This window comes from Pectinophora gossypiella, chromosome 19, assembly GCF_024362695.1.
Source record: "Pectinophora gossypiella chromosome 19, ilPecGoss1.1, whole genome shotgun sequence".
NCBI classification, from domain to species: Eukaryota; Metazoa; Arthropoda; class Insecta; order Lepidoptera; family Gelechiidae; genus Pectinophora; species Pectinophora gossypiella.
In genome coordinates this window covers 2,992,240-3,062,174 of record NC_065422.1, presented here as the reverse complement: position 1 = coordinate 3,062,174, position 69,935 = coordinate 2,992,240, and the positions used below count along the sequence as shown (strand labels likewise).

The window sequence follows — 69,935 nt, the reverse complement described above, 5'->3', positions numbered from 1 at the left end:
AGCATCATACTGTGAAACAAGTATGCGTGATTGCTACATACTTAGATACTGGCATAGAATAAAGAATAATACTATGTATAGAAGTGTAACTCCCTGCCCCGCACCAAATCGTACTTAGAGTTACCTCACCCCCTGTAATAATAATTATAAACTTTATTGCACAAACAATGGCCCCGATTCCTGCAGACACCTCCTAATTTTACTTTAAGTTATACCTGTCATTTTCTTACCCGCCGAAAAGGAAAGGGACGGATGATTGACAGTTCTTAATTTGAAAATAAATGGACGGACGAATCAAATAAGTATATTGTTGGTATGAAACCCATTAGTCGTGTGCTATCAAATTAATTCTGTCGATTACACGGCAGGAAAGGGACTGATCATTGACAGCTCTTAATTTTAGGAAGAATGAGTAAATGAATGAATAACCCGGGCGAATCAAAAGATATCTCGCTGGTATGCAAACCGTTTGAAGTGTACTGTCAACATAATTCTGTCGGGTTATTGGCCAATGTAAATTTTTTAGACGGTTGTTTTAGATTTCTGCTTAAAATTGACGTGTGTTCCATAAATTTTATGCTTGTCGATTACCCGTCCCTTTCCTTTTCGGTGGATAAGAAAATGACAAATATAACTTAAAATAAAATTAAGTAGATGGTGTTTACAGGAATTAGCACCAATATTTACATAAAATCACTTACAACAAGAATTATCTTCGGGGTCTTACCATAGTCGTAGAAGGAGTGACGGGAAGCACGCGCATTTTTTGTCTCGCTCTCACACGGTAATGCGTGACACTAGTGCTGATTCCAGCAAACACTTAATTTTATTTTAAACTAGTGGACCCGACAGACTTCGTCCTGTCAAAACGATTTGTAACATAGCAGGAACACTCCTATAATTGCTTAGACAACAGTGAGTGCTTGCAATATGAACTTTATACAATATTTATTGTTATTTTGACTGTACGTTTTAGTTACGAGTAGAATACGCTTGTATGGGAAAAAGAAAAGGGCTGTTTTTAGGGGTTTTCCGGCAAATATTAGATTTATACATTGTTTTAAGTTTACGCGGTTATTATCATAATTAAAGCACATAATATCGGGAGTCTCATATCCCCATTTAAACGCGGTGAGAACCCGTTATTACGACTTTAAATATTAGATTTTTCCTCGCCTCATCATTTGTCAAAAAAGTTAATGTGACATGGTACCAAAGTGTGTATTAATGCTAGTGATCGTACATAAACCCTATTAGATAAAGCGGTTTTAAAGAACAAAATAAATTACTATTTTTGTTCAAGTTTTGCAAATTTATGCTCTACTGGAGCTAAAATTACTTAAACATGTTTAAGGAGTTCGTTGTCCTTTGGGCCAATAAACAAATTAAAGTGTTAGTGACCCTATAATATTAAATGAATAACATTGATGATCTCATTAGGTATTTTACTATACCTAGTATATTATTTTATCGAGATAAAAAATCCTTAATGTATTTTTTATAACACAACACACGCTATTCCAACCTATAGAAAAGATTAGCACAATTATTAACAGCCTGTGGTCTAGTGGTTAAAGCGTTGGGGTCAGTATCTGGAGATCCGGGTTCGATTCCCTATGGGGACGTTGTCGAACTCACTTTGCTACACTGTCCTTTTGGTAAGGACATTACAGGCTTGAAGCATCTAATTGTCCGAACGAGGGCACGTTAAGGCGTTAGTCTCGGCTATTAGCTGATGTATCCACTGACCCGTATATGTATAGTTATGTTATATTTTATACAGCCAATCTCTTACTGCAGTTGTGTGGTACCTGTAAGGTAAGGTGAGTAGAATTTCCTGTCGGAAAATTTATGAAAATTTTAGTGTTTTTAATTATTTTTAATTCCATACTTTTGCGACGGAAAATTCCACTTGATGTTCACTCAGAATCATGAGCTGAATCATCCCCCTCAGTATTCGGTACAGTGTCAGCAAAACTCTGTTACACCTCGGCCACTTCATACAAACAACCTCGTTTTACACCGTTTTTTGCCCGTGGTACGGTCACGAGCATTAATATGTATACACTTTGGTACCATGTCACATTAACTTTTTTGACAAATTGAACTGTAAGTCTCACTAAATGTCAAATATGTTAGTGCGACAGACTCCTAAAGTGGGTACATTATATTGCTCATGTCCCACGGGCAAATTTTTCTTACCCTGGTAATACCGTAGTATTACCTTGCTTGATAGTACTACGGAAAGAAAATTCTACCCACGGTACTACTGACTGAAAAGCCAAACAACTCGGAAATGATAAGTGTAAAGCAGAAAGGCGTATTGTTGCATTGTGTACTGTATTTACCACTCCTGCCGAAAGAAAAAAAAATATATAGAGATAATAAAGATTTTTCTTTTGTAAATATGAGGATATGAGCTATAAAACTAAGAATATATTTTATTAAATGTCAGTAGTACCACGGGCAAAAAAACGTTTTACACAGACACCACACATTGACATTATCGTACACGCGCATCTGTGTGTGTGACGTCTGACGCCATACGATTCAAGTCTAAACTATGTTCGAGGGGGGGTGAGGTAAACCTAGCTCAGACGCTGGTGGGGAGTGGAGAGTTGCCGTTCTATACGTATTCCTTGTTCTAACACTCTGTATAAACACGGTCAGTTTTTGTTTGTAGGAAAAGGCAGACTGATCAAACCAAATTATGTAGAGATAAAAACTATTGAACAATGACTAAACACTCATTGGTCACGACCTAATTGTAACTTAATTTATTGTCAGTTTTTATTGTAACTTTTTTAATACTTCTAATGACTGCACATTCGACGAAAAACCCATCATGAGTGTGACAAAAAACTTGCAACCTATTCTTTTACTTATTTTATTAAATGCGGTCAGTGACATATAAAAAGTCTTCTAATTGTTGATTCACCGGCTCGCTTCTTAAACGTGGAGCGCCGCCGCCGGTTCGAACCCCGGTACCGGACTTGTACCAATGACTTATATTTTTTGTACGGACACAGTTGGCTCGACCATTATAGACGGCGATCCATACCAGCACCCCTTTTTGATGAAACTTCCACTGTCCCCTACGATGCGATGGGCGATAGAATAGAATAGAAACAGTTTATTATAAAAGGACGCCACACACAAAAAAAGACAACAACATCATATCAAATTTCCCCTAAAACAATTACAAAAAAGCAAGACGGATGATTGTCGAAATGACCACGATACTAATACCGACACTAATAATAACGAGCGTCTAATTTGTCGATACTAATTGTAGTTCCAATTTCAATACAATTTGTAGTTCCTTAGAAATGCTTGGTCAAACGTACCCGCTCAGGGACGGTACTGAAAAGTATCGGCGTCCGAAGGACGTAATATAGGATCCCGACGACCCGATTACTCTAGCCATAGAGGCAGCCAATCAGCTCGGGACACCAAACATTTCAGAACCCCGATACCGACCCCGCCAGGGTGGTCGACGATTTTCCTCATTCCGTGCTTATCGCTATCGACCCACTGGGGTCGATTAATTCTTTCAAATATTCTTCCTCTCAGATGACGCCCTGAGCCGAGGTTCGCGCCCAACTGAGAACCCTAGGCCTGTTGTCTTAAATGTTGTACCGGGTAAGAGCCCTGAGCGCTCCCCATTTGTGTAGATGCCATCTGCAGCAAATCTACATTTAGTCACGTCAAAAAAAAAAACTGTATAATAAATATATCTATGGATTCAAATTAAAAAACATCGTCTCCAAACTGGCTTTTATCAAGATATCAGTTCAGTTCAGTGACATACCTAACATAAACAATATATTATATTTATATATGTGTTTTACATATACATATATGTACATTAGTGTGTTTATTGCCTTATTTTATTATGTTGTGGGAAAAGCCAAAACAAGATTTCTCTCAGGTGTTTCACCTTCACCTTACATTTGCATATGAATCAAATAAAATGCGATGCCTGTTGACAAATGTTTTGCTTGTTTTTAAGTATAACCGTATAGAACGGCAAATCTCCGCTCCCCACCAGAGGCTAGGCTTACCTCACCCCTCTTCGGTCTTACTGTAGTCTTCAATGGTATAGCGTCAGACGTCACATACTCAAATGCGCGTGTACGATAACGTCAACGTGTAGGAGAGATGTTTTATATGAAATGTCCGGGGTGTGGTATAACCCAAACTATAGACGTAGATACCACTACAATATATAAAACGTTAAAAAATCCTATTAAGCAGCTGTTTTTTATATATTTTGTACTGAAATAAATTATCTTATCGTGTACCTATATTCAATCCTCCGTGGTTTAGTGGTTAGAGCGTAAGGCTCACGATCTGGAGGTCCGGGCTCGATTCCCGATGGGGACATTGTCAAAATTGCTTTGTGGGACTGTCCTTTGTTTGGTAAGGACTTTTCAGGCTTGAATCACCTGATTGTCCAAAAAAGTAAGATGATTCCGTGCTTCGGAGGGCACGTTAAGCCGTTGATCCCGGCTATTAGCCGTAAAAACACCTCCACCGACCCGCATTGGAGCAGCGTGGTGGAGTATGCTCCATACCCCCTCCGGTTGATCGAGGGGAGGCCTGTGCCCAGCAGTGGGACGTATATAGGCTGTTTATGTTTGTATGTTATGTATCTATATTAAAAAGTTGATTTCCACGATAATGTCCGAAATTTGGATACCTAAGTAATAGGCCGTACCTCATAACTGCGGCTTCGGGGCGGAAGGCAAGAGGGAAACCACTGCCTATTTTTCCCTAAAAAAGTAGCATGGAGGATGCTACACCGACAAGAGCGTGGCTCTTAAATTAGTGAGTGAGAAGTAGGCAAAAAAAATGGTTTAATTTTATTAGTAGTTTAAGAGATTTCATGCATAACACACGTATATCTACCTACCTATTATCAAATAAAACCAAGTCAAGCGTCCCCGCTGAATTTGTTCACAGTAGATACGAGTAACTTATAATTATCTTATCAATTTAATTATATCTCTTTGTTTTATTGCGTGCTCATCTGAGTCAGTGATCTTGATCAGAGAGATAAAAAATAACCAAAGTCAAGGTAAAACTATTAAAGATACTACATACTATGCCGGGTGTTAGTGATATCGTAACGATAACTTTTAGGGATGATTCAAACCGTGATTCTGAGTTGATATCAAGTGGAATTTTCCTTCGCAAAAGTATGGAACAAAAAGTAATTAAAAAAAAACACAAATTTCATGAATTTTCCGACAGGAAATTCCACTTGTAACAACTCAGAATCATGGTCTGAATCAACACCTGAGTATTTCTTACGATGTCACTAACATCCTGTATACATACCGAAGACTATTTCAATATACTTAAATAAAAAAATACAATAGCTTCAATGCGTGGTTCCGGTAAGATCTATCAAAGTACAGAAGCCAGTGTTGTGACGTTCATTAGCATAGAGAAGTATCAGTCGAGATTCTGTTCTATCTAACAATACATACATAAACTCCACCCGTGATCCCTAACAGGGATACAAGTAATCAGGATCATGACACAACCTCACTGTCACTTTTGCGTCCAAGTCGTCACGCCATCTCTTTCGAGGTCTACCACGACGCCTGTACCCGTCATGAGGCACCCAATGCGTGACGATCCGTGCCCACCGCTCAGGGTGCATGCGACAAACATGTCCGGCCCAATTCCATTTGAGTTGGGCGGCTTTTCGTCCTACATCAGCGATTCCCGTTTTTGAACGCAGTGTTGTGTTTCGAACTCGATCAATTCGTTTGACACCTAACACACTACGCTCAATCGCTCTTTGGCAGACCTTGAGCCTGGACTTTTGACGTTCTGTCAATGACCAGGTCAGGGCACCGTAGATTAGGATGGGCAGAATACACAATACATGTCGATGAGCTTTCGCTTTAATGACTATAAGGTACCTCCGCATCATAATATACCGCATCCATTATTCGATCGTTCGACTAGTGTAAATGGACTCTAAGTAATAAATAATTTATTATCTGCAAACAAGTTGAAGTGAGAAGGTATATTCAATCAATATGATGAACTGACTGTTAACCTCCTGCACGGTCTAGAGAAGTCATGGTCAAAAGGTCGTTGTCCTTAAAACTTCATTCTCTAAGAATAAAATAATGTTCCTAAGGTAAATAAACGGTAACTATAAAAATATTTTTGCTGATACTTGGTTGCGAAGGTCCGTGGTGCTCTATGGTTGGGGCCTAAAAACTAAAAAGTTCCAAAACATATTTTTTGAATAAAGCGTCATCTAGCGTAAAAAAGTAAAACTAAACGCGCGACCTCTAGTGTGCATTAGTATAACTATTTTAGTCATTACACGACGAACGAGCTTTCAGTTACCATCAACTGTAACAGATGGCGCCACTGAGGTACGTTAACGTGTCACTAGATGGCGCTTATATTATTCCTTATTATAAATTACATTGGCCCCGATTCCTGCAGACACCGCCTAATTTTATTTTAAGTTATATCCGTCATTTTCATATCCGTCGAAAAGGAAAGGGACGGATGATTCACAGCTCTTAATTTTAGGAAGAATGAGTAAATGAATAAATAACCCGGCCGAATCAAAAGGTACGTCGCTGGTATGCAATCCGTTTGACGCGTGACGTGCTGTCTACTTAACTGTGTCGGGTTATTGACGGATGTAAAATTTTTAGACGGTTGGTTTAAATTTGTGCTTAAAATTGACGTGTGTTCCATAAATTTTATACTTGTCGATTACCCGTCCCTTTCCTTTTCGGCGGATAAGAAAATGACAGATATAACTTAAAATAAAATTAGATGGTATTTACAGGAATTAGCACCAATATTCGTATTTTTATAATCATGCACGTAGGTGAGCCACGTAATTATGTACCCATACAGAGACGGTACCTATCTATACTAGCACCCGGGATCGTTCCTGGATTCTATATTTCTCAATAAATGTTTATCAAAATCTAATCAAAATCCTTTAACTACTATTTACCTAAGTAAGTAGTCATGTACTCGTTAAATGAGCCATGTCCGGGGCCTATGGCGGCTCAACAAGAAACCCTGACACCAGGGTTGATGAGGTCGGTCATTGATCTCACAACCCATACGAGAGAAGAAGAGTTCTAGAGGAAGTTGAAACCCAATGAAACCGCGCGTCTAGTCGCGTCTCGCCCGAATTTCTTTACAGACTCTAAAATTACCAAAATTCCTGTAACCGAAACGCATCTGGACCGGCTCTGTGTGTAGAGATGTTAGTTCCCGACTTGTGGGACCCACCAAGTGTACGTGACGTTTGCAAACAATAAACACTATTTAAAATAACCTAAAAATCAATTATTATAGCTATTTATATACTAAGAACTAAGAAGAAAAGGAGTTGCATTAGTAAAAACCCTCAGCACTCGTCATTGGTCCGGTCAAGTTATGAAAACCGAGGCAACTCTACAAAATTTTAAAATACTAATAAATCAGACATAACACTAAACATGGGTATTCCTACTAACCACCTGCTTAGTATACTTACGAACGAATACCTTACTTATAAAATAGATAGGTAACTGACATCATAGCTACCTACGTCTAAATTACTCAAATTAAGCTACTTAATTAAATAAGGCTAAAAATAGATAAGCCAAACTCACAAGAACAATACAATTATCTTAACATTCCAACTGGATCTAAGTTAAATTACAATACGAATGCTGACGACAAACTACGTACGTAAGTATTGGAAAAATTCTACGCGAATTTCCGCGATTTTTCACTAATTTCGTGGCGCCTTTTCTGCGCGCTGCGATTGGCGGGACTGGTATGACGTCATCGCGCCCACGCGTTCGCTGTGACGCAAGCCGATCGATGGGCTGCCTATCTCGTTCTATCTTACCAGTTTAAATACAAGTTTTAGTGTTTCTGTCCCTTTCTCGCGCGTATGAATGCTAGGAAACTCGGGACCGTAGGCGTCTCGTGGTGGCGACTCAATGTAGGCACGGGTTGATATTTACGATATCGGTTTATTACAGTTTTGTTTTGTAAATAAGTTTGTACCAAAACAGAAGAAGCGAAATCGCAGTACCTAATTATTTTTGGCATACCAATGCATACTAAGCATACTTACTTATTATTCAATAAAAAAATGTAAAAGAAAAATAGCATATTGTAACCAATAACACTCTTGCAATTTGCTTCTTAAATTATTTTCTTATTAAGTACTCCATACGTTAGTAATAAGTTACAGTGTCTTGTAGGTCCTTGATACATTTCGTATGAATTTAATTTCATTGAAAGGGCTACTGTTGTTTTTTTTTTGCCGTAACTTGTTGAGTTTTGCCGTAAATGGCATTTACTACTTGGCCGGGCAAATGGGGAGCGCTGGGGGCTCTCATCCGGTACAAAGTTTAACACAAGAGAAGGTGCCCAGTTTTTCTGTTGATTTCAGCAGTTTGTGTACATTGTTTAATGTAATGCCTCCCATGTGGTTATTTCCTTGCATTTCTATCTTCTCAATAGTCATTAACCTTATAATTACCTCTTCGCGGTATGAAGTTTAATGAAAGAGTGAGAAACGGTGTGATAAAATAGAAATGTGATATAAAAGACGATATAGTGACTAAGATTGAGAAGGGAATGTTAGGTTGGTTCGAACACGTTGAGCGGATGAAGGATAATAGAATTGCAAAAGCGGTATATAAAGCGAAAGTTGATGGTAGGACTGGCAGAGGAAGACCGAGAAGGACTTACATTGACCAAATTGGAGATGTCCATAGAAAAGGTGATCTAATCTGAACCGGCGTGCGTGTATGAAACGATTGATGAATGTGGAGGAAGCAAGAGAAGTGTGTCAGGATCGAAGCAAATGTAATTCTATAGTCTCTTCTTACCCTGGTGGGAAATAGGCGTGAGTTTATGTATGTATTACCTCTTCGCATCACATCAAATCCAATGGTACAAACGATTAGTAGCCGCTGATGAACCGCTAAACCCTTTCTTTTATCAATAATCAAACCAGGCGGAATAAGATAGCTAGCTAGTGTAATCTATACATAAGATAAACAGCCTATATAAGTCCCACTGCTGGGCACAGGCCTCCCCTCCATCAACCGGAGGGGGGAGGGGTGGAGTCTAGTCTAAATCCGAGGCCTATTAGCCGTATTTTGATGTTAACAATAACAATTTATCTGAGCAGGCAGTGCCTGAGCGTCGCCAGGCAGTAACGGATCAAGAGTCTTCAAATTCATATCAGAATCATAAATTAAGAGGCACTATTCTTCTATCGTGTGGGTTGTGTGGTGTACTACCATCCTCGTCAACCCTGGTGTCAAGGTTATTATTGAGCTGGCAAAGGTCCCTGACATGACTCACGTAACGACTACGTACTAACTTCAGTAGTTAATAACCGGGACCAACGGCTAAACATGTCTTCCGAAGCACGAACCATCATATTTTCGGACGATCGGAAGATCAGCCTGCTATGTCTACTGTTCCCCGGTCACTCAACCAGCGGCTCAATAATAACCCCGACACCAGGTTTGATAAGATTGATAATCCGCCTCACAACCCACACGATAGAGAAAGTACGTGGGTCCCTGACATGACTCACGTAACGGCTACGTACTAACTTCAGTAGTTAATAACCGGGACCAACGGCTAAACATGTCTTCCGAAGCACGAACCATCATACTTTCGGACGATCGGAAGATCAGCCTGCTATGTCTACTGTTCCCCGGTCACTCAACCAGCGGCTCAATAATAACCCCGACACCAGGTTTGATAAGATTGATAATCCGCCTCACAACCCACACGATAGAAAAAGTACGTGGAGGAAGCAAGAGAAGTATGTCAGGATCGAAGCTAATGGAATTCCATAGACTCTGCTTACCTCGGTGGGAAACAGGCGTGAGTTTATGTATGTATGTAACTCCACTGCTTGGCGGGCATATGGGGAGCGTTGCGGGCTTTTAGCCGAATCCGGCACTGCCTAGTCAGTGCGTCTAGACAGTCGGCGCCGGAGTGTCTGCCGCGGGAATCCAGGGGCCACATTCACCGGTTTGTCGCAAGATGACTCATGCGCTATTTTTGGACTGTCTAGACTCCATTCTTACATTCCATACACATTTTAGAATTGGTCTACTTCTCTGCTGACCCGGGAGTAGATAGGATCGTACAGGGTGTTAGTGGCACCGTAACGAATACTGAGGGGGATGATTCAGACCATGATTCTGAGTTCGACGGAAAATTTCACTTGATATCATCAGAATTATAGTCTGAATCATCCCTCAAAGTTTTCCTTACGATATCACTAACACCCTGTAAGTATATTTATCAGAATCAGAATCATTTATTCAACGTAATTATCATAGATAACTTGTTGAAGGTCAATTTAACATTTTTGAATCTACGTCATTTAGCAAGGTGTTATAGCTGAGGAGAAGAAATGACAAGAAACTGCAACAGCAACACATCTCTTTAATCAATGTAGGTATATTACAAGTCATTTAATAACTAGAGGAACACATTTAATAACAGGAATTTTTACCATTTAGGTAATCATTAATCTTATAATAAGCTTTTTTATATAAAGTAAGCTTCACATGAATAAATAAATTAAATAAATTTATTTGCCTTCCACCCCGCAGTACTCCGTCTGATGCAAGTGGGATGGCGCCCAGAGTAGTCCACCTGTGAATAGTACTGACAGTTATTGCTGCCCTCTGACAGGTACCAGTCGCTATGACTCGCATCTTTCACCTCTAAAATATTATAAATAGGCAATCTCAATCAACCTTAGCGGGTAGAGAAACAACAAGTACTATTCATTATATAGTCTAGCTATTTTCGACCTTATTTGCCTAGTTATTTGTAGAGTTCTACTACCTATCGTTTAAAAATAAATTAAGTTTAAAAGGATAGATGAAAATAAAAACATTTGTTCTTTTTTAGGTGACGGTTTGCGTCATTTGACGTTTTTAAATTCATTTATTTTATACAAGCCGATCGTCGTGGAGATCCTTGGGGGAGGCCAATGCCCAGCAGTGGGCGTCATACGGCTAATGATACAAGCCATTGCTCCCAACGGCTTACGGTCATATAATAATAAAGTAAGACCCAGAGGGGGTGAACTCGGCGCCCGATAAGAATTGGCGGGGGCGGGGAGTTGTCTATACGTGGTAGTATTATTTATTCTATGCTTGTATTAAATTAAGAATGGTTAGCAACCTAAGTAAATCATCATCATCATCGTCAGCCCATTAACGTCCCCACTGCTGGGGCACGGGCCTTCCTTATGGATGGATAGGGAGATCGGGCCTTAAACCATCACGCGGGCCCAGTGCGGATTGGTGGTTATTAACGACTGCTAATGCAGCCGAGACCAACGGCTTAACGTGCCTTCCGAAGCATAGAGGAGCTCGAGATGAAAACTTTTTTTGTGGTCACCCATCCTATGACCGGCCTTTGCGAAAGTTGCTTAACTTCAACAATCGCAGACCGAGCGCGTTAACCGCTGCGCCACCGAGCTCCTCAAGTAAATACGCACAATAAAATTGCGTCAAAGTTGATTAATATAATACTGATTGAGAGAGTGCTGTGGTGGGAAATAAAATGTAGCGACGAGAGTTGAGGAAGGGATGCTCCGATGGTTCGGACATGTAAAGAGAATGAATGAAAGTAGACTTACGAAAAGGATTTATAATACGGGTAAGTGGTAAGGTTGGAAGAGGATGGCCTAGGCGTACATACCGCGATCAGATCCAGGATATTTTAAAGAAGAGTCCAGTTAAGAGGACTCTAGACCGGCGAGCGTGCATGAAGTCTTTGATGAGAGTGAAAGAAGTGAAAATTGTGTGACAGGATGGTAGTAAGTAAAATTCCGTCATCTCTGCCTACCCCAACGGCAAATAGGCGTGATCGTATGTATCCCTAACCTATGTATGTACTGACGATTAACAATACAATACGATAGAGCTATCGTAAGTAAAGCGTTAAAATTACTCGAGTAAATTACTCGATTAATACCTAATTATATTGAATAAAATAAACCCCGACTAGAGACTACTTACTTTAATAATTTCATGGTTTCGGTTTTCAGCAACTATTATTACCTCTGACGCTATAAATAGAGATAGGATCCGCACAACTTGCGTAGCGTCTACGCCGTAACGACTTCGGAGCAGATCGTAGACGTTTGCTACGCACTTTGCCATGATTACAGTCGAAACAATAATTCAAAAACTTGACGCGACATTGTATGGCTCAGATGCTCAGCTATTATTAGTTTAGACTTTAGCAATATAAGTCCAGCGCCAGTGGAAGTTTTGCACAGCTTCCATTACCCATACATGCGCGTAGGTGTATTTTGGCGGGCGTACAGCGCGCATGCGTGGCTTGTGCCGTCCGCAGTCCTACCATTCTTCAGTTGCACAGACTACCTCGCGAGGCCAGTACGTAATGAGCGCGCGCGCGACCAAACGGCCGTATCACCAACAAATAACGACCTAAAACCGTTTTTCCACTTTAAAAAATACTGTAAAACAAATCTAAGGAGTCCAGGGAGGCGACAAGTGACGGCGTGTGACGTGGAAGTGTGCTCACAGGGGCGTGAAACGGTAAACAAATAGGCTGAGGCATAGCGATTTTTGTGAATGAATTTAAGATGGTGGACGTCGGTGCGCGGGTAGGGTGAAGTCGTCGGCTTATGGCGAGGTTGGTCGACGGGACGGTAAGTGGTGACCACGCGATCGAACGATGAATGACGATGACGCGAGTGGGCGACTAATGTCTGTTTGATAACGCACCGCACGGCAATCTATCGAACATCAACCTGTCAACTATTATTTTTAGATCAGACTGCCTGACTCCAGTCTAATACAATTACTAGTACATACAACACACGAGTTGCCTGCAAGTGTCGTATTGGCGCGTATCTAAGGATGCCACGATGTTGAGACGGTAACACTGAATATGTTTTAATAATCGCGGATGTTATTGATTGATGAGTAAATGAAATTGTTTTTGTGACTCGCCTTGCTTTGTACGAGTGAATTGGTCGTGCCATTACGGTAAATTAGTTGGGACGTATGGTTGTCAGGTTGTAAATTGCGGATCGGTTGAATTCAGACATACCGCGAACTCGAATTATTTCAATCGATATTGCACCCTCGTTTGGATTTACAAGGATTATATCGCGATAACTTTGAAATGTGCATTCTTCTATCCTGTGGGCTGTGATGTAGATGGCCAACTTCTATCTTGGTGTCAGGGTTATTATTGAGGTGGCAAAGGCGTATTTATAGTTGGTAAACTAAGTAATCGCAACCTGTGTCGATTTATGGCGATTGAAAGGCAAAGTGACTTCTTTCTCCTGTGGGCTGTTATGGAATACCAACATCAGGTTATTATTGAGTCGCCAAAGGCCAAAGTCTGATCAGCCCCCTAGCATTATCCCGATTTTTCTCAGGGTCCGCTTACCTAACCTGAAGATTTGACAGGTCCGATTTTTACAGAAGCGACTGCCTGTCTGACCTTCCAACCAGCGAAGGCAAAACCAGCCCAATGCAGGTCAGGTCACATACCTCCGAAAATGCGTTTCTCGGGAATGTGGGTTTCCTTACGAAGTTTTCCTTCACCGCTGACCTGAAGGCCATAGACTCGTGTCACGAGTAAATACTTAGGAACAATGAATAGTAACCGGGACCAACGGCTTACGTTGTCTTCCAAAGCACGGACCATCTTTCTCTCGGAAAATGGGATCAGCCCGTAATATCCTAACCAAATTGAGGGTCACCAAGTGATATTTGTGATATTGGTATACGCTCAACCACTGGACCACGGCCGTGATATATGAGCATATATAAGTTCACGACTGTATCCCAATTGGGGTAGTTAGAGGTGCATTCATGAGCAATATCATGTACCCACTTTACAACCCTGTCGCACTATCTATCATATTTGACATCTAATGAGATTTATTTTATTTTATGTTTTATTTTTTAAAAAGTTAATGAGACATGGTTTCAAAGTCTATACATATTAGTGTAAAAGAGAAGATAATTGTGTCAGGATTGAAGCAAATGGAATTCCATAGTTTCTGCTTACCCCGGTGGGAAATAGGCGTGAGTTTATGTATGTATGTACATATTAGCACTCGTGACCGTAAATACCCACAACTTACCGCTTTCTGTTAGACCAACATGATAGGTGGTGAGCCGTATCGCCGTCTATAATGGTCGAGCCGACTGTTACTGAAAACTGCACTTAATATAATAATAATAATTTAATGATCAAATCAAATCAAATATACTTTATTGTACAAAACTAAAATTTCAGCAATCAGACATAACACATGAATACAGTACAATTTGGGCGGCCTTATAATTTATTTATTATCAAAGAGATTTGTACAGGTGTGCGATTAAGTTAAGTACCTATATAGAAAGTGTACAAATTATTTGTTGAACTATGATCTCCAAATTAAGCTTAAAGGCCTGTGTCTTGGGGATCAGCGTTAGGCCAGGCAGAGATTGAACTGGTTGAGCTATTAGTTAGGGCAACACATCCTATGCAAAAGGTATTAATAATATAAAGATATATAAGAGGCTAGAAGATCAACTTTTAAGTAATAAAAATTCTAGAAAATCTAGTCGGTGATTTTACGACGGAAAAGCAGGTTGACTTGAGACAAATTCATGATTCTTTTGAGCAAGTCCGGGTCGCTCCCCATTTGAGGAGCAAGTCGATGAACCAAAGGAGCATTTATATTAAAACCCGCAGTGGAGCAGCGTGGTGGAGTATGCTCCATACCCCCTCCGGTTGATTGAGGGGAGGCCTGTGCCCAGCAGTGGGACGTATATAGGTTGTTTATGTTTATGAGGCAGAGGAATATTCATTTGGGAACTCTATTGTAAGCCAGCGAATCCGGTCAATTTATTTTCAACCCTCTAAATTCGATCGAGTTCAATAAGCTATAAATGTTCCGTAAATTGGAATATATTGCCAATCCTAATCAGATATTTATCGTTAGGTAAATAGGAGCTATTTTGTCTCATAATATAACATAGCATCAAGCTTGTTTCCCCGAAAGAGTAGACAGTGGTGTAGGGTATTGATGCAGAATGTCCCATTCGCAAAATGTCCCAAATCACATTCGCATAAATTACCATTGAATGGGCATTTTGCGTCAAGAGGTCTTTTCACTAATGGGACAATAGCCCCGATTCCTGCATACAGCTCCTAACTTTGTTTTAAGTTATACCTGTCATTTTCTTATCCACCGAAAAGGAAAGAGAAGGGACTTTAGTTTTACTTTTAGGTATTTATTTTTGTTGCACCATCCCGCATCCAAGTTGTTTGTAAATGTTTGTATCCTTTTGGTGGTTGCCTGGAAGAAATTGCTCTAGAGCAATAAGGCCGCCCAAGTTGTACTGTATTCATGTGCTATCTCTGATTGTCAAATTTAGTTCTGTGCTATAAAGTATATTTGATTTGATTTGACGGAAGATTGACAACTGTTAATTTTAAATCATAAAATGTGAGAATAGAATAGCCATCTCGCTCATATGCACAATTTAAAAAAGGGGGTTAGAAAGGAGGCAGCCATGTTAATTGTTATTTATATAACGAAACACATAACAGTTTCACGCCTGTATCCCCAAAGGGGTAGGAAGAGGTGAATAATTTACACGTACTCCTCGCCGCTATATCTAAGTCCTGTGAATTTTGAAGCCATACGGTACTGGCATTTTCTTGTTGTTATTGATCCCATTTCGATAAAGTGTAATTTATAAATTGGTATTTAAATGACATTACTAATTCATATTCATTTTGTCTCCAGGTTCGTACTACGAAGGATGTTCGACAATAAAAAGTGAAAGCAGTTCCTAACATAACACCCCTTCGGTTTTTCCCAAGTCGGGTAAAAAATAATCGAAAAATAAAATAGTGCAATGAAATTCAAATAAAGAAGATTCGTGATTGGTGGAGACTTTGTGTTCGGAATTTGAACTGGCCAATCGCGTGTTGTTGGCAATGAGCGGGAAGACTCGTCGGCGTCTGCGCACTCCGGTATGACTGTAGCGACACGAAAACGTCACGCTGCTGCCACAATATGATAAAGGTTTGTTTAGAAATAAATAATAATAATAATAATAATAATAAAAACACTTTATTGCACACAAATACACAAAACATTTACAGGATAAACTTATTCTAAGGTGGGCAAAGGCGGCCTTATCGCTAAGAGCGATCTCTTCCAGACAACCTTCGGCAAAGGATATGGTACATTTGTACAGCTGCAGTGTAGCGCGCAAATACGTAAAATAAAACAATAGACACATTTTATATATACATACACAATCAATAATATTTATGTAATATTAATATCTGCCAACCCGCACTGGGTCAACGGGATAGGCTCGGCGTCTAGCGTCTCTAAGTTACGTCATTTTGGCAACCTTACATGTGGGTAGAACGATAAACTCTTCACTATACCCAGCCTACCACTATACCAAACGTCTACACCAACCCGCACTGAAGCAGCCTTAAGCGTACCGGGTGAGAGCCTTCAGCGCTCCCCATTTGTCCGGCCCAGTAGTTAATGCCATCTGCGGCAAATCTACAATAAGTCACGTCAAAAAAAAAGCACTGAAGCAGCGTGGTGGAGTATGCTCCATACCCCCTCCGGTTAATTGAGTGGAGACCTGTGCCCAGCAGTAACATTATCAGTATTATAGGCTATTTTTGTTACGTATATTAGATTGAATAGGTTTATTTATAAACTCACTCCTATAGTCCATAATGGGGTGGGCAGTGATACCAGCGGCTCCAAGTAGTCTTTTAGTTACTTGTAACTGTGTCCATCCCTTTACGGATTGTAAGCGTGTGTTTATATACGTACAGTCATGAGCAATATAATGTACCCAATTTAGGACTCTGTCGCACTAACATATTTGACATATAGTGAGACTTACAGTTCAATTTGTCAAAAAAGTTAATATGACATGGTACCAAAGTCTATACATATTAATGCTCGTGACCGTACGTACTTAAGAAAAGCAAGATTTTTAAAAACTACAATGAAAAGGCACTTACCAGGTAAGTAAGACGATCCGAGCTTCTGAAGGCACGTTAAGCCGTTGGTCCCGGTTACTACTTACGGAAGTACGTAGTCGTTACATGAGCCAACAGGCCCCAGGTCAGAGTCTGGCCATATTACGTGCCTGAAATTGAAAAAAAATCTTACTGCCTTATCAATAAAAAATAAACAAACGGTGAACGTGTATTTAAGTATTACAACCAAACAGAGTTCAATCGAATTATTTGGTAATTGGATTCAATTTGCCCTAGCTGTGAAATACTTACCTATACACGCGTTGCAAACTTGCGCAAAGGCCGGTCATAGTTTTCATCTCGAGCTCCTCCGTGCTTCGGAAGGCTCGTTAAGCCGTTGGTCCCGGCTGCATTAGCAGTCGTTAATAACCACCAATCCGCACTGGGCCCGCATGGTGGTTTAAGGTCCGATCTCCCTATCCATCCACAGGGAAGGCCCGTGCCCCAGCAGTGGGGACGTTAATGGGCTGATGATGATGATGATACACGTTTATCACTTATTTATTTTTTATTGGTGAGGCGGTTAATACTTACTACGAAAGGTGGACGCGTTTGGTATAGGTATAGTGAAGAATTTATCGTTCTACCCACATGTATCGTTGCCAAAATGACGTAACTCACAGACGTTGAGTCTGGAAGGCATGCCAAATCCTTCCAGAGGTTTATCAATGGCGCCGATTTTCGTTAAGCGTAATATATCCACTTATATTTCACTTTAACTTTACTACAAACATGTCTTCAAGCGAAACGTGATGACGCCTTTTTGAAAAATCACATTGTGATGCAATTTTATTTATCAATACCTCGAAATGGACACATGACAGACGAGATGTCAATTGTCAAGCCACTTGCCATAAACAGACTCACCGAATCGGGAATCGCCGTTCGGAGAGTCGCTGTCAACGCTACAATTCGTTTCAATCCAGTTGTAAAATTGCTAAAGGATAATTTTCTTTACCAAACACGCAAACAAACAAAAACGTTGCTCTAAGCACACCCCGGTCACTTCATACAAAACACCTCGTTTTACACAGACACTACACATTGACGTTATCGTACACGCGCACCTGTGTGTGTGACGTCTGACGCCATACGATTGAAGACTAAACTATGTTTGAGAGGGGGTGAGGTAAACCTAGCTCAGACGCTAGTGGGGAGCGGAGAGTTGCCGTTCTAATTCCTTATTCTAAACTTTAAGGTAATATACCTACTAATCGCCATTTTAAAAAATAACTTTGGAATTTCATTTTTTAAAAGGGGCTTATGTACTTACGTGGTTTTCTCTTTAATAGCTAGTAATACTTTTATGGAGAAACAAAAAGTAAAACAAATAAAATACAGTTGTATCAAACGCGTTACATCACTTCCACATCGGGTTGGTACGAAAATCCAATTTGTTATTGAAATCCAAGAATAGTCGTGTCAAAATAGCGAGGGGTTTATTTTAGTCGGCCTCAATGTTGCCAACTTAATGGATAATCTACAAAATGTGGTGGTTTTGGCTTTTCTATTGGTAGGTAAAATTGTGATCTAAGTAGTAAAAGTGGTTTAGTATAGGCATTGAGAAAAAGACATTTACTAAACTATGTCAAATTACGAGTATATTTTTTCATATACTTACACGTGTTGTATCTATCAAACGCAGGCAGTTAGTTTTTTTTTTTTTTTCTTAATATTCCAAAACCCCTATTTACATACCATTTTATCGCATTCGTAATGCGCGCCTTGCCTTTGAGGTTTTCAAGCCCCGTAGCATGCTGACGCGATAAATTAATCCATTGAGTAGCTAATAGAACCATTTATCACGTCTCACGTATTTATGCGGGCTTATTGCCTGCTGCACGAATAATAGCGTTGGTTTAGGTATATATCGCGTCGCACGCGATAATTATGCGGGCTCTATGTTACGGCTGCTGGTAGATTGAAGAGCCGCTTTTGATTATTTTGGGCAATAAAGGTAGGCAACACCGGACGACCTTGGTCTGTGCAGTTATTCATTGACAGAGACATCGCAGCATATCGCCTTCACTCCATCCACATTTTACATCGCCCCACGACCTTCGAGAATTGATCGGCTGCCGTTAATTCCTCGAAATTTTTCTTTTCTACATTAAACATACATATAACCCCCCCCCCCCGCGCCCCCCCCCCCCACACACACACACATATATATATATATAGGCCGCCAGATTGTACCTATCATCCATTTTTGTTTTGTTTTGTATGTTGTGTGCAATAAATTTGATTTGATAAACATAAACAGCTCGCTGGTGCAGCGGTAAACGCGCTCGGTCTGCGATTGTAGTAGTTAAGCAACTTTCGCAAAAGCCGGTCATAGGATAGGTGACCACAAAAAAAAAGTTTTCATCTCGAGCTCCTCCGTGCTTCGGAAGGCATGTTAAGCCGTTGGTCCCGGCTGCATTAGCAGTCGTTAACAACCATCAATCCGCACTGGGCCCGCGTGGTGGTTTAAGGCCCGATTTCCCTATCCATCCATAGGGAAGGCCCGTGCCCCAGCAGTGGGGACGTTAATGGACTGGTGATGATGAAACATAAACAGCCTGTATACGCCCCACTGCCGGGGACAGAGCTCCCCTTATTCAACACTACGCTGCTCCACTGCGGGTTGCTGGAGGTGTTTTTTTACTGCTAATAGCCGGGATCAACAAACAGAGCCCTTCAAAGCACGGATATTACTCAAATAGATTTACAAGTGCTTACGTGCATATTTTTAAACAACCATGTGACGTAAAGCCCTGCCCTCCGACGTCATGACGTGACGTCACCAGATGACAGCTGATAATAACCCTGTCCCGTCGGTATTGTTTATAAAGCCACCATTTTAATGTCATCTATTTCTGTTGACTTTGTAAATGAATAGGTTAGGCGATTTTCACACGATGCGATTGATGGTCTTCTTCTATCGTGTGGTTCTATCGGTGTCAGGGTTACTATTGAGCCGCCAAAGGCCCCTGACATGGCTCATGTAACGACTACTAACTTACATCAGTAAGTAGTAACCAGGACCAACGGCTTAACGTGCCTTCCGAAGCACGGATTATCTTTCTTTCGGACAATCAGGTGATCAGCCTGTAAATTCCTATAATCAAACTAGGGATCACAAAGTCATTTTAGTAATGTGTCCCCACCGGGATTTGAACCCGGAACCTCTGGATCATGAGCCCCGCGATTGGCGGTGAAACGGTCGGCATACAATCCTGACGACCCGAAAACTGTAGCTATAGAAGCGGCCAATCAGCTCCCATAACGACCCCACCGGCGTGGTGCACGATTTCCGGTGTGACGATAGGTTAATTTTTACCTCTCCTCTCCGCTTTGGTGGAGCACGGGCCTTGCTAGGCGCGTGCTGGCTGGCGCCCAACAAGGGGCCCAATTACTGCAACTTGCGGCTACATTCGCCGCTGATTTACAACCGATACTTGCACTGAAAACTTGTAATTGCCTGCTTTAATCAGCACCAGCCTACTTGCCTAGGGAATACTCGGTGCGAATTAAAATAGAACACAAACAGCCTATAGCTATTTGTTATAACATCCTAGGCAACGAGTTTTCTACGTTGAGTGCAAATCTACGCCAAAAAAAGAATATTTGTATTTGTTAGGTGAGCTGGATGGATACAGGCTGAGTAGAATAGATACATAGGTAAGCAGATCCTGTGAAAACGAAATAATGCTAGGGGGATGACTTATATTATTTTCGGTCACGATTTTCCCTAGTCCCGGACCTGAACATAAAGTTTGGAGAAGCAAGAAAGTTTGGGAGCATTTTTACCAAACACAATATTCGATTGAGGCACTTGGACTTGCCAAATAACGTACACTCGCGCACACAACTTTGCCAACTTGCACCATCCCGCTGTTACAACAAATTGCCGATGAAATGGGTTTGTGATGTTATTGTAAAGCTGAATGCACACTGAGGGCAATCCGAGAGTATTCCTGGTTATTTTTGTAATACATTGTTTTAAGTTTACGCGGTTATGGATCTACCTACTCCACTCCAATCTCATCAGTCATCCCGTGATCATGGCACTTGCAACAGTGTCGAAATATCGGGAGTCTCATATCCCTGCTTTAAACGCGGTAAGAACCCGTTATTATGTGTTTTAATTATTTTTGTTATGTTGCATATGTGGGCATCTAGGTGTTGGCGATGCTCTTCTCGATGGAATAGATTGAATAATACAGCTGGACAATGTTATTGACGGCAATTTTATTAATTTTATATTATAAATGTTAACACACGATACACGTTAGTATGCAGATTGTAAATGAAGAAAGAAGGCAAGTATTGCCATTTAATTATAAAATATAACTTTGTTGGGGATGCCAACAGCATACATGATTTAACATCCTCGATAATCCATAACAACCTCCATAGTCTAGTGGTTAGTGAACTGGGCTCACGATCTGGAGATCCAGGTTCGATTACCGATAGGGACATTGTCGAAATCACTGTTTGAGACTGTCCTTCGCGCTTCGATTGGTAAGGACATTGTGGGTATGAATCACTTGATTGTCCGAATAAGTAAGATTCAGGGCGTTGGAGGGCACGTTAATCCGTTGGTCCCGGCTATTAGCCGTAAAAAACCTCCGCCAACCCGCAGTGGAGTATGCTCCATACTCCGACCGGTTGCCAGCAAGACTATGGGACGTATATAGGCTGTTTATGTTATATTAAACATGATCTCCCTAGAGACTTAAACACAGCTGTCAAAGGGTAGGTGTGTATTCTATACACCTTTGCCTACCCCTTTGGGGTTACAGGCGTGATACTATGTCATGTTATACCTATTGTAACTATGTATACAGAAAAAGTGAAGAAATTATAGGCAAGTTGCCTTCAAGCAGGCGAGTAAAGTAAAATTATTCTAATAACTACACTGTACCTTGGAAGTACTGAACTTGTTTATCACTGTGCACTGCCATTTTTAATAATAGGCTGGTTTCCAACTAGTCAAATCAGTTACTTTTTACTAAACGTCAAAACACGAAATTACTTTAGCTTTTGTATGAAAAAACACACAGTGTCATCATAGAAAAACGTGATAAAATGTCGGGCCTATTATTACGTTTTTCTTGATTTAAATTCATAAGTAAGTTAAATAGAAAAAAAGAAAATATTTTTCGTTAGTTTAGATCTGTCTTTATATGGTACTTAATCAGAATTTCATAATTTATCTTGAACTTAGTAAGTACACAATTATTATTATTACTGAGGCCAAGGCAAAACACGTTTATTTAAAACACGTTTACTACATTAAAAAAAATATACGGTCGAATTGAGACCCTCCTCCTTTTTTGAAGTCGGTAAAAAGTAAGATAATTCCGTGATTCGGAAGGCACGCTAAGCCGTTGGTCCCGGGCTACTAGGCCAAATAATTCTACCAACCCGCAGTGGAGCAGCGTGGTAGAGTATGCTCCATACCCACTCCGGTTGATTGAGGGGAGGCCTGTGCCCAGCAGTGGGACGTATATAGCTGTTTATGTTCTTCTTCTGTCATGTAGGTTGAGAAGTTACCAACCTCATCAACCCTGGTGTCAAGGTTACTATGGAGCCGCCAAAGGCCCTGACATGGCTCATGTAATGATTACTTATTTACATCAGTAAGTAGTAACCGGGACCAACGGCTTAACATGCCTTCCGAAGCACGGATCATCTTACTGTCGGACAATCAGGTGATCAGCCTGTAATGTCCTAACCAAACTAGGAATCACAACGTAATTTTTGTGATATTTCCCCACCGGGATTCAAGCTCGGGACTCGTGGACCGGGACCCGGGCATCGCGAGCCTAACGGTCAACCACTGGACCACGGAGGCCGTTAGCTGTTTAAAGGATACGTTAATCAGTGATCAGCCAATCACTGAAATAAATACTTACTTCATATATTTTACAGAACAATTCATTCCTTTTCCTCGGTTATAGTATATTTTAGGGTAACATGACCGAAGGTTGTGATGTAACATGTAAAATGATGACCCAAGGGTCCGCCATAGCACAAGTAACACGCTCGCAAAATCCCAACTTGCCCTTTGTCATCGAAACGATCCAAATGCGGTACACATGTGCAAAAGTTCAGTTACAACCAGTGATGTGCCGTACCCAGGAATATTCCCACTTTGGCAATATTCCCACTTTGGGAATATTACAAAAGGCGTGTAGATGTTCGGCAGCTCGTTTTTTCTTTAATAACTTGTATGCCTTTTTACGAGAATATTCCCAATTTAGGAATACCCAAAAAACTACATAACATAAATAGCCTACATACGTCCCACTGCTGGGCACAGGCTTCCCCTCAGTCAACCGGAGGGGGTATGGAGCATAATCCACCACGCTGCTCCACTGCGGGTTGGTGGAAGTATTTTCACCGCTAATAGCCGGGACCAACGGCTTAACGTGCCCTCCGAAGCACGGAATCTATTTTTTCAGACAATCAGGTGATTCAAGCCTGTACCTTACCAAACAAAGGACAGTCTCACAAAGTGATTTCGACAATGTCCCCATCGGGAATCGAACCCGGACCTCCAGATCGTGAGCCTAACGCTCTAACCACTAGACCACGGAGGCTGTTACCCAAAAAACTATTAAAGAAAAAACTTTTTTCATCGAAACGATCCAACTGCAGTACACATGTAGCTCAGTTACAAATAGTGTATAATATTCCCAGCAATAAAAGGCGCAATAGTTATTAAAGAAAAATCTTGCAGACGAACACGAACACGCGTTTTCTTCTTTGCGAGTCGATGGCGATCGAAACTAAATTTTTGCTGACCAATAATTGGCCACGCTTACGGCATTGTCAGTGGCTTCGTACAGGTCTTTAATAGTGCAGGTGTTAGGGCACTTAGGACAGCACACGCCTTTTGAAAAATCATATTCGAATATGATTATTGTTAACAAAGCCTCCCATGTGGGTTGATACAACATCAGTTTTAAGTCTTCAAATATGTTCAAATATTATTACTATGGTGACGTCGTCCTAAACCTGAATAAAGCTTTTGTCTATCTATCTATCTACCTACCAATATTTATTCTAGTTTCTAACTAGTCAAATCAGTTGCTTTTTACTTTACCCACTTAGTCAAAACACCAATATTACTAATGCAATTTGTTTGACAAAGCACACTGAAAAGTCATAGAAAAACGAGATAAAATGTCGGACTTATTATTACCTTTTTTCTTGATTATTTATAAATATTCCTGCTGGTTCCGTGCTTTGGAGGGCACGTTAAGCTATTGATTTTGGCTATTAGGCGTAATAAATACCTCCACCAACCCGCAGTGGAGCATGAGGGAATAGCTCCATACGCCCTCCGGTTGATTGAGGGGAGCCCTGTAGTCGATGCGTCCCACTACGCTATTTATATTTATGTTGTTACTTATAAGTACTATTTTTATTGTAGGTTATCATTTGGGTCAAACCGTGCCCTATCCGAGATAGTGGCTGACTCGATAAGATAAGTGTTGTCGAGGCGAACATTGCAAATTGTGACGTACTTTGTCTATTTTTAGCATTTTATTTCTGTCCTTCCTGTCTAAATAAGATCAGTGTCAGACGTAAAGCTGTGGTCACAATAATTAAAATTCAAAAATAGCTTTATTCAGTAGTTACAGTTTAAATCTCTTAACTTCTAGATCCAATCAAAAACATAAATATGAAATGAGAGCCAAGTTCAATATTATGATAAATGCCTTGGTTGTTGACTTCAACGACAAAAGAAATGAGATCTAAATGGGTGCCAAGTTCAATGGTCGCTCCTGAAATTTATTTATAAGTAACACTATAACATATCATATCTTCTTATAACATAAGATAATGTATTGTAGCCTAAGGTCTGTCTTGGCTAGTTTTTATAAATCTACCAACGAATTATTATGTTCGATAGCTAGTGCGGCACACGGTGCGGCTCGCCAGTTCTGTTTCTTGAACTTGGCTTGACACGCTACCGCGTGTCTAGATAACGAACGTCTCATCATCCGCCTAAAACTTCTGCAGTTGCTTCACAACTCGTATATTATTAGAGGTATCTACAGGAATTAGGACCAATGGGTTATTCATTTATCTTAAGTACAGTTTTCATAAACACAGTTGCCTCGACCATTATAGCCGGCGAGCTCATCACCTATCACGTTGGTCCAGCAAAAAGCTCGGTAAGACGTTGGCAGTTAGTACATCTTGCTATGGATGTACCTCTGACTATCCTAATTATCTATGAGTTAATAATTTTAAGTTAACTCCACTCCCACAAACCGAGGAATTGGTTTTGTGGGTTTTTTTATTATATCAATATCTTTTGTCTCCTACATACATAAACTCACGCCTATTTCCCACCGGGGTAAGCAAAGACTATGGTATTCCATTTGCTTCGAGCCTGACACACTTCTTTTGTTTCCTCCACATTCATCAATCGTTTTATACACGCACGCCGGTTCAGAGTAGGTCGTATTAATCGTACCTTTTCTAAGCACACCTCCAATTTGGTCAATGTACGTCCTCCTAGGTCTTCTTCTGCCAGCCCTACCATCAACCTTCGCTTTACATACTGCTTTTGTTATCCTATTATCCTTCGCTCTACGTGCGCAAACCAACCCATGTCCTTATGAAAATTAAACATTTTACTTACTTACTTTTTTTCTATCATGCGGGTTGTAAGGTAGATGACCAACCTCATCAACCTTAGTGTCAGGATTATTATTGAGCCGCCAAAGGCCCCTGACGTGGCTCATGTAACGACTACGCACCTACTTACATCAGTAAGTAACCCCGATTACTTACTGATGTAAGTAGGTCTTTGGTCCCGACCAACGACTTAACGTGCCTTCCGAAGGATCATCTTACTTTGGAACAATCAGTTGATCAGCCTGCAATGTCCTAACTAAACTCTCACAAAGTGATTTTTGTGATATGTCTCCACCGGGATTCGAACCTGAGGCCGTTTTACTTACTTAATTGGGATAAAGTCAAGCGCTGATGTTATGTGTAATATCTAGGTACGTGACAGTTCTCAATTTATTTTTCATTTCTACTAGTGACAGGTTGAATGAAACACAGAAAACAGTTTTCCAGCCCTCGAGTAAAGTTGGAATCATGCAATATTATGAGTTAAGCGCTGGGGCATATTAAATGAACGACGTGGCCTAGTATTCGCCATGGAAAATAGATAGAATATGCAATTTTTTATTTAAATTCAGCCACTGGGTTGAGAAATCGAGGAAAATAATAATAATTCAACTTTTGGCTTGCATGTTAGCCTGGAAACTGTTTTATAACTCACATCTATACAGAATTTTAATGACATCGTAACAAAAACTTTGAGGGATAATTCAGACTATGATTCTGAGTTGATATCAAGTGGAATTTTCCGACGCAAAACTCATGAAAATTTATGTGTTTTTTTAAATTATTTTCTGTTTCATACTTTTGTGACGAAAAATTTCACTTGATGATAACTCAAAATCATGGTCTGAATCATCCCCCTCAGAATTCGTTTCGATGTCACTAACACCCTGTATATTATTACATAAAATCTCGCCCATATCCTTAATTGGGTGAGCAGAGCCTCAAGTAATCAAAAGACAATCTCCAGCCACCTTTAATAATAACATGAAGTCATTTTCAGTGTTTGATTAAGTATATATAATATACAGTAGTTTTAGGCGGATGAGACGTTCGTTATGTAAAATTGACGATTCAAAGTGTAACAATGTTACCTACTGAATAAAGATATTTTTGAATTTGATTATATAAAAAGCCGGTTAAGTGCGAGTCGGACTCGCCCACCGGAGTTCCGTACTAACTAACGTAAATTAACAAAGATTATATTTATCTCTATAGGAAGCTAATTTTCCATTGAAAAATTACTGTCTCAATTCAAGGGACCGCAGTACCTATTAGATGTTTAACTTCAACTTGATAACTAAACGCGTTTCCGAGAAAAACAGTTATAAGTTATAACAGACAGACGAACGGACAACAAAGTTATTTTAAAAGGGTTCCATTTTTCCATTTGAGGTACGGAATCCTAAAATTATACTTAACAAGGAAGACGACATGCTCAATGAAAGAAAAAAAAATAGTTTCACAGAAAGAATAAGTAAAGAGAGATATTCAAAAGTTTTTACTTTTAAAAATACGCTCTCATAAAATCTGTGGTACAGTTTTTTTAAAGTTGTGAATGATACAATATTCATTTTTCCGAAAGCAGTCTTATTCTTAAAAAACTTCTTCCTGTATGAAGCTGCAACTAGTGCGTGGAAAAGCATTTTATAACTTTGTGCTACCACAGAGAATAATAAGTGCTTATAGAACTGAGTATACACATAATACGTGTTCAATGTTCATTTCTGTTATATTTATTTATTTATTTATTTATCGTTTATTTCAGGTACTAGTCCCATAGCATTACAAATTATAAATTACATTTCAATACAATAAAAAATACAATAAAATAAATTAAATTAAATGGTTAAACATGTCAACAGGATATACATTATGTCACATATAAATAATCTTGTTAAAATTCGTGTCATGTATATAAAAACCGTAGTATATAGATACTACTATCTTGTTCGGGGACGCACGTGCTCTCTGTTCGATATTTCTATGTAATTAATAAATAATAATAAAAAAATAATTTAAAGTTAAAATCAAAATCTCCACCTACCCGCAGTGGAGCAGCGTGGTGGAGTATGCTCCATACCCCCTCCGGTTGATTGAGGGGAGGCCTGTGCCCAGCAGTGGAACGTATATAGGCCATTTATGTTTTATATTTATGTTTAAAATCAAAATGTTGCTATTTAGCAATAAAAATATTGATAAGAATGGAATTCCGTCGTACCTGCGTACCCCAACTTGATTTTTTTTTTGACGTGACTTATTGTAGATTTGCCGCAGATGGCATTAACTACTTGGCCGGACAAATGGGGAGCGCTGAAGGCTCTCACCCGGTACAACGTTTAAGACAACAGGCCTGAGGGTGCCCACTTGGGCGCGAACCTCGGCTCAGGGCGTCGTCTGAGAGGAAAAATATTTGAAAGAATTAATCGACCCTAATGGGTCGATAGCGATAAGCGCTGAATGAGGGAAATCGTCGACCACGCCGGCGGGGTCGGTATCGGGGACCTCCCCAACTTGAGGTAGGTGAGCTTATGTATGTGATATGTTTTTTATGTAGAATGTGTTGTCCCCATCCGTGTAAGTGCTGTTTTAAAGTCAATGCAGCGGCTATTTGATCCTTGACTCGATCGCTACGACATGTTCTGGATGCGAAATACCAGGCTACGTGATATGACATGTACCATAGCATCACGCCTACGTCTGCAAAGGGATAGATAGAGGAACAGACATATAGTATACAATCAATGATAGCTCTGTTCGGAGAACGCGTAACTTACAGTCATGAGCAATATAATGTACCCACTTTAGGACTCTGTCGCACTAACATATTTGACATTTAGTGAGACTTATAGTTCAATTTGTCAAAAAAGTTAATGTGACATGGTACCAAAGTGTATACATATAATGCTCGTGACTGTACATCTTAGTGTCTAGGTTCGAAACCCAGTTCGAGTTCTAAATCACTGAATTTGAGTTTGTAAGTTTGAATTCATCTTTGGATCATAGATAGTTGTGCCTGGTTAATGGCAACGCTCGCCCCCTATCACATAAGTTTATAATAAACTCACGCCTATTTCCCATAGGGGTAAGCAGAGATTATGGAATTCCATTTGCATCGATCCTGAAAAATTCAAATTATCTTTATTCAGTAGGTAACATAGTTACACTTTGAATCGTAAATTTTTACGAACTGTTATATGAGTTTTGAGATTTCGGTTTTTAAAAAAAACTATTTTGAATTAAACTAAAAATTATATTTTACTTTGAATTTGGAATTGAAATACAGATTTGGAAAAAACATAAATTAGAATAGAGTTGTGTACCGCGTGGTGGATGGGATCAGACTGGCTAGATTGCGTGGGAAGAGGAGGCTAGGAGAATAAGGTACTGACTATTACAATTTAGATGAAATACAGAATTAGTGGTTTTTGGGTAAAGGTAAGCATTTCTACTAGCAATTGCATTCTATAACAACTTCCCCCGGAAAGACTAAACTTACGCATTTTAAGAATGCGAAGTTTATGCTATTTTATCTATTAGGCATTATGATTACCCTACTTTAAGTCTGGGGTGTGAAGTTGAAGGTAATTCTGTGATTTCGATACTTTCAGGATTTTCAGGATTATTGAGATTTTCAGGTTTCGTGACGGGAGAGCGGCATAATTTACAATATTTTGATTTCAGCATAATGTAGATTACAATAAGAACAATACTTAATACGCTAATTACAGATAAAGTTGGATAAGTATAATATAGTGTTTCAGTAATGTTTGGCTGATTCTTTAGTGATTTCAATTCTGTGATTAAATCATCAGTTTTATGCTTTATTCCGGATAAACTGTCAATATTTAGTGATGTTAGGTTTACGTATGTAATAGATGGTAATTGACTTTTATACTTATCCAAATTACAACAACTATCATTAATAATGTTAAAATCGGAATTTACCTCATTAACATAAATCTTAGAGCTAGACTTAGACAGTAATCGAATGTTTTTAAAATAAGCAATACAGTTATCAGGTAAGTTAAGAATACCAGTGCCGGATAAACTGAATTCTGATAAGTCTGTTTTGCATTCAATAGACAGTTTATTATTTTCAGATTGAACATACAACCATTTATCATCTTTGATTCTTTCCCAAATATTTATTTTACCGGTGAGAAATCTAGAATTACAAGATTTTGGCAATGACACTACAGATTTAGTTATTATCTCAAGTTCACAGTTAGAGCTAGTATCAACAGATGAATATTCATTTAGTTTGCTGCATATGAACAACTGAGAGCCAATTTGTTTACACTGGTCCAATTGCGATAAGGTGCAATAGGATGTTTTGTCTTCGCTTATTGCAATGTATCTAGTTGTGGGGATTATCATTGCATATGAGCTGGGATTCTGCGAATCATGAGGTACAGGTAGCGGGATATTCTGATATAAATAATATTTCATGTGATGTACTAGTGGAACTTTGAGTACAAATATGATTTTATTATCTACACTATAACAACTTAACTCTGAAATTATCATTATCTTATGTATACTATCTAATTCTATTTTTATAGGAAATTCCCTATATCTTGGTAAATTGTTTACACTATTAATTAACTCATTATATAATTGAGTTGGGTTTAAAATTGCGGGATGTAACACGTTGCTTTTAGCAAATAAAATCGCGTTTAAAATATCATCTACCTTAAAGGAAAGGGTTAATAAACTAGTTTCAATTGTATTAATTATTTCGTTAATACTAAGCCTTACATTAAAAACATCTGATATGATAGATAAGTTCTTAAGGTTCAAACTTAATTTTTCAACAGCGTCATTCAAACGCGCTTCATTGGTATTTATTGTGTTTATAGTTTCATTAAAATTAGAGATTGCTGACTTTGCTAGCAATATATTATCTTCTATAAGAGAAGTTAACCTTTCGCTTTTATTTTGTAAAGTTTGAAGAGCGCTGTTATATCTAATTGCATCGTCCTCGTCCATAGTTCCGAAAACATGTTTGAAAACTGTACCAACTCCAGCAAACCACGCAGCGCGTTTTGACCGTTTAGAAATAAGGTGTGATATAGCGACATTATCTCTCATAACGTCTTGATAACGAGATTGAAGTGGTTGTAACGAATTATGACATTCTATGTCTTCCAAAACTTCGTTCTGTTGACACAGAAAACGGCATGTACCAATAGCTGAATTAATATTTTGTAAATGCGGAAGTATAAAAGAAACATCCACAGGAATAAGTATGTTTAGATCTTCATTTGTGATTTTCATGTGTCCCATGGGGTTGAAATAAATTCCTGGGTTACTGTGTATGGGAGTGATGACGCTTCCATACGTGAGCGATATGGAGCTGGAAATAAATAAGTAGAGTGTTATAACTAAAGTTGTACTCTATACTATGTTAATACATACACGAGTAGGTATTATAGTTAAGCGGGTTTCACTTCGTCAAAGTGATGTCTCACGTGACGTCGGTTTATTAGAAGAGTCAAAGTATTGTTTGAATGGACCTTTATAATTTTGTATGGTCCTTTCCAAATAGGCGAGAGTGCCTTTCTTAGTCGCAGGTGATTCTTCAAATAGACAAGGTCACCTGTTTTGTAATTGGCTGGTCGAGAACGCTGATCATAATAATTCTTTGACTGTTCTTTGGATTTATTGATGTTTTCAATGGCCTTGCCGCGTGAGAATTTGAGTCTGTGTTGGAGTCGTTTAACGTATTATGGATAATTCGTATATGAGCGTAGTTAATAGATAGAGTCGGGAATATTGGGTTTGTGTCCAAAAATGAGTTCGTAAGGGGTAAATTGTGTTGTCGTGTGAATGTTAGTGTTATATGCCAACATGGCGGTATACACGTATATGTGCCAGTTAGTTTGATTCTCGTTAACATATGATTTAAGGTATTCCTTAAGGGTTGAATGACTGCGCTCAAGTGCGCCTTGAGTTTGGGGATGGTAGGGAGATGACCATAGTTGTTTTATTTTCAGGAGATCGCAAGTTCTTTTGAATAGTTCTGCGGTGAAGTTTGTACCCTGGTCGGTAAGTATAATTTTGGGAATACCAAATAGAGATATGAAATGAACTAAACATTCACATGTCTCTTCAGCAGTTGCATTTGAAATCGGGTATGCTACAGAGTATTTAGAAAGGTCATCTTGGAGAGTGAGTATGAATTTGAGTTTGTTAGTGCCGGCTTCTGGTAGGGGACCTACGATGTCAAGACTGATGCGTTCAAATGGACTAGTAGATGTTGTAGTTATTTGCATAGGGGCCCTATTTGTTCTACGTAGAGCTTTGTTTATTTGGCATTCACTGCAATTTTTAACATAGTTTTCAACATCTGATCTCATATGTTTCCATAAATATTTTTCTCTGATCCTATTATACATTTTCGTGGATCCAAGATGGCCAGCAATAGGAATGTCGTGATTTTCTTTAAGGATTTTTGGGATTTCACTAGGAACTGGATAGATTAAGGTGTTGTGGTGAATATTGACGGTGATGTTGGTGTTGTTAAAAAGGTAAAGTATGATATTGTAGATTCTGAGATAAGCGAGGTTTTCGAAGGGGTTCTTGAAATCGGATATGGCTATCTCAGTTACGTTTTCCTCGGATATTAACAATTCGTTTCTCAGATATTTTAGAGATTGGAATATATCAGAATAGGTAGTCTCATCAAAATGATGCACTTTAGTGAATAGGAAATGGAATATTTTGTTGTTTGTTTTTAGGATGTTGGATGTTTGTAGGGTTCTTTCTTTTTCCATGAATTCATTTGCGGCTTCGTGATTGGTAAGTATGTCCTCTACGTAAGGATTGCTTTCATCCATATCTACTGAGGTAGGTATTATGATAATTTTACATTTACTTTTCAGGAGTTCTGCGTTGTGTTCTATGATAGTGACGTTGGGAGTAAAAGATTTGTTATTTATTGCTTTTAGACATTTACTGTATGTGTCATCATCGTTAAGGAATTGAAGAGGATCCAGAGGATTTTCAGGACTTGGAACAACGATAGGATTTTGCATGTTATTTTCAGGGTTCAAAACAGCATCGGGATTTGCAGGAACTTCGGGAGTTACAGGAGCTGCGGGACTTGCAGGGGCTTCAGAGGTTATAAGAGCTTCAGGATTTGTGGGAATTGATGGATTCGTTAGGTCTTCTGATATATCTTGGTTTTCAAAGAGGGGATCAATTTCAGGGTTCAGCGAGAGTGGATTCAATTCGGGAAAAAGGTCTTCATCTACAAGGATTTGTTCAGGTGTGGTGATAGGATTTACGGGATATCTCGATAGAGCATCTGCGGCGCTATTGAGTTTACCCTTTCTGTAAATAATTTCATATTCGTATTCAGCGAGTTTCAGTCGCCAACGTTGGAGTTTGCTACTAGGATCAGTGTGATTGAAGAGCCACTTTAACGGTCTGTGATCTGTAACGATTAGGAATTTCCTCCCATACAGGTAAGGTCTGAAGGTTTTACAGCCGAATAGTACTGCCAACAGTTCCTTCTCTGTAGTGCTGTAATTACACTCGGATTTGTTCAAAGTGCGAGATGCATAGCCAACAGGTTGTTCCTTACCGACTTCGCCTTGAGAAAGAATAGCAGAGATGGCATAATTGGAAGCATCGCAAGTCAGAATAAATGGTTTTGTGAAATCTGGGTAAATAAGGACTGGCGCAGAGGTAAGTTGACTTTTTAGTTCCTCAAAGGCAAGTTGCTGTTCGTTGGTCCAGACAAAAGGGGTATCCTTTTTTAGAAGTGCAGTTAGGGGTTTGGAAATCTTTGAAAAATCTTTTATGAACCGGCGATAGTATGAGACAAGACCTAGAAATGACTTGATGTCTTTCGCAGATGTGGGTTTAGGAAAGTGAGTAACAGCCTTGACTTTTTCAGGGTTTGGTCGAACACCCTGATCACTGATGATGTGTCCCAAATAGGATACTTCCTTGCGAAGGAATTCACATTTGTCAGGCTGGAGCTTGAGATTGAAATTGCGTAAGCGTTGGAAAACTTCTGATAAATGTTTGATATGCATATCGAGGTCATGGGAGTAAATAACAATATCGTCAAGGTAGACGAAGCATTTGATACCTTGGAGACCAGTGAGGCAAGTGTTCATAAGTCTTTGGAAGGTAGATGGGGCATTTTTAAGCCCAAAAGGCATTCTATTAAACTGAAAGTGTCCTTGAGGGACGGAAAATGCGGTTTTCTGAGCATCTTCCTCGGATACTTTGATCTGGTGAAATCCAGATGCTAGGTCCAAGGTTGAGAAATATTTACTGTTTCCTAATTGATCTAGAATCTCGGCAATTTGGGGAATAGGATAAGTTTCACCGATGGTGATGTCATTGAGTTTCCTGTAGTCAATGACTATACGCCATTTGCGTTCACCTGAGGCGTCCATCTTTTTGGGTACAACCCATATGGGTGAAGACCATGGAGATATGGAAGGGACAATAATTTCTTGGTCAAGCATTTTATCCATTTGCCTTTTTACCTCTTCTTTATGACATTCGGGAAATCTATATGATTTTGTATGAATAGGTGTTTCATTAGATGTTTTGATTTGGTGTTGGATCTTGGTAGTGAACGTGAGTTTATCATCGGGTAGATGGAAGACATCTGAGTATTTTGAACAAACTTCGAGGAGAGAACTCTTCTCTTCTGAATTGAGATGTGAGATTCTAAGCATGTCAAGGACTTTCTGTGTTCTGTCTCTAGCACTAACACATGGATTCTGTGATGTTTCCTTTATGGCAATAGAACTGACGTCCAAAGGGTCAATTTTGAGGTTGAGATCAGAGTCAATAGTAACAGGGCCTTCGGATGTATTTATGACGGAGATATTTATTCGATTATTAGGTTTAACCTTTACGACACAGTTGGCAATCAAAAGGGATTCAGAGAGATGTTGGTCAACTATAATGCCTTCTTTCATTTCAGGATTTTGTACTGTACACTCAATTACAGTTTCTGTACGAGGCGAGATTGTATAGATGGGTTTACAGTATTTCATTTTTACGATTACAGAACGAATTTGTAGTGTATTTTTATTATAATCGATTTTCCCATTTTGATTATTAAGAAGATCACTTCCGAGAATGCCATCATAATCGAGGCTAATTGTGTCGACTACGTGGAATCTATGGGACATGTCAGGTATGACTTTTGGAAAAAGGTTCAGTTGAAAGGACCCTGATGTGGCCATGATTTTATCATTGGAGTCTATACCTTTGAGTTGGATTATATGGTCATCGAGAGCAGGTAAGTATTTGATTGCTTGTTTTTTGATCAGGCTTACACATGAGCCAGTGTCAACAAGGAAGGACAAAGGACGGTCAGCAACAACGGTTTTTAGAACAATGTGAGGTAAGAATTTCTTATTAGTATTCGAGGTCACTTCATATATTTTGTGTTGATTTGATTTAGAAGGATTGGTGGTTGTCGCAGTAATAGGAGTTGTAGTTTGTCCTTTATCGGATACAGTGGATACAGAGCGAGGATTGTCAGTTTGAGTCTGGTTACCTTGTCGGTTAGTATTTTTGGGTTTACAGGACACAATGTGCGGACTGTCAATTTGGGGCTGGTTACCCTGTCGGTTAGTCTTTTTGGGTTCAGAGGATACAGTGTGAGGACTGTCAGTTTGGGGCTGGTTACCCTGTCGGTTAGTCTTTTTGGATTCAGAGGATACAGTGTGAGGACTGTCAGTTTGGGGCTGGTTACCCTGTCGGTTAGTCCTTTTGGATTCAGAGGATACAGTGTGAGGACTGTCAGTTTGGGGCTGGTTACCCTGTCGGTTAGTCCTTTTGGATTCAGAGGATACAGTGGTTGATAAAGTCAAGACGTCGGCTTTGTTAAATGTCTGTCCCGTGCGACGTCTATCCGAGACATTATTTAGTTTAAATTTTCAGCATTATTGTCTTCAGCAGAAGGCTCCACTGTATAACCTGGATTGTCTGGAGTGCTCGGGTAAACCTCGTTAACGAAATTCACATTTCTCGAATTGAAATTCGGTCTAAAGGGTTGTCCTGAGAAACTCTGCCTAGCACGGTTATTATTATATTCGCGTTTTCTGCATTTGTCGATAGTGTGCCCTGGGTTCTTACAATATCGACAGATTGGGACATTGCTTGTATGAGGCGATTGAGTCAGTGCTAGTGGTTGCGGGTTGTTAGTAGGTGCTTTTTGAGATGGACGAGAGCGCTCAAAGAAATTGTTATGGGTTTGTTTTTTGTGAAGGTTTTGAGATATCTTGTCCTCCGAAATAGCAAAATTTATAGCTTCATTTAAAGTAGATGGATCTTTACATCTGACAATTGTACTGAGATTTGGGGTAAGGCCCATAACAAAAGTGTGTAAAGCAAGATCCTCCATAGCAGCGACTCGACCAGCCAGTTCACCCTTTTTCTTAGTTGGGATAGATACGTTAATCTCTGTAAGGAGTTTGCTTAAACAGGTCTCAATTCTAAGGGCAAAGTGGTTGACCGGTTCGTTGTTGTTCTGTCTGCATGACTGGAGTTCCGAGAGAAGGTGAGTGTAGTGCTTCTTCTCGCCGAAGTTTTCTTTTAAGAACTCCTCTAGCTGGTCCCAATTTTCGAAATCTTTAATAGAACATGCTGACTCGGCTCTACCCTCAAGTTGACTTAGTATGTATTTGAACAAAATGTCTCGTTGTGAAAGGGCCGCTAGGTCGATTGCATTGCGGCAGTTGCTCAGAAATGCATTTAACCTTTCTCTGTTGCCATCGAATTTAAATATGAATTTCGTGAGGATGTTGAGGTCGATTTCTTTGATAGTTGTAGTCGAACCTGATGCCGTAGCCATATTGATGAATTTATTAGGCTCGGATAGTCTGAATGCGGCCTTAGGAGAGTTCGGTTCTTCGAATAGATAAGTGGTTGCGTAGGCGCAGACGTCGTGGTATGCACTGACACTGTGTGATATAGTTAAATTGTACTTACAATATGCACGATATTAACACACCAAACATGATGAAAAACTGCAAGTTTTCACACAACACAGAAATAGTAGAACGTTTTGTAGTATTTATCACAATATTCACAGCGAAACGTTTTTATTTTCACTACTACAGTGAATTGGAAACAGTGGAAACAGCGGAAAAATTATCACTATTGCACAGTAGAAATTGTAGACAGTTTTTCACTTTTAACTGTAGAAACGGCGAAATGTTTTTATTTTTTACACTGTCGCGATACTGCGGAGACGATTCCGGGGACCTTTAAAGATCCCTTAGCGCTGCCACCAAATGTTATATGAGTTTTGAGATTTCGGTTTTTAAAAAAAACTATTTTGAATTAAACTAAAAATTATATTTTACTTTGAATTTGGAATTGAAATACAGATTTGGAAAAAACATAAATTAGAATAGAGTTGTGTACCGCGTGGTGGATGGGATCAGACTGGCTAGATTGCGTGGGAAGAGGAGGCTAGGAGAATAAGGTACTGACTATTACAATTTAGATGAAATACAGAATTAGTGGTTTTTGGGTAAAGGTAAGCATTTCTACTAGCAATTGCATTCTATAACAGAACGTCTCATCCGCCTAAAACTACTGCAGCTTCTCACAACCTGTATATAGCCGAGGAAAAGAAGCTGCAAGAAAACCCTCGGCACAGGGCCCTAGATGTTCATTAAAAAAATAAATAAACATAAAATATTTTTATACAATTGAGTAATTTAGCTGCCTCATATCAGTTCTCAGACAGTTAATCCCATGCATTCATTCATATCTTCTAAATAATCACTAACCTTATAATTTAACCGTTTTTGCAAAGTTTCTGTTTAACTACTGTCTTAAAACAGTTGAAAAGCAAACTCTTAATGTCAATGGGAATCTTATTGTAAAAACGTATACATTGCCCCTTAAAAGATTTAGTAATCTTATATGTATTCGACTGACTTGTAAAGAAAGTTTATTTTTATTCCGAGTATTAACAATACTTCTGTAAACTTACTTCTGGGATAAGTAATCTCCTCTAACTTATGTATTAATTCTCAATATTTCCAATTCAAAGTACCAGGCGCTCACGAAGCGAAGGATATTGCCAACTGATATGAACTGGGCGGTATTATTTAAAAAGCGTTAGTGCGCATCGGCCGGCAGGTCAGTAACCTCGCGACCTACTTGCCGCTGCGGACAGGAGCACAGGAACCGGTAGGTACCTACATGCTAAGTGTACATCGTTCCCTTCATTTCCTATATGTTTATGTAAGCCTGGTACTTTACCATGACCAACGGCTTAACGTGCCTTCCGGATCATCTTACTTTTTGGACAATCAGGTGATCAGCCTGTAATGTCCTAACCAAACTAGGGATCACAAAGTGATTTTTGTGATATGTCCCCATCGGGATTCAAACCCGGGACCTCCGGATCGTGAGCCTAACGCTCAACCACTGGACCACTGAGGCCGTCACTTCACTTTATTTCGCGACACTCGAATAGACCACGAAAGACGACACTAGCACTGCACTAACACTGCGCTTCATCTTAAAACTTCGTATCAATAGTGGCTGAATGATACTTTCTCATTGCTTGTATCTCTGCCCACCCTATTAGGGATTACGGGCGTGAATTTATAGGTCTTCATAGATATATCTTGCACACAGGTCAAGCCAGCTTACATAAAACACACCCGGGCTGCACAAACAAAATGTTGGAGAAAGGAATCATCTAACTACAAAGCAACACTAATCGCTTATCCTTACAAAAGCAGCGTATGAAAGCAGTATCTTCACACATAGAGTGCATTTCCCCTGACGATGCCTGTTTCCTTATAAGCTGCTGTAATAAGGATGCGGCAATAGCCTGCCAGTTTTAGGAGTCCATTCGAGTGTAAGCGAGAAGCGACTAAGCGACCTTCCTCACGACATTCGGTGCGTCGCATCGAGATACTAGCATAAGCGGTTATTACCAATCCTTCCTTCGCGATGCCTCAAGGTCACGGGCGAGGTAATCGGGATGGTATAGTCTAATAGCAAATTGGTGGGCGTAACCATGGTAACCACGATTTCGAGCGAGTCTGGAAGTCTGAGGTCAGACTGAAAGCAGAATGGCCGAGCTGTAGGAAAGTGAGAATGCTATGTAAGGATAATGAATGGGAATTTGGTATGACGATGGTAGTTTTAAAAAGTAAGAAAGGGGAGTCTTTGATGCGATGTCGGTCGGGTGAGAGGATTTTGGTTTTAATATAAGGTGTGTGTAAACTAAAAGGAGTAAAATATATCCTGTAATGGCGTCGATTTTCCCGATCTCGATTAGCAAGCATGTGACCTTGACGCATCGGCAGGGTGGATTGGCTAGTGAAATAACCGCTATAGTTTAAAGGAACATGATAGATCGGGTGTCGAGTAAATTGTCTATGAGAATTGTCGCTACTGTTCTAATGTCTGTGGCGTCTACGCCAGCTGTTAACAGCATCAAAATTTGGCATAAAGAAGGAAACATTTTACCCGGATACCACAGACACAGACAGACAGGTACGGTCACGAGCATTAATATTTATACACTTTGGTACCATGTCACATTAACTTTTTTGACAAATTGAACTGTAAGTCTCACTAAATGTCAAATATGTTAGTGCGACAGAGGCCAAAAGTGGGTACATTATATTGCTCATGACTGTACATTACAATCAACACAGGACAAAAACCACACGGAAATCAATACACAAAAAAAGGACACCATCAAACTACCTACCAATTCGTGTAGTCGGCTTTACTATGATGACATTTGAATGGTAAAATTTTATGCCACGCTTTCCCTCGTCTCTTATCCGTTCTATTTAAAGAAAAATCCACCTTTTCTATTCTGTGGGTGTGTAAATTGCTAATATTAGGCCACACGTAACAAAGAATACATAGTTTCATTATTTTTCTATGACGCTGACGTCATAACTCATTATTTCCTAAATATATTCTATAGGGACGTTTTGACGTTTCGTATAAACTCTATCAAGGTTGTAGGTAAATTCTAATCGTCATTTGTTTAGATATTGCACGAATTGGGCAGTGTCCTAGGTCCAAAATAAACTATAAAATTCTTATTAAGTACTAAATAAAAACAGATCTAAACCTGACGCAAACATTTTTTTTTTACTTAACTTATTTATGAATTTTGAATTTCAAGAAAAACGTAAACAAGTCAGACATTTTATCACGTTTTCTTTGACGTCACCGTTTGCTTTTTCATACAAATTCCATAGTAATTTCGTGTTTTGACGTTTAGTAAAAAGTAACTGATTAGACTAGTTATGAACTAGTCTATTGCGGCGTGTCTTGGGGAAGGTCGTTAAAGGGTTATATAAGTACAAAAAAGCGGCTAAGTTCGAAAGCACCTAACGCCAAGTACGAACAGCCTCCGTGATCTAGTGGTTAGAGCGTTAGGCTCACTGGAGATCCGACATTGTTGAAATCACTTTGTCAGACACACCTTTGTTTGATAAGGACTTAATAAGCTTGAATCACCTGATTGTCCGAAAAAGTAAGGTGATCCGTGCTCGGAAGGCACGTTAAGCCGTTGGTCCTGGCTATTAGCCGTAAAAACACCTCCATCAACCCGCAGCGGAGCAGCGCGGTGGAATAAGCTCCATACACCCTCCAGTTGATTGAGGGGAGGCCTGTGCCCAGCAGAGGGACGTATATAGGTTTACGAAAGTACCTGTCTTTCTGACTGAACCGAACCAGTCCAGCAGTAAAGCCGTACCTTACGCCAGCAGTAAGGTGGCGCCCTACGCCAGCAGTAAGGCGGTACCTTACCCAAGCACTATCTAGGTCGTCTAGAATACACTAAGAACGCTTTTGTTCGGCGTTTCTGTATACGCGGAAGTTGTATTAATATAATGTGTTCTTATGCGCGTAAGTTAAATGTTTCATAGTGAGGTTACAATACAATAGACGACTAGCGAAATGGACAATATGCGAAAAGGACCTTGTAGTAGGACAGACAATATGCGAAAAGGAATACAGTCGTTTTGAGAAAAGGACTACTTATGTGCAACGGAAATATTTTTTCAGGCGGGTTCAGAGGTTTTATTTGGATCGGGCTTGACTTTAAACGTGACATTAGAGTATTCTTCTTCTACTATCGTGTGGGTTGTGAGGTGAATTACCAACCTCATCAACCCTGGTGTCAGGGTTATTATTGAGCCGCCGAAGGCCCCTGACATGGCTCATGTAATGACTACTTACTTACATCAGTAAGTAGTAACCGGGACCAACGGCTTAACGTGCTTTCCGAAGCACGGATCATCTTACTTTTTGGACAATCAGGTGATCAGCCTGTAATGTCCTAAATAAACCAGGGCCACTTTATGAGACTTTTGTAATACATATAAGTGGGCATAATTACATCTGATTGGTCCCAACAAGGTCGTCGATGTCGAGGCAAACCACGGGACGGTGGAGGGACGAGCTGGACGCCTTGCGGCACACTTGGCAGAAGGATGCCCAAGACAGGGAGGATTGGAAAGAGAAGGGGGAGGCCTTTGCCCAGCAGTGGGACATTAATTAGGCTACAGAAAAAAAATCAAAAATAAAGTCAGCCTCCAAAAAAATTGCGGAAAATCTTCAATAAGTGCACAGCCCAATTTACTATTAGCTGCACATAATAACAGCCGGTTTAACCACATCAATTTACCAAAATCTCGTGGCAATTTTTATAATGATGTCTATAAATAAAGATCGAGGTGGTAGCTTGAAAATGTAATGCATAATATAAAGTATAATGCAGAATTACTTACGCCGTGAGTTGCGCGGAGGTACGGTCACGAGTACTAATATGTACCTATACACTTTGAAACCATGTCACATTAACTTTTTTGACAAATTAAACCGTAAGTCTTATTTAATGTCAAATATGATAGTGCGACAGGGTTCTAAAGTGGGTACATGATATTGCTCATGACTGTATTTCACATCGACGGAAAATTCCACTTGATATTAACTCAGAATCATGGTGTGAATCATGACCCTCAGTATCCGTTACGATGTTACTAACATCCTGTATTTTTTGCCTCGAATAGCATTCTCCACTTTTACAAACAGGCAGCGCTGAGGGCTCTCACTATCGCTTGGAAAGCACATATTTCTTGTATGAAACATTTACATGAACGGTGCATTTGCATGCATGAGAGGACGCGATGTATCTTCATTCAGATGTGTTCCTGCAAAAGGAATAACACGAAGCCGAATATAAATAGAACAAACTGAAAATTAAAAAAAATGAGATGTATTTATTTAAAAATAATAATAATAAACATATCTCCTTGAAATTAAATACCTACTTAGAGCAATGGCTCCCAACCTTTTTTGACTTTGGGCCATTTATTTTTTATTAGCTAAGTTTAAAAATATTGCCCCGATTCCTGAATACACCTCCAGGTATAACTTAAAATAAAATTAGATGGTGTGTACTGGAATCAGCACCAATATCGATCGTTTTTAAAAACAAACTTTAATTCGGACTTTTTTTATTCGCTCCTAGTTGTCTATACTATATGGACGATAATACAACATCAAATACTTTATTGCAGACACAGGAAATACAAAACAAAAGAGAAATGGAAAGACTACAACAGGCAGCTAAAAAATAAAGCTATAATCACTAATAATACTAATGCGGCTTGAAATTTAAATTTGGAAGTTCTTCAATAAACAGCATCGCATCGCTGCAGCGCTTTGCAGATTCAAAGTTGAACGAACTTCGGTTCCGGCCCACCAATAGGACGACTTTACACGCAATGCGACGACCTTATTGGCCACCATACAATAAGAAAGAAAGAAACCCGTGATCCCTAAAGGGATGAGCAGAGCCATTGATGAGCAGTATATTACTCACATTGGCCAGAGGAAACTCCGGTGTGTTACAGATTATATTATGTTTTCAATATTTAAGCTTATTTAGTTACGGGCTCTAAAGATCAAAATACCCTCGAGAATCTAAGAGGCCTCCAAAGCAATGTGACGTGTGCATGTGCTGATTGTGAGTCTAAGACAAAATCTGCCTGACCTGTGACGTCATAGTTCTCTAGTTATTAAATAACTTGTAATGTATACCTACATTGATTTAAAAGATGTGTTGCCGTTGCAGTTTCTTGTCATTTCTTCTCCTCAGCCATAACACCTTGCGAAATGACGTAGATTCAAAAATTATAAATTGATCTTCAACAAGTTTATCTATGATAATTACGTTAAATAAATGATTCTGATAGAAAAACGTGACAAAATATCGCACGTATTAAGTATGTCTTTATTAAAATTTATAAATAAGGTAAGTACTTAAATAGAAAAAAGAAAACGTTTTTTGTCACCTTTAGATCTGTCTTTATTTAGTAATCAGAATTTCATAATTTCATAGGAAACTACTCAATTCTTTTTATATATTCGTCTGCAATTACCTACATTATAATTTTGAATAATTATGTACCTGAGCCATTGCTCAGGTATAGTTTTAACGTGATAATTGCCTACTTACCAATGGGTAAGTAGGGTAAACTATACAGCGCCATCTAATTTGTTTTTTTTTTTTGTGGCCTGGATATACAAATAATGCACCTAATACATTTGGGTTTTATGAGTTTTGTACAACAAGATACCACAAATAACATTCCGTATAAGCTTAGTCCCATTTAGCTACGCTGATCACACATGTCTTGGGCTGGAATCTTGTACAAAACAATTATTTTGTACCTATTTTAAGGGTTAATAAAGTCCCTCACCAACCTAACCAAACCTAATTAAAACACATAATAACGGGTTCTTACCGCGTTTAAATGGGGATATGAGACTCCCGATATTTCGACACTGTTTCAAGTGCCATGATCACGGGATGACTGATGAGATTGGAGTGGAGTAGGTAGATCCATAATTTTCTACGGGCATACATATCTGTCTACCCTCTTTCTTTGCCGCTTGTTTATGTTTTTGATATCGGAATGTTCGGAACCATCTGAACTCTGAACCCGTTATTATGTGTTTTAATTATGATAATAACCGCGTAAACTTAAAACTAACCAAACCTAACCTATAAAATGCCACTAAGGTCCTATGACGATCTTGTGACGTAGCGAGTAGGCGCTACTTCAAAAGCGCACCCTTGATGCCGGGGAGCAGCGGTATGAGTACTGGTTGGAGGCCGAGGAATGGATTCTGGTAGGGCTCTAGCTAGAACAGCACCAATTGGAAGGCGATTGGGGCAACCACCGTTCTACAGGCCCTATATATGGAGTAATGAAAATAGAGGCGATTACTCCACCGACAAGAGCGCAGCTCTTAAATAAAGAGAGAGAGAGAGAGAGAGAGAAAGTCCCTCATTGAACATCGACAATACGTTGACAATTACAGTGTACCAAACCTAGGTACGTCGAGCCAAATAATTCGCATTCGCGTTTCGCAGCCGGTCGTTACTTACACAATTTCCCACAGTATTGTCATTAAGCACTTGTTTCGAGAGTAAATCACTTGTTCCACTTGGCCGCGACCCAACAGTATACCTACACTAAGTTTATGCAAGCTATCCCTAACAAAATTTGGGTCAATTTTACTCGGTTTGTTGGTTATTGTTATTTATGTGTCATACGTTTTTGACTCACCATTAATTAACAACATTAGTAAGTATATTAACCCCGTGAGTCTCCGTGGTCCAGTGGTTGAGCGTTAGGCTCACGAGCCAGAGGTCCCGGATTCGAATCCCGGTGGGGACATATCACAAAAAAAATCACTTTGTGATCCCTAGTTTGGTTAGGACATTATAGGCTGATCACCTGATTGTATGAAAGTAAGATGATCCGTGCTTCGGAAGGCACGTTAAGCCGTTGGTCCCGGGGTACTACTTACTGATGTAAGTACGTAGTCGTTACACGAGGCATGTCAGGGGCCTTTGGCGGCTTAATAGTAACCCTGACACCAGGGTTGATGAGGTTGGTAATTTAATCCACCTCACAACTCACACTATTGAAGAAGACTGAAGAAGTGTATTCACCTCGTCAGGAACAGTTTTTCATACGCAATTAATCCTTACAACTTACGATATCCACTTACTGTCTTCACCGTTGACTCGACCTTTATAGACGGCGATACAACTCACCACCTATCACGTTGGTCTAACAGAAAGCTCGGTAAGGCGTGGGTGGTTCATCTTACGATAGATGTACCTCTGACTTTAAATCTATAGTCTATATAAGTATATTAATATATATCTATAGTCGTAAGCTTACGTTATGTTCCCTATTACTGCCTTTACATATCTACTTACCCATATATATTTATATTTTCCATAAAAAAAAATAAAAAAAAATCTATTCTATAGTCTCTGCTTACCCCGGTGGGAAATAGGCGTGAGTTTATGTATGTATGTATGTACAACGCTCAACCACTGGACCACGGAGGCCATTAAACGAACAGTGACAACAAAAAACCTATTTCCCAGATCCCGTTCCTTATCACGCGAGCTTATTAAATCACAGCATAAACAAGCAATAAATTTTCCACATAGTAGGTTGGTGAGGTTATTAAAATTCAATATGGTATCAATGCACGGGCGGGGTGAAGGATCTCTGCTCCGGCGACCTACATGCGTTGCCTGGCAACCGCGTCCCGGAGAGGCCACCGCGCAGCCTTATTCGATTACCGAGGAATTGTGCTACAGCCTTATATCGAAATTACTATTGGGTTCAAATCAAAAGTAGCCTTACAGTAAAAACCACGTTAGCGCCCTATTGGAATATCAAAATTCAAATTCAAAATTATTTATTTGCTCATAAAATATGGTTTTACAATAAATGTGAGAATCTCACGTTTTGCCGCAATTTGGCGTGCAAAAATTATATAGTAAACTAACGCAAAATAATAGTCAATATAATTAAATTTAAATAGGTAAGTACATTACATTGGTTTTACTAATATTAAAAATATTCAATTTAGTAGGTATGTCAAGTAGCTATATCTTATGTGTTTACATACATACATACATACATAAACTCACGCCCGTAATCCCAAATGGGGTGGGCAGAGCCACAAGTAATCAAAGACAACTTGCAGCCACTGTTGATACGAAACGTTTGTTGTCTTATGTGTTTGATACACATTAATGCGAAAAAGATGGAAAGGAAGAATCCTAACCACTTGCGCTGTCCTCATACACCTGAAAATAGCCCAGCTCAAAGAAAAAGGGAAAACACTCACGTGATCAGCTTCTCTGTTCTTCTCACCAGGCCTGGTTTTTGATGACAGCACAGGAATACAATCACAGCAGTCTATTCACAATTAAGTATTAAATATGTCAAGTCATTTAATTAAAAAAAAACACACACAAACACAATAGACATGCTAGTTTCAATTCAAATAAAAATGTAGTTCCAATTTATACACAGAATGAAATTGATTAAGAAATCTAGTTTTAGCTGAAGAAAATCATACCAAAATGTTATTTTTCAAAAAGGCGTTTACAAGGACTTCAGGAGAGAAAATGCACAATTGACAAGTTCCAAACTCAACTTGAGTCCGACACTCTCTCTCTCTCTTCTTGATCTTGTATTTCGGATTTGATGTTTCAAAAACTGGGTCAAATCCCTTACAACTTTTAGTATGTACCTATACCCAGGGTGTTAGTGACATCGTAACGAAAACTTTCCACACATAGACATTTTTTTTTTATTCTTTTTTTTATTTTATAACTCACTGGCTACGACCGTGTCTCTAAAAATGTAGGTAAAATTCCATTCATACCCTAGAAGAGGCCTGTGCGCAGCAGTGGGACATATTACACCCTATTTGTGTTACGTTATCTATTACAGGTGTGTTAAAAAGGTCATATTGAAACAATAACACCTAAAAAGCAATATTGCTATTCGACTTTTGTTGACATTAAACACTTTCGGATGGGTATATGCGCAAATGTCAAATTGCAATATGGCTTTTGGCCTCTTTAAACCCCCAGATACTTCGAATAACACATTATTTTTGTTTGTTACTTTATCTACTTACGTCACTTTACAATCATACCACTACAATAACTTTTCTAATGAAGTAATCAACTAACTCGATTACATCAAAAACAAACTTCAGAGAACTTATAAGAGTTTAACTTCAGAGAGAAACTTGCAAATGCGAATAACAAATAAAATGAAAGGAAATATAAAAAGTAAAATTTGTTGCAATGTCGTGGAGGTAGCAGGGTTAACTAGTCTGGCGACTATCACGGATCTACGGATGGTCATTAGACCCAGTTCCGGCGTTATAACAATGAGGAATTTTGCAGGCTACATACATACATAAACTCACGCCTATTTCCCACCGGGGTAAGCAGAGACTATAGAATTCCATTTGCTTCGATCCTGACACACTTCTCTTGCGTCCTCCACATTCATCAATCGTTTCATACACGCACGCCGGTTCAGAGTAGATCCAAATCCAATTTTCCCGGCTACGTTCCCAAAGAAAAAAGAAATTCCCTCATTGTACGATAATGTTAGTCAATGCGGCTGAACAGTCCTGACATAACATTCGCGACTATATCCCAATGGGGTAGTCAGTACATTCATCGGAAGATGAACTAAGTAACCACATCTCACCGAGCGTGAATTGCTTTGATGTGGCCTTTTTAACCCCCCATTACTTCTTTTCTGATAACTCGCTTCTCGCGAGCACTCGCATAAATATTCCCCTAGTAAAATGGATAAAAAGAATCGAATTCAATTTAAGAGTACACGGTAGAACGTAGTCACGTCTACGAACTGTTCGATTTATAGGTTAAAATCCGACAGGGATTCGAAGTCAGAAATAGGAGATAAAATAAATTCATCTTAGTTTTACGAAATTCCTCTCATGTGGTCACACCTCGGACACTTCATAAAAAAACTCCATTAACGCGTAAGTGCGAGGGAGACAGACAGTCCGCGCGTGCTCCCCCTTACCCCTTAGCGGCTTACGACCATTTTTTTTTTTAAATATAGGCTTGCGTTGGTCTACGGCAGATCACGCTTACCTAGCATAATTCATCATCATCATCATCAGCCCATTAACGTCCCCACTGCTGGGGCACGGGCCTGCCCTATGGATGGATAGGGAGATCGGGCCTTAAACCATCACGCGGGCCCAGTGCGGATTGATGGTTATTAACGACTGCTAATGCAGCCGGGACCAACGGCTTAACGTGCCTTCCGAAGCACGGAGGAGCTCGAGATGAAAACTTTTTTTTTTGTGGTCACCCATCCTATGACCGGCCTTTGCAAATGTTGCTTAACTTCAACAATCGCAGACCGAGCGCGTTTACCGCTGCGCCACCGAGCTTCTCCCTAGCATACTTATTTAAGAGAAATTTTCCTGTACCCAAAGGTTACCTGGAAGAAATTGCTGCATGAGCAATAAGGTCGCCTGTTGTGCTTTTCTGTATAAGTTGTCCTTATCTCTGTATTTTGTGTCCATTGTGCTCAATAAAAGTATTTTATCTATCTATCTAGCAAATGCCTATTCATTTCGACTAAAGTAAGAAGTAAAGGGGGTGAGGTAACAAACTGGTGCGGGGCGGAGAATTCTATATGCAATATTATTATTTATTTTGTACCATGGAACTAACTCGCAGCCACTTCTGATGCGAAGTCAGTTTTCAGTTCCATACTTTTGCGACGAAAAGTTTCACTTGATATCAACTCAGAATCATGGTCTAAATCATCCCTCAAAGTTTTCGTTACGATGTTACTAACATCCTGTATTTTATATATGTACCAAATGGCCCCGATTCCTGCAGACACCGCCTAATTTTATTTAAAGTTATATCCGTCATTTTCATATCCGTCGAAAAGGAAAGGGACGGATGATTCACAGCTCTTAATTTTAGGAAGAATGAGTGAATGAATGAATAACCCGGGCGAATCAAAAGGTACGTCGCTGGTATGCAATCCGTTTGACGTGCTGTCTACTTAACTGTGTCGGGTTATTGACGGATGTAAAATTTTTAGACGGTTGGTTTAGATTTGTGCTTAAAATTGACGTGTGTTCCATAAATTTTATGCTTGTCGATTACCCGTCCCTTTCCTTTTCGGCGGATAAGAAAATGACAGATATAACTTAAAATAAAATTAGATGGTATTTACAGGAATTAGCACCAATAGTTTAGTATTTTTATAACGAATGTAATTGTTTGTCATTTCTGTTCTTTTATAAATTTTCTTTTTGCAGTCGAAATGTTGCCAAACATTAAGCTAAGCTTGTTTCACGAATCTGTATCCACAATCTAATAATATCTTTAAATAGTGGTAACACTAAGATGGTAGCTGATGCCTATAGCACAGGGTTGAGTCTATTTTAGGCATCAGCTGAAATGATTATTTTGTAAGTAACTTGCCTCTTACTAATTTTTTAACTTTAAAATTGTTGTTAAATGGCTTTGTGCGGAAATAAATTTTATTATTATTATTATAACAGCGCAGTGCAATGGCGGTCCGGTGATGGCGGATGGGTGCGCGGGAGCGGGCGAGTGCGCGGCGCGCGGTGCGGCTTTGGAGCGAGCGTATGTCCACGACGTGTACGAGCAGGCGGGCGACAGCGGGGACGACGCGCCGCGCCCGCCTGCGCCCGCCGTGCGCGCCTTCCTCGCGGACCTCGAGCCCGGCAGTCTCGTGTGCGACGTCGGTCAGTATCTAAACGAGCTTTTTTATCACATCACTAATTTAAGATTCCCCCCCACTACAGCCCTAGTTATATGAAGAAAATGCCATGACTTATCGTACACTTGCCGCATGAGTCATTAACCAGCCATCCTGCGCGCGCTGGCGGACCGGTGGGACTCACGGTTGCTCGCCCCATGGATACGACTGCACGCAGTTAAGTAAATATAGTCTGTCGCCGGGGGTCCAACCGGCCTCGATTACTTCTTTGTTACTACTACTAGATTTAAGTTTGTAATGTTTTATTTATTTTTTAATTCAATGTATATAGGTACCTGAGTCTCCACCGGACTTCGTATTTTTAATCTTTACGCAAAAATTGTTATACCATAGGGCTACTGCGATACAGGGGAAACCCTATTGCAGGGCCCGCTATTAACTTGTGTTAATTTTACTTTATTTGGTAAATAAATATTTTTTACTTTTTTTTTTACTTTTACTTACTTTTTAATGTTACTAACAAATATGGATGTATTTTTATAAGTCCGAAATAACCTTATTATTATTATTAACTACTTGGCCGGAAAATGGGGTGCGCGGCTCTCACACAGCACAAAATTTAATACACCACGCCTAAGCGGCGTTTTCTGAGAGGATCTGAAAGAGTTAATCGACCCTATTGGCCCGATAGCGATAAGCACTGAATAAGGGAGTTTCGGTGAGCATAAGGCCAAGATGTGTATGAGCAGGTAAGCGACAACGAGGGCGACTTATTGAACCTCCTCCCGACCATCCAGACCAAGAGAGCCCCAAACATTTACTGATTTTTCCACCGCATCTTTAGCTGAAACTACTAATCCCCAAAGCTAAATACCCCCATGATTAATTGGGTTAGTCATCACTAAAGGTAACGCTACACTAAGCGCTATAGCACACCCCGGACACTTCATACAAACAACCTCGTGTTACACAGACACTACACATTGACATTATCGTACACGCGCATCTGTGTGTGTGACGTCCGACACCATACGATTCAAGTCTAAACTACGTTTGAGGGGGTGAGGTAAACCAAGCTCAGACGCTGGCGGGGAGCGGAGAGTTGCCGTTCTATACGTAGTATTTATTATTCCTAATCCTATGGCTGTAGGTCCATTTATCCGTTGTGACAGAGAGCGGTAACGCTCGGTGTCGTTCTACATAATACTTATAAGTACATTAATAAAAAGCTTGTATGTATACAATCCCACTGCTGGGCACAGGTCTCCTTAAACAACCGAGGAGGCTATGGACTCTATGGAGCATAATCCACCACAACATAATACCTATATAACTTATAAATCACATATGATTTATGTTGCCACGACATGCAGAGACGTTGCGAATTCGTAACATATAGGTACTTAGTTCAGGAATTAGATGCATCAGTCAAACATGTCCAACTGAATTAAAATGAGAGACTTTCCCCAAAAAACATAAAATGACGCTGTATAGATATGCCTTCGTTTAACCTTCTAAATTTAATCTATACTTATAATAAATCTGTAGAGAGGTCAATTCTGTACATTAATAGTATTTTATGCAACAGTTGTATAAGAAGGGTCAAAAAATGCGAGTGGCGTGAGTTGCGATGTGAGCCTTGGCGAACATCGCAATAAGAGACGCCACGAGCATTTTTTGACCTAGTTATACAACGTTGCATACAATACTTTTTCTACGACGACGTAATTTTAAATGAAACAAAAATTATACAAAGGAAAATTTTATTTATAAAAATTATTTTCCAACGCGCGGGAAAATGGCGGCAAATGTATACTTTTTTTTATAGTATATCTATGGCACCAAACAAAGTAAAGGTGCCAGTTTCCAGGTCAAAAAAAAAAAAAACAACAACAATGCTTTTTTGGCGACATTATAGTACAGTTACACTTTGTAAACAATGCTTTTATAGGCCATAGAGCGTACACTTTTTCAAAGAGTTTAATTATGTATGTACTTATATTAGACTTTTTGGTTATTTAAATGCCAGATTAAAGTAGAGGAGTAGAAAAATATTTTTTCAAAATAACTATCAGGGGGTGATAAGTGGTCGATACTGATGCCAAAAATGCAATCAGTAAAATTTTTGTCTGTCTGTCTGTCTGTCTGTCTGTCTGTATGTTCCTTATAGAAACAAAAACTACTGGACGGATTTTAATGAAACTTGGTACAATTATTCTTCACACTCCTGGACAGGTTATAGTATACTTTTCATCACGCTACAATCAATAGGAGCAGAGTAGTGAAGGGAAATCCTTTTGTATGAAAAATCTAAACCACTCAAGTTAGACGTTTGAAATTTGGCATGCAGGTACCTTAGATACCGTAGAGGTGCACTAAGAAAGGAATTCCCGAAATTCTTACGGGAACGGGAATTAGCGGGAAAATCCTTTTGTATGAAAAATCTAAACCACTCAAATTAGACGTTTGAAATTTGGCATGCAGGTACCTTAGATACGGTAGAGGTACACTAAGAAAGGAATTCCCGAAATTCCCACGGGAACAGGAATTAGCGGGAAAATCCTTTTGTATGAAAAATCTAAACCACTCAAGTTAGACGTTTGAAATTTGGCATGCAGATACCTTAGGTACCGTAGAGGTGCACTAAGAAAGGAATTCCCGAAGTTTCCACGAGAACGGGAATTAGCGGGAAAATCCTTTTGTATGAAAAATCTAAACCACTCAAGTTAGACGTTTGAAATTTGTCATGCAGGTACCTTAGGTACCGTAGAGGTGCATTAAGAAAGGAATTCCCGAAATTCCCACGAGAACGGGAATTAGCGGGAAAATCCTTTTGTATGAAAAATCTAAACCATTCAAGTTAGATGTTTGAAATTTGTCATGCAGGTACCTTAGGTACCGTAGAGGTGCACTAAGAAAGGAATTCCCGAAATTTCCACGAGAACGGGAATTAGCGGGAAAATCCTTTTGTATGAAAAATCTAAGCTCTTCAAGTTAGACGTTTGAAATTTGGCTCGCAGGTACCTTAGGTACCGTAGAGGTGCATTAAGAAAGGAATTCCCGAAATTCCCACGAGAACGGGAATTAGCGGGAAAATCCTTTTGTATGAAAAATCTAAACCATTCAAGTTAGATGTTTGAAATTTGTCATGCAGGTACCTTAAATACCGTAGAGGTGCACTAAGAAAGGAATTCCCGAAATTCCCACGAGAACGGGAATTAGCGGGAAAATCCTTTTGTATGAAAAATCTAAACCACTCAAGTTAGACGTTTGAAATTTGGCATGCAGGTACCTTAGGTACCGTGGAGGTGCACTAAGAAAGAAATTCCCGAAATTCCCACGGGAACGGGAATTAACGGGAAAATCCTTTTGTATGAAAAATCTAAACCATTCAAGTTAGATATTTGAAATTTGTCATGCAGATACCATAGGTACCGTAGAGGTGCACTAAGAAAGGAATTTCCAAAATTCTCACGGGAACGGGAATTAGCGGGAAAATCCTTTTGTATGAAAAATCTAAACCATTCAAGTTAGATATTTGAAATTTGTCATGCAGGTACCTTAGATACTGTAGAGGTGTACTAAGAAAGGAATTCCCGAAATTCCCACGGGAACGGGAATTAACGGGAAAATCCTTTTGTATGAAAAATCTAAACCACTTAAGTTAGACGTTTGAAATTTGTCATGCAGGTACCTTAGGTACCGTGGTGGTGCACTAAGAAAGTAATTCCCGAAATTCCCACGGGAACGGGAATTAACGGGAAAATCCTTTTGTATGAAAAATCTAAGCTCTTCAAGTTAGATGTTTGAAATTTGTCTCACAGGTACTTTAGATACCGTAGAGGTGCATTAAGAAAGGAATTCCCGAAATTCCTATTGGAACGGGAATTAGCGGGAAAATCCTTTTGTATGAAAAATCTAAACCACTCAAGTTAGACGTTTGAAATTTGGCAAGCAGGTACTTTAGTAAACTTAAAGCTTAGTTGCAACAGGATATTACAAAATTCCCACGGGAACGGTAGTTAGCGGGAAAAAACATTTGTATGAAAAAATCAAATCTAAATAAAAGGAGAAACTGACTGACTGAGTGACTGACATATCAACGCATAGCCTGAACGGCTAAACGTAGGCATTTGAAATTTGGAAGGGACATAGCTTAGGTACCGTAGAGGTGCACTAAGAAAGGAATTTCCGGAATTCCCACGGGAACGGAAATTAGCGGGAAAATCCTTTTGTGTGAAAAAACTAAACCGCTTAAGTTAGACGCTTGAAATTTGGCATGCAGGTACCTTAGTTAACTTAAAGCTTAGTTGCAACAGGATATTGCAAAATTCCCACGGAAACGGGAGTTAGCGGGAAAAAACATTTGTATGAAAAAATAGAAACCGCGTAAGATAGATGTTTTCAATTCAATTCAATAAATTATTTATTGCATTCCATGTAGTACAATGGGGTGTTACATAGGCATAGGAACTAAAACATGGACCCTGTAGGGCACAGCAACGTTGAAGGGAAGAGAGGAAGTGTGTATTAAAATTAAAACTCAATGAACAATCAATTAAAAAAAATAAATTCAATCAATTGATTCAATCTAGCATGCATGCATACCTTAGTAAATATAAAGTTAATTTTTGGCTGTATTTTGAAAAATGGGAGTTATTGGGAAAAAAATTGTATGAAAAAATCTAAACTGCATAAGTATGCACTCCCACACACACAAAGATCTCTCTCTTATATAAGACGCCACGCGGACGAAGTCGCGGGCAAAAGCTAGTAAATAAATAAAAATCATGGATAACAGACATAAGCAACTTTTATCTTTGTTTTAGTGTATAAATGATGACCCTTGTTATTACACCCAGGCACAACGCATCTTCCACCCATTATTAAGTATTATGATCAAAATAACATACACATACATAAACTCACGCCCGTAATCCCTACTGGGGTGGGCAGAGCCACAAGTAATCAAAGACAACTTGCAGCCACTGTTGATACGATGTCGTAAGCTGGATATGATGAACCTTATGGTGATAAGTGATCAGCCTATCGCCCATAACATTAGTCCATCATGTTGGAGGACACAATCCCTCTGTCGGTTTTTACGACATGCCCGGGAAGACAAGCAGCTGAACGTTTTCTATGTTTTTTATTTGCTCCCAGAACAGCATAGAAGCAAAAAAAGCAATATGATCAAAATAAAGTGAAGTAATATAGGTAGCAACATAATTCTATACGTATCTGATCCCAATAACAAGCAATAATTATTTTTATATATACCTCTGGCATTACATTATATTTTTGAATAATAATGTACCCGAACAATGGGAAATTGGAAAATTATCACGTTAAAAGTCATCATCATCAATTTAAGAGCCACGCTCTTGTCGGTGCAGCATTTTCCATGCTACTTTTTAGGGAAAAATAGGCCAGTGATTTCCCTCTTGCCTTCCGCCCCGCAGTACTCTGTCTGACGCAAGTGGGATGGCGCCCAGAGTAGTCTATTACAAAGCCATACTAGGACTCCTGTCCTCCGCCTCTGAAAACACACACGTTAAAAGTATACAGCGCAATATACATATATTTTGGTAAATTTCTCCTGGAAAGTCTCTCATTCAAGCTTGTTTTAATAACCTTTAGATAAAGTAATAATTAATAATGGAATATTCTGTTAAACTGTTTCACTTACACCCACGTGGGACCTTTTAACAATATGGATCGTACTATACAAACATGTTAGCGCAACGTAGATAGGTATATAATGAGAAAGAATTATATTATTTTTTATGTGGGATTCCAATAAAATACGTCAATACAAATCAATAAAATACTGTTATATAATATACCCATTCCAAATGAACGTATTCCAGTGCTGTTTCACATTATTGCAGTAGCATTCAATCGCTGAGCTGTGGTTGAGCGTTGGGCTCACGATCCGGAGGTCCCGGGTACGAATCCCGGTGGGGACATATCACAAAAATCACTTTGTGATCCCTAGTTTGGTTAGGACATTACAGGCTGATCGCCTGATTGTCCAAAAGAATAAGATGATCCGTGCTTCGGATGGCAAGTTAAGCTGTTGGTCCCGGCAATTAGCCGTAAAAACACCACCACCAACCCGCATTGGAGTAACGTGGTGGAGTATGCTCCATACCCCCTCCGGTTGATTGAGGCGAGGCCTGTGCCCAGCAGTGTGACGTATATAGGCTGGTTATGTTATGTTGGAAAAAATATGTATTTTTCAATATGCGAAGCGTAGTATAAGCACTACCCTTCAACAGTAAGACTCCGCTGCCCACACACAGTTAATGTAATATAAACAGATAATTAGCAATTAACAGTGATTCTCTCAAAATGTCACGCGTGGGAATAAGGACTCTGTACACGTCGCCATTATTAGTAGTTTGCTTATTTAATACCAACTAGCTATTGCTACAGGCGCGGGATCTACCATAACTTTGAACTTTCATCAAATCAAATACTTTAAGTAATAAAAATATTAAAAAGGTTTAATTCGGACAAACATGACACACGTTCAGGGTGTTAGTGACATCGTAACGAAAACTTTGAATGATGATTCAGACCATGATTATGAAACGGAAATTTGCATGAATTTTCCGACAATAAAATCCACTTGATATCAAGAATCATGGTCTGAATCATCCCCCTCAGTATTTGTTACAGTGTCACTAACGCCCTATCTACTTGTATGGCTACCTGTATGTACATTTACGGGGTGTAAATGACATCTTATTAAATACTGAGGGAGATGAGCTCATTATTCTGAGTTAATATCAAGTGGAATTTTCCATCGCAAAAGTATAGAATTTAAAATAATTAAATAAAACACAAAAATGTACATGCATTTTGCGACGGATAACTCACTTGATATTAACTCAGAATCATGGTCTGAATCATTCCCCTCAGTATTCGTTACGATGTCACTAACACCCTATATACATTTACTTAAGCAATTTAACAACATTAATTACTTAACCTAAGAATAAAAAAAAACACAAAATATAATTGTACATGGGTGCCGCAGTCCACCGACAAAAGGCCAGGGTTCAGCGATTATTTGCCCAGAGGGCAGCACTGATTTTCGACTCTCACCTATTATCGGAGTTCAAATCACTGATGTATATAATGGTGTTGATTCCAGTACATCACCATCTAATTTTTTTTAAATTATACCTGTCATTTTCATATCCGCCGAAAAAGAAAGTGTCGGGTAATCGACAGGCATAAATTTCATGCAACATAATGCTACATTAGCTACGTTTTAGCGTAGCATTTGCTACACTGCTACGATGAAGCGTACCTCTGACTACGCTTCGGAAGTAGTAAACTTTTTTAAGCACAACGAACACACGATACCGAAATAAGGACAACAGATACAGAGAGGCACAACAGACGGCCTTATTGCTTATGCAGCAATTTCTTCCAAAGAATCTTTGGGTACAGGAAATTATGTCATGAGTTATGTTAGGTATAAAATAATGGTATGTTTGTTTTTTTCAGGATGCGGCAACGGCAAATACCTGAGTGTGAATCCGTCCGTGTTCGCGGTGGGAGGGGACCGGTGTTCCAGGCTCACCACGCATGCGCGACACCACCAGAACGAAGTATGTCACTGCTACATTACCTTACATACTTCCATAATATCAATTCCATTAATTTAAGAGCTACGCTCTTGTCGGTGTAGCATTTTCCATTCTTGTCTATCAAAGGCCAATTTTTTGACTTCTTTAAAGACGCGACGTTCGCTTTCTCTGATTCAGATCATGATTCTAAGTTAATATCAAGTGGAATTTTCCGTTGCAAAAGTATGGAACTGAAAATATTTTTTGTATTAACTCAGAATCATGGTCTTAATCTTCCCCCAAAGTTTTCGTTACGTTGTCACTAACACCACAGGGTGTTATAACAGTGGCGATGAGGATGAGATCCGAACCCACGCGTGCGAAGACCATTGGATTAGCAAACGACGTTGATATCGTTGGACTTTTAGTAAAAAGTGATTTGACTAGTTGGAAACTACATTGTTTGAGGTTTACGCGGTTTACTTGCAACAGTGTTTAAATATCGGGAGTCTCATATCCCTGATTAACGCGGTAAGAACCCGGTATTATAATGTTTTAGTTGGTAACTAACCTACATAAGTGTTGTTGTTTTGGTAAAATGTTCTCGCGGCGTCTAGTGTAGCGACTCAGTTGGGTCAGTTGGTTATACAGGGGGTGACTGAAAAGCAGCAGCAATGCTGAGGCTCCTCCTTTTCGGCCACAACTGATAATGTGTTACATGTAATTAGGTTTAAGCAATTTTGTAAAATATTTGTGGTTGAATAAACTTCTTTTATTATTATTATTATAAACAGCCTATATACGTCCCACTACTGGGCACAGGCCTCCCCTCAATCAACCGAGGGTGTGGAGCATACTCCACCACGCTGCTCTAATGCAGGTTAGTGGAGGTGTTTTTACGGCGAATAGCCGGGACCAGCGGCTTAACGTGCCGTCCGAAGCACGGAATCATCTTACTTTTTCGGACAATCAGGTGATTCAAGCCTGAAAAGTCCTTACCAAACAAAGGACAGTCTCACAAAGTGGTTTCGACAATGTCCCCATCGGGAATCGAACCCGGACCTCCAGATCGTGAGCCTAACGCTCTAACCACTAGACCACGGAGGCTGTGAGGAAACTACTTATTTACCTTTATTTCGGTGTTCAGGTGGTGGTATGTGACAACCTCTGCCTGCCGTTCCGCGATGAGTCGTTCGACGCGGTGTTGTCCATCGCAGTGGTGCACCACTTCGCGACAGTGGAGCGACGCGCCATGGCGCTGCGTGAGCTCGCCAGGGTGACGCGCATCGGCGGCCGGCTGCTGCTCACCGTCTGGGCTATGGAGCATGAAGGGCGGAACTTCCATTCACAGGTAAGGTGTCATGGATACAAATACTCCAAACAACAGGAGGTAGTTAGAGAAAATAACGGGTAACACAGAATTCGAAGAGCATGGTTTTGACCGGGTGTTCTGGGGATGTTGTCAGCGAGGCAACCAGCCAGGACGTGAAGTTAGTGGCCAGGAGCGATGTCAATCAGAAAGGTATGTATAGTAATGTATGTCGCCAACTTACCTAAGTTCCAACGGGATATTTGCAAAAAGACCAAAGATACTAGAATATTTTTGCGTTAATGGTGGATTGACCACCAGTGGTCGAAGATCTACCCGTAATTATTTCGTTTTTGTTTTTTAAAGAAGTGATGTTTTAAAGAAAAGCCAAGTCAAGAGAAGTCTAAGGCGTGATCTTGTGTATGAATAATCTTATGCGTGGACTCGTATTGAGGAACCCTGCACCAATTTGCTTTAAGGAAGGACACGCTTGGACTGTCAGTAAATAAAAAGTTGAGTGCGTTCTGCCAAGACCAGCAGCTTCGCAGACATATCAGTATGTATGAATATTATTTACCTTTCAGGACGTGCTGATACCGTGGCACCGGCCGGCGACGCTGTGCCCTCCTCCACCGGCGCCGAGGTTCCTCTCAGTCGATAACGACCAGTAAGTTTTCATACAACATATTCATTATCCAACATTTAACTCATCATCAGACACTGCATCCCTCGAGACACAATTACGGAAACATAGGGTTGCCCAAGACCAGTGTCACCCTCTCGGCCTCCCTGGCTGGGCTTGTGCGCACTTATCGGCTAGTTGAACCGTCACTTACACACACCATTTTTTTTTATATCGTATTCATAATAGAACTACAACCCGCAGTGTAGCCGCAATGTGGCTCAGGCTTTGGGCTGATAACCTGTCATCGTACGATTCATCGTATCAATCGTATTAATAGGTTGTGGCCCTGTCCACCTCGATACGGACTCCACGAGTCCCTTACTAACTTACATTCTCCGTGTATTCCAGAAACGCAGAGCCTTGGAAGAGCCGCGACGGTTCCCCAGGGTCCTCATCCTTGTCATCGCCCAACGAAACCTGCTACTCGTTTGTACGACGTGCTCTCCAGAGACTCGCTGGACGCCGCTCGTTCCTGCCCTCGTGGGGCCTAGCCAGGGTCCCCCCGAGGCCCTGCGTCCGCCCAGAACCACCCGCTGCTGACCTTCCCATAGAGCTCAGAAGGCTAGACGAAGCCCTACCACCACGACTCATCCCACAAAACTCTGACACGTCAACCTTGAAATCCAGAAGTCTCACTGACATCGCCGATATCGACACTCGAGCACTAATCCGATCTAGATCCAGCTTACCCAGCTTAGGTATAGAAGAAATTGAACCTACGCCAAAAGAAAACCCAATCCCAGAAGCACCTGAGCCGCGAAAGAAACCTCGCCTCGTCAAACAGAAAAAGTCAATAAACGAAGACGATGCAGACGAGGATCTCGACAAACCTACCGACATGAAAAGTTTGGTCGAAGAAATGCCTAATTTTAAAGTCCATACGAACAGGTTGCAGTCGAGAAAGCCTGGAGTTTTTAAACAGACGTCACTAAATGAAGAACTTATGTCTGTCGAACGGTTAAGGGAAAAAGAAAGATTACGAAAGAACATACAAAAACAAGCTTCACTTAACGAAGAGTATTTATACAGACGTCCAGGTGCCTTGGATTCAATACGTGATTCAATATTTTCAACGTCAGCGACCACCGCTAAAAAGTTTCAGTCACTGAAAAACGGCCTCACTAGTAAGTTCAAAACGTCTACAACGAATATTGATAAAGTAACGGTATTCGTCAGAATGCTTCAAGGATGGAAGAGTCACGGGCCGGTGCCTGAAGTTCCTACACCCAGCGAAAATAACCCTGGAAGCGAGAAAAATTACCCTGAGAGACGCCATTCGAGGGAGGACGGTTCTGACTCATCTAAAGACAGTAGTCTACAAAGCGACACAAGTGTGGACTCAGAGGATAGCTTTGCTTCTGTAATATACGTTCCGAAGGCAGACGGTTCAGGAGATCCTCTATCACCGACGCCGCTATCACCAGGGCCGACTTCACCTCGACTAAAAGTGTCTTCGGTACCAACATCTCCCAGACTGAAGAGTTCCCCGGGGCTGCCATCGCCGAGAATAAAACAAGCCTTCCCGCTAATTCGGCCGCCAGCATCGCCTAGCGCCGTTCAAACTCCCGGTTCTGTAAACAAAATATTAGTAGCTCAGTACAGTTTGAAAAACTATTCGACAACGAATACTATGTGTAATATTCCATTGAAACCTCAATCAAAGAGCCAGCCAAATTCACCGCCTAAAGGTGAAGCTGAAGAGAAAATTATTAAACCTGAACCTGAACCCATAATAAATAAAAATGTTTCAATGGATTTATTTGAAGAAATTGATCATCCAATACCACCTATACTAGAAGAAGAGGAAACTCCTACTGAAGTGACTAAGGAACTTATTGCAGAAATAAATAAAGATATAGAAGAAATACACAAACTCACAGCTGAAACGAATCACCTGAAACCTCGAATCGTGTTGCAGGATATTAAACCATATCCGAAAATAACTTTACAAACGGTGGCAGAACTTCCAGAGATTCCGCAGTACAAGCCTAAAGAACCAAACAGATCCCCTACTGATACTTTAGATTCGCGATCATCTGATCGAAAGCGAAAAGAAAGGATTCGTCAGATAAAGGAGATGCTAAATAAGGGCATCCCAGGCGCAAACATTGGTAGAAGATCAGGCTTTCCAATCGTTCGCACCAGCAAAGCAGATCAATTTGCCAAGAGCCATCCTAAACTGATGTCGCTAGAACTATTCAATCCGGCTACAGACGACATAGATAGTGATTCCAGCGGTGTGTCTTCGCCAGATTCAGTTGACAGTGTTATAAGCGTAGTGCCCGAAGAGCTCCGAAAAACTGCAATTGAAAAAGGTAAATTAAATAACTACATAGTTACACGACAATAAAATAATTTAGGTCAGTATTTTTTAATATCATAATTTACCTAATTTTCTTTCTTGTTTCAGACCTAGAGAAGAAAGAAGAATCTTGTAATATTATCAACATTGTAACAACAACTGAAAAATCACCTTCGGTTTCCCCGGTTCCACAAACTTTGATAGAGGCGGCCGCAGAAGTTGCTCATTCTTTGGATGAAACATGTGAGACTGTTATTCAATCCAGTCCAAGATCGAAAAGAAAACATCTGGAAAAACTAGAAAGCGCTGAAGCAATGGCTATCGTTCAAGGAGCTTCTAGCAGCAGCAGTAGTAGCAATTGGAGCCTAAATAAATTGTCTCCTGGCGATCTAAGAATATTGGAAGATAGATCGCGATCTTCTCATACAAGTTCCAGTGGAAGTTCTTCGAGTTTAGAGCGGCTCTCACCAGGAAGGAGGTCTAAAGACAGGTCGCCGAAACAAGGCAGTACCAGCAACTCTACCTGGAGTCTAAATAGACTGTCTCCTAATAGGCCCGAGGGACGGTCTCTTGACGAGAATCTTGGCAGAAACCACAGAAGTCCCACTAGACTGTACGATTCAGTTTCAATATCCAGTACTGATTCTGAAAAGTCAATTTCTAAATCGGAAAGTTTCAACCGGATACAAAATGAGCCATTGGTGACGTGTAAATCGGACATGTTAGCAAAAGACGATGTTTGGGCCGACCAAGACCGCGGTGAACATCTTACAGAATTTGCTGAGAAACTCAGCGAAAAATTGCTACAAGAAATAGATCAATACTCAAAACGAATCAACGAGGAAGATTTCGATCTACCAAGCAGCAGTAGTAGCGAAAAAAGCATTTCTCTCAGACTTAAACGGGAGGAAGAAGACAGAAATACACAAAAGATATTAGACGAGTTATCAGACAGCTTGCAGCACCTTGAAGATCCTTATCTCAACAAAAATAAGGCAGATTTACATGGTTCTGGTAAACTGAGTTCAGACATTCAAGAAAGAATAAAATACGTAGCGGCCCTGAATGAGACACAAGAGACTGATATCACCAAACTGTTTCCTAAGTGTGGCACTAAAGTAAAGAGTAAGAAAAGGTCAAGAGACGTTGATCCTATTATAAACAAATATAGAGAATTAAAGAGGTCTCTAAAAGTGGCAAGCGAAGAAGACATTTATCTCAATAATTGTGCCAACGTCCAGTACAATACAAAACCTACTCTAGATGATAAATTACCCGACATAGACACTAAAAACCCCGACGATGACAGTGCGATATCCTCGACCAATGGCAACCCAGAAATCACTATAGATTCTGGTCAATCTTACGATACAAGTCAATCGCTTGAAACTGGCTACTCTTTGGAGTCTGAAATCAGCGTAGATTCGTTATGTACGAGCACAGATAAAAGATCTTCCCTAAAAGTCGGCCAATCAACGGACTCCAGCGACTTGGACAAGATGGAAATCAGTCCAGAGTCCATAACTTCACGATCCAGTACCAGTACAGCACCTTTGAAGTCAGGATTTTCTATAGAATCTAGCGACACGTCAGCGGGTAGCGATTGGAGTCGACGGGATAAGACTGGTAGTACTGCGTCCTTGGGCTGCGCTAGTTTGGCTTCGTTGCCATCGTGTAGTGAGTGCTCGAAGGAGAGGAAATTGCTGGAGACGCGTTCGTCGTCAGAAGATACGGCTGCAGCTTCGGCTGTGCCCGTCCGCGCCGGGCCGCACGCACCGCTGTTGCCTTCTCTAAGCGACGGGTCTGACAGCCTGCCGTCAGAAGGAGGCGCGGTCACCTACCATAGATACTACCACGTCTTCAAACGAGGCGAACTCGACCAACTCATCGAAAAGTACGTAGAAAGCCTTCACGTGGTATCGTCTTACTACGACCAAGCCAGCTGGTGTGTGATAGCTGAAAAAGTTCAAGTTTGGACCATTTAATACGTTCTTGGTTAAGCACTTCTCGCTGCTGTTTCAAGGTTTGCGTTCGCTGGAGTTATGGTTGGCTATAACTTAACACTTACTTTCCTTGACGACATCTTATGAAATAGTGAAAATTATAAAGAACATTACATAACCTATAAAGACACTCTAACAAGTGCAGTGATTATAACCAAGTGACCTTCCTAACGAACTCTAGCGAGTGTTAAGGACATTCATCAAACGGATCTTAAAGGTATGTTACCCTATTCAAAATATGCCAAAAGCAAAGCTTTTGTTTTTTAAATTATATTCTAGTCACTCTATACTGGTTTAATAGTTGTTATAAATTTAAATTCTGCCGTTTGCAGAGTGCGGCCTTTCGAGCTGTGCTGTGCTGTGGCATTTATAGTATTCTATGCGAGATTAGAACTCGTATGAAATGAAAACTAAGAGCTTTAAATAGTGAAAAATTTAAATATATACTTCAGTGGCTCAATATAATATAAGCTATTCATAGCTTATTTACTATATCTACAATTCACGTATACCTTTCCTACAGTCGTATAATGTAACTTTGGCTGGATATACCATATACAAATACCAACAATTACTAAGTGCTTAATAACTATATTAAGTCAGATTATTGCCCTAATACTAAAGATTTCGGCAGCGGCGGCCCTAGCAAAATATTTAGGCGAGATCTCAAAGAGGCACCGCCAGCCCCTTATAACCACCCGTTATGAGCAATCTAACCCGATGAAGTTAGTTTGCGGCCAGGGTGAACCAGACTTGTTTGATTTTGGCGAAGCCGTTTTTTTGGTGCGCCGAAGCCTTAACACCTTAAGAGGGTAAGTGGTAATACGTTTCCATAGCGATTCCTTAGCGTTGTAAGTTGTAACCTGCACGAATCGAGACGCCTCGCAGATACGTGCAGATCCCGACGCCATTTTGGTTTATTTCTTTAAAATAAACCGTTAAAACGCTACGCCGTTAAATAAAAAAATTGATATTTCCATAATAAAAATCAATTAGCACGACACGATGCACTCACACAATTACATTAAATATAAAAAAGAAAAATATATTTAATTTGGACGGGTTATACTCATAGCTGGGCATTAACTCGTTAATCCGTTAATCGTTAATTAACGAAGTTAACATTTTGATTAACGGATTAACTTTTAAGTTAACTTTTAAAAATGTTAACGGACACGTTAACTTCCGTTAATATGCAGAAGTCCGTTAATCGTTAATCCAATGCCTACTATTTACCACACGGCACCACGGCGCGGCGCGAAATACAGGTTCAGACGAGTATGAAACGAAACGTATGACAGCAGTTGAGTGGACGCAGTAAAAAAGTGTATGAAAAAAAGGTAGAAGATGCCTTACGACAAGAAGCAGTGGAAAATTCGAAAGACAGAGATAGTTTAAGTGGCGGTGGGAGCAATGCGAGTAACAACGATGATTTGATGACTTTTTCAGTTCTGTCACTCAGTCTAAGGAAAACCCAAAGAGCTCCAACTCTTTACAGAGTAAAGCGTAATGTCCATGGACATGGAATCAAAAGACTCGTTCAACGAACAGATATTCATAAATGTATTTATTAAATACAATACTGCTCAAGCACTAATACTGTTCAAGCGCTGCAGTTGAACGTCTGTTTTCCACGGGTAAAGACATTTTAACACCAAAAAGAGCCTCAGATGAGAACTTCGACATGTCATGAAGGGGAATATGCACCTTATGCCCGACAAAGTACTTTGTTTTATTTCTAACCTGTTAACTTCCAGAACCTAAACCAACAAGTTTTATAAGTTCACTAACGCAACGCAATAAATATGCAATTTTACACATACCTATTAACGGATTAACGATTAACGTTAACTTGCGTTAATTCTTCCGAAATGTAACGTTTTAACGTTTAACGAAGCTAACTTTTTTTGTAGCGGATTAACGATTAACGAAGTTAACTATTTGATTAACGGTGCCCAGCTATGGTTATACTTATACACGACTACGTAATCGCTGCGCAATCGAAACGTTATTACTACTTGCCTAACCTCAGTAGTTCCAGTAATAATAATAAAAAAAGTTTATTTAGGTAAAACCTACGACACACATATACATTTACAACATTAAAATATGTCTACACACTTTAATATTTAGTTGGAAAACATAAAGGTATATGGTTGCCGCAGCTCACCAAAAAAGGCCAGGGTTCAGTGAATATTTACCCAGAGGGCAACACTGATATATCACAGTCCAGACACAGTCCAGTCTGTGTGTCACAGTTCCAGTCTCCAGATATATTTATTATAATAACTATTAAGTATATGACAATAAACATGAATAGCAATCATATTATTGTAATTGTTTGGTGTTCGTTTATGGTATAGCGGTATTTAATTGTCATTATATCCGATAATGTTTAAGTTACAGTATTACGCACATTGTATCCATTATTAGTCACACTTAATGTCAAGATTCCTTATTTGTATGTATTTGTCGCGTAAAATTAGTTACGACAGTTTCATATATAATAAACCCGCAGTTTTATATAAAAACTTATCATAAAATGTACAATAGTTAATTAACGATATTTATAAACGAATTACAACTTATATTGCGCCTTATCAATGTATCGACCTACGTGTAAGATATAATATTCAGGGTAGTTTCCAACTAGTCAAATCAGTTACTTGTTTCCAAACGTCAAAGAAGAAATGACAATTGAATTTTGAATAAAATAAACATGTGACGTTATGACGCTAAGCTTTTCTATGGAAAAGCTTGACAAAATATTGCACTTATCATTATATTTTTCTTTATTAAAATTCATAAATAGGTTAAATAGAAAAAAGAATGAGTGTTTTCTGACACCTTTAGATCTGTCTTTATTTAATAAAATAATCAGAATGTCATAATATATCTTTGACCTAGGAAACTACCCAATTCTATAGCTATCTATAGAATTTATAAGTGGGGACGACCGTATGGAGGATTTTGACATATTGTGTGACTTGAACATAGTTTACAAGCAGAAATGGGCTCTATAAGAATAGCGTATGGGTCCATAGTACTGTACAACCCAGATATTGCTGCATTGTACTTATAATTCATACTAATTGGACCATTTAGTGAGAGGTAGACATCGTAGACGCGTATTGTTCCCCGCTGCTAGCATTCGTAATACTTGAAAGTACAAATACATGCATAAATCAATTCGTTTAATACTCAATATATTATGTATAATCAATAAGTACTTTATAAATACTGAGCCTTAACTCGCAGATGCTAAAACGTTCAATAGTTTATACATTGTAAAGTTTATTTTCGCTTAATACAGCAAAGTCTTTATTATTAACAATTAATAATACTTTGTCGTTTTCGACATTCAAATAATTATTAAACTATTTAACGTTTTAACAACTGAATATTTAATTAATAAATTCATTGTTATTATTTAATTCCCTATTTTTAATATTTCATGTATATTTAATTAAGTAAATTTTAGAATAGATAGTTTTTTAATATTGACATTTGTTTACCAAAAATTATTTGAAATTGATTTGGTAATCGATTTTTATCTAAGTGGAATTAACGAATTTTAAATTATTTTATTTAAGTATTAGTTCTAGAGTAAATAGATAAGTTGATTCTATATCATCGTTATTAAAATAGACTAATATATTATATCACAAAAAATAGTAAAATAGTCAATGTGTGCAATACCAAAAATGACCTTATTTTATAGGACTAAGAATTTATTTTAGGTTTACTTCTTTACTTGGCAAATGTCCTCCGAATAAAAACAATAAAGTAATATTAATACTCCTATTATAGAGTAACTAATATTAATATATTCCTACATTTCCACATAATGATTATTTCATTAACTTACAGACAGATAATATAATATCATAATTCAACCTTCAGTTAAATTTCGAATTGTATCGTCTAATAATTGTACCTACATTGTGTATTGAACGAATTCAATTAATTAAATAATTAATTATTTTATATTATTTAGTTTTTGGTATTGCTCATATTGGCAACACTGTGGTTAACAATAAAACCCAATGGCAACACTGCTTCAGCGGTAAAAAAAATAAAGTTGGAAAGTATTTGGTATTGTAAATAATCGCTATAAGTATATAAAGCTATTAGAAGTTAATTATGTTATCAAAAAATCAGTGAGATTAAAATTAATATATTAGCATAGTGAATCATCGACATTGCTGTAAATTTAATATTTTTCTTACATAAATTATTATGTAAACGAATCTCATAGATAAAAGTAGGGAAAAATATTAAAATATACAGTTGTGCGTAGATCGCGCACTGTCTTTAGTATCGTAAATAATGCATCTAGGTAATACTGAAGTAGCGTATAGGACAAAATATTATATAAAATGCACAACAGTTATAATAATTTAATCTGTATATGTAAGTCTTCATTATAAGTCCGTGCATAGCCGCAAGCTTACTGTGGTTTGGTTTATTGGATTACTGAACGTAACATAACATAACATACACTTTATTGCACACAAATGAAAATTCGATACAAATAACATTTTTTACAGCTGCACATTTTCAAAGAGAAATATAAAAGAACACCATGTGTAACTAATAGTTGAAGAAACACGTTACATTAAAAAATAAAACATAAGCTCACGACTATATCCCAATTGGGGTAGTCAGAGGTACATCCATCACAAGATGAACTAAGTACCCATACCGCGCCGAGCTTCTTACTACACTGTGCAAGTCCAAATTTGTGCAAATGGTTCGTTTATAAAAAATGTTAAAAAAGCTAATTCTTATTTGCAATTGCGGTTATTTTTTTCTGACTTTTTTTTTTCACGGTACACCTTATCCTGCTCGACGGACCAACATCAGTTGTCCAATAAACCATATTACATTAATTAAGTCAAATATATCTGATCTGCAACATTCCACATAATATATAACGCGTTCCATTTATAGGTAATATTTAAAAATTAAGACTTTTTTCTATTACACAAGGGTATTAGTGACAACGTAACGAAACTTTGAGGGATGATTCAACGATGATTCTGAGTTAATATCAAATGGAGTTTTCCGTCACAAAAGTATGGAACTGAAAATAATTTTAAAAACGCACTAACATTTTCATGAGTTTTCCGACGGCAAATTCTACTCAGAATCACGCTCTGAATCATCCCTCTCAGATTTCATTACGGTGTCACTAACGCCTGTACCCGTACGGCTACCTAACGTACTTGTGCGGGGTGTAAGTGACATAGTACCGAATACTGAGGGGGATGATTCAGCTCATAATTCTGAGTTAATATCAAGAGGAATTTTCCATCGCAAAATTCATCATCACTAATTTAAGAGCCACGCTCTTGTCGGTGTAGCATTCTTCATGTTACTTTCTAGGGAAAAATAGGGCAGTGGTTTCCCTCTTGCCTTCTGCCCCAAAAAATCGCAAAATTATAGAACTGAAAATAGTTAAAAAAAAATCGCGAACATTAAAACATCCGTTTTTTTTTTGTAATTGTTTTGTGAAAATTTTAAATTATGTTATGGGTGAATATCAAAATGTCAAGTTGGGTGGCAAACTTTCATATTTATTTTTCGTGAAAAATTCAAAAGGATCCTTTTTCATGTCGGAACCCAAGTTTTCACGAAAAAATAAATGAAAGTTCGCCATCAAACTTGGCACATAAAGGCAAATATTGTCTCGTTTTTGTATGCGGCGTCCTTTTACAATGAACTATTTATATTCTATTCTATTCATCCCCCTCAGTATTCGGGACGGTGCGGTGCCACTAACACCCTGTATATAAAGTTTTTAATTAATTTGGAATATTTATTACTCTGCCCAGGGGGCGTTAAATTGATTTTATTGGAAGTTGTGAAGTTATTAAAGCATATCAGTGCTTAAGTATAGATTTTTTTTTTTTGTAAATTGCATAAGTACAATTTTTGGTAACTTATTACTTACAGGGTGTCGCGTCACAAAGGGAAAGTCTACTGTAGACAGTATTGGACAATATCTATGTCAGTTGTGTAAAAAAAAAAACAAAAAGACGATAAACATTAAATAGCTCTGTATTACGATGGAATTATTCGCCTGATACCTACAATATCTTTATCATAAGCAGCTGTACGTGTTCTATAAATCGCTCCCATTCCAGCATTGAATCAAATCATTATTAACTTTTCGAACGCCGGAACGCAGATCTCAACCAGCCACAATGTAAAGTCTATTGTGTTTGGTATCTCGGCAGACGAAAGGTTGAAATCTAACCAGTCACGCAGTGTGGTGGAGTATGCTCCATACCCACTGTAGTTGATAGACGAGACGTATCAGGCTGTTTATGTTATTAAAACAGCATAACTGGCAAGGAGTGTGTGCATGGGCGGATCTAGGGAGGAATCATAGAGGTCATCAAACGACCAAACCATTGCACAATTGTGTGGTTTGGGAGCTATGGCGATCACAAATATGTATTGATTTTATCACAACTGACATAGACCTAGCCACATAGGCCAAGTCGTTACAAAGTGAATCTGCACGTAGAAGATATAGATATTATATTGTATATAAATCTCCAAGTGACCAAAATTGACACCGTGCGGGAATTAAAATCTTTTCAAGTAGCAGGCCTTCAAATTGGCCCCGATTCCTGCACACACCTCCTAATTTTATT

General features: G+C 39.3%; 1 protein-coding gene across 1 annotated transcript; it reads left to right on the top strand.

Moving 5' to 3' along the window:
- The first annotated feature begins 15,839 nt into the window (after window positions 1-15,839).
- LOC126375443 (protein piccolo) lies at window positions 15,840-66,522 on the top strand. Its single transcript, XM_050022359.1, has 7 exons — window positions 15,840-16,120; window positions 49,207-49,413; window positions 56,910-57,013; window positions 58,119-58,322; window positions 58,865-58,947; window positions 59,314-61,280; window positions 61,376-66,522. The coding sequence occupies exons 2-7, from the start codon at window positions 49,230-49,232 to the stop codon at window positions 63,250-63,252; spliced, it is 4,419 nt and encodes a 1,472-aa protein (XP_049878316.1). The 5' UTR covers window positions 15,840-16,120; window positions 49,207-49,229; the 3' UTR covers window positions 63,253-66,522.
- The last annotated feature ends 3,413 nt before the right edge of the window (window positions 66,523-69,935 follow it).

Coding starts and splice junctions, on each gene's coding strand:
- LOC126375443 (XM_050022359.1), top strand. CDS start 49,230: ATGGCGGATGGGTGCGCGGGAGCGGGCGAGTGCGCGGCGCGCGGTGCG. Junction 57,014..58,118: donor CGCGACACCACCAGAACGAA/GTATGTCACTGC, acceptor TTCGGTGTTCAG/GTGGTGGTATGTGACAACCT. Junction 58,948..59,313: donor CTCTCAGTCGATAACGACCA/GTAAGTTTTCAT, acceptor CGTGTATTCCAG/AAACGCAGAGCCTTGGAAGA.